Source organism: Bradysia coprophila, unplaced genomic scaffold (genome assembly GCF_014529535.1).
Source record: "Bradysia coprophila strain Holo2 unplaced genomic scaffold, BU_Bcop_v1 contig_70, whole genome shotgun sequence".
Lineage (NCBI taxonomy): Eukaryota > Metazoa > Arthropoda > Insecta > Diptera > Sciaridae > Bradysia > Bradysia coprophila.
The window spans coordinates 4436726-4508302 of NW_023503941.1; the positions used below are offsets into that span (position 1 = coordinate 4436726).

At 38.6% G+C, this 71577-nt stretch overlaps 5 protein-coding genes and 1 long non-coding RNA gene across 7 annotated transcripts; 5 read left to right on the top strand and 1 right to left on the bottom strand.

Moving 5' to 3' along the window:
- The first annotated feature begins 6850 nt into the window (after positions 1 to 6850).
- LOC119083780 (SET and MYND domain-containing protein DDB_G0284059-like) lies at positions 6851 to 15185 on the top strand. The gene is made up of 3 exons (XM_037193582.1): positions 6851 to 7860; positions 13787 to 13908; positions 13971 to 15185. Exons 1-3 carry the CDS (start codon positions 6936 to 6938, stop codon positions 15114 to 15116), a joined length of 2193 nt encoding a protein of 730 aa, XP_037049477.1. The 5' UTR covers positions 6851 to 6935; the 3' UTR covers positions 15117 to 15185.
- A 12136-nt stretch (positions 15186 to 27321) lies between these two features.
- On the top strand, positions 27322 to 30287 carry LOC119083790 (senecionine N-oxygenase-like). The gene is made up of 5 exons (XM_037193596.1): positions 27322 to 27697; positions 27773 to 28134; positions 28282 to 28670; positions 29703 to 30103; positions 30179 to 30287. The coding sequence occupies exons 1-4, from the start codon at positions 27414 to 27416 to the stop codon at positions 30024 to 30026; spliced, it is 1359 nt and encodes a 452-aa protein (XP_037049491.1). The 5' UTR covers positions 27322 to 27413; the 3' UTR covers positions 30027 to 30103; positions 30179 to 30287.
- A 3053-nt stretch (positions 30288 to 33340) lies between these two features.
- Positions 33341 to 46191, bottom strand: LOC119083927 (fibroblast growth factor receptor homolog 1-like). Its single transcript, XM_037193741.1, has 8 exons — positions 46109 to 46191; positions 45738 to 46055; positions 45301 to 45606; positions 44950 to 45165; positions 44678 to 44875; positions 44041 to 44467; positions 33633 to 33773; positions 33341 to 33571 (listed from the first exon to the last, which is right to left on the bottom strand). Exons 1-8 carry the CDS (start codon positions 46134 to 46136, stop codon positions 33499 to 33501), a joined length of 1707 nt encoding a protein of 568 aa, XP_037049636.1. The 5' UTR covers positions 46137 to 46191; the 3' UTR covers positions 33341 to 33498.
- A 7264-nt stretch (positions 46192 to 53455) lies between these two features.
- Positions 53456 to 56823, top strand: LOC119083819 (beta-1,3-glucan-binding protein-like). 2 transcript variants are annotated; one of them, XR_005088952.1, is made up of 5 exons: positions 53456 to 53729; positions 53804 to 54255; positions 54311 to 54640; positions 55504 to 55737; positions 56814 to 56823. XR_005088952.1 is itself a non-coding variant. In XM_037193615.1 (4 exons), exons 1-4 carry the CDS (start codon positions 53520 to 53522, stop codon positions 55628 to 55630), a joined length of 1119 nt encoding a protein of 372 aa, XP_037049510.1. In that variant the 5' UTR covers positions 53456 to 53519; the 3' UTR covers positions 55631 to 56094. The 2 variants fall into 2 exon arrangements, 1 of the variants encoding a protein (XP_037049510.1); XM_037193615.1 differs by lacking the exon at positions 56814 to 56823 and having other exon boundaries at positions 55504 to 56094.
- Positions 56824 to 59000: 2177 nt separating this feature from the next.
- LOC119083820 lies at positions 59001 to 70445 on the top strand. Its single transcript, XR_005088953.1, has 3 exons — positions 59001 to 59010; positions 67534 to 67539; positions 70289 to 70445. It is a non-coding gene; the product is annotated as an uncharacterized LOC119083820 (long non-coding RNA).
- LOC119083818 lies at positions 64106 to 65542 on the top strand. The gene is made up of 2 exons (XM_037193614.1): positions 64106 to 64277; positions 64341 to 65542. Exons 1-2 carry the CDS (start codon positions 64214 to 64216, stop codon positions 65432 to 65434), a joined length of 1158 nt encoding a protein of 385 aa, XP_037049509.1. The 5' UTR covers positions 64106 to 64213; the 3' UTR covers positions 65435 to 65542.
- Positions 70446 to 71577: the final 1132 nt, after the last annotated feature.

Consider the following 71577-nt stretch of genomic DNA (forward strand, 5'->3'; position numbering starts at 1 on the left):
CAGATGTTGGAATGGGAGCAGGTTGGTCACTAGGGATGGGCGATATTGATATTGATAATCGATAATTATCGATTATCGATAATCGATTATCGATAAATTTTTCTATCGAAAATTATCAAAAATAATATCGATAATCGATAATAATTGATATTTCGATAATTATCAAAATATCGATATCTCGATAATAATCAAAATATCGATATTTTGATAATTATCGAAAAATCGATATTTTGATAGCTACTATGAATATGAATATTTAGATAAACCAATACAAATGCATGCAGTTTTCAGCTGTAACTCTTCTATCTTTCCATTAGGATGATGATAAATTAGACAGAGATCTCGAAAAGTTGCTTAGAACAGTTTTCAATTTCTTCACAGTAACATAACTTTATGATTATCAATTATTTTCGGAAATATCAAAATTTGATAATTATTGAAATATCGATATTTTGATAATTATCGATATTTTGATAATTATCGATATTTTGATAATTATCGATATTTCGATAATTATCAAATTATCGATAATTCGATAATTATCGATAATTATCAAATTATCGATAACGATTTGATATATCAATTATCGATAAATTGTTTTGATTGATATTATCGATAATATAAAAGGTCTCCCATCCCTATTGGTCACCCAAAATGACCTTTTTCAATAAATTCTTCTTTAACAATACCAGTTCCATCCGGAACTTCCAATTCGAATAATTAGAATTATTCAATTTTACGATTTTTACTTGACACATATCCGACATTTTCGTCAACTTTTCTTGAAAATTATTTTCCTCTATTGCAATGAAAAACTGATTTAAACGATTTATTCTCTCGTTAGCTGGGACCCAAAACCTGTTGGAATATCCAGATTTATTGCGGAGGATTGAATAAAAGGATTTAAGTTCAATCTGAATAGCTTTTTTGCAAACAAATAATTTAGTGATGTGACGAAAGGCTTTTATCGAATGAATATTTTCCAGAATAAATTTTGACCGATTACTTGATTGAATACTTCAACACTATTCAGGTTTGACCTGAACCTGAACGAAAATTTAAGACTCAACCTGAACCTGACCTGAACGTGCATGAAAATTTCAGGTTTGACCTGAACTTGACCTGTTGACCTGACGTAAAGAAGAGAGTTTCAACACACAAATCTTGTAAAAAAGCGATAATATTTTGGATGAAAGTTCTTTATCCAGGTTTAATTCAATTCAGTTGACTTCAAAGACATGGCAGCACGGATAGTACTCTTCAACATAGCACATCTGGCCGGTGTGACCAGTTTGCTCCCTTTCGGAAAATCCCGTTCTACACTTGTCGATGCCGCTTGAGCAGGAAGCATATCGCGAGCCATCATACTCAAGCGAGGAAACTGTTGTATTTGCGATTTTCAATAGTCTATCGGATCTACATTGCGGCCAGCCAACGGCAAGTTCAAATACTTCGGCAGCTCAGACGATATTCTTTCTACGCGGGACCGTTTGAACATATGTGCACGCAGTTCGTCATCGGAAGAAGGTTCAGGCTCGTTGTCGTTCTCATTATTTTCATAATGTTTGGTAAAGTATTCGGATACAAATGTTTTTATTTCGCGAATTTCGAGGGCGTTAGAACGGTGTTCCTTAAAATAGCTCAATTTCAATGCTGGGTGGAGAATTGTAGAGATAAACAGAATTATACATTGGTGGACTCGGACCTCGTATTTCTTGAGTTTACTTAGCGCACCCTTAGCAGCAATACGTAATGTTCCAGTGTGTTATGTGTTATCCAATTGAGGCTCGGAATGTAGGAAGGAATTGTCGAGTGCCGCTCCATACTCAGGAACTTGGTAGCACGATCAAATTTACGCAGTAGTTCTTCGACCAGATCTAAATACGACCATTCTTCGTCTACGAGCTGAAGTGAATGATGATTCGTGCACGTATAAAGCTCGCAATGCAACTTTCAATTCTTTCGCCCGTTGAGTTCCATCTCGATTTACAGTCAATAATGGGAGCACGATACTCAAGCCCGTAGATCCCTAAGCATTTTTTTAGTTTTCGTCGCAATTTAACTGAATTACGAATTTTCTTAACGATTTTTCGTAATTTGTCAATGATGACCGTGTCGTATTGCGACAGTCGTAACATCAGTGTCAACAGTAACATCCGATTGATCTTCCTCGTCGTTACCCTCCTCATTCATATCTATGTCCTCCAACACCTACAAAATAAGAAAATTCAAACATCAAGCATGGATGTTTACAGAAAAGACTCGTTAATTTCGCCACCTCGTTTTCAAAGTCATAATCTTCATCATCAAATTCGTCGTCGTCGGTTGGGGGAACTTTCAAAAGGCTCAACAAATCCTGAACAGCCAAATTGAGGATATGGCAAAGGCAGCGTAGTTCATTTTCAAAGCTGTTCAATCCATGCTCCTCCAACCAGTCAAAAAATGTAGGGAGTCTAACAAAATTGAATTGTAGGTCCAATCAGCATCCAGCCAGTGTCCACGAATAGCCAAAAATGGTAAAACGTTTCGAGATGTCCATCCGTCTAACGAAATTGATAGTTTTCCGGGTATTCCGGGTGACCAAGCCCTTTACGGTTTCCAATTTTTCATCGTATTTCTCCATAATGTCAGCTCGGACCGTTTTATCAGAAATAGGAACCGCTTCTGGATTTAATGTACGTATTCAAGTGTGACGAAATCGGGTTGCTCGGGTTCGGTGAACGGCTGGTCACTCATAACAATCCATTTAACAAGTGCTTTTCTGAAATTCCCTTATGAGAACGCCGAAAACTTAGTTTTTTAGCAATTTTATTTGACACAGACTCGATCAACTATTGAGTTCAGTTCAGAATCTTCATTAGTAAAACGAAATTATATCAATTTTATTACATTTTAACAGCTTCACATAAATTAAATCATGAACCGAAGCGATAGCGGAGGTTCGTGACGCTAGTCGACTTCCCTTAAAAAGAAAAAAGAACAACCAAAACGGGAGATTAAGGAACCTATATATAGGCGAACATTTTAACTTTTCCATACTGAACCGAATCAAACAAAAATTGTTCAAACGAAAGTACTCGTCAATACGAGTTCAACGAGCTATAATCATTGAAAACGATTATCTACATCCGGAGAAAACACTACTTGAAATGAAGCATCTTCACACATTTTCAGCACTTTACCCATATTCGAGTTAATAGAAATTTTTCATGTGGGTTTGATATACGTATTGTACAAGTACATTTGTTTGCGAAAACTGCTTCGCACTTTTGCTAAAACTTATATTAATTCAATTTTAACACTTTTTCACCGGCAAATCATAAATTAATTTCTGTAAATTTAATTAAAACATTTTCATGAACATTTCCAAAAAAACGCGCTTACCGTGGATTTACATAGCAACGTAAAAGTGACAGATGCAATGTTTTTTAAATACTGCAACCCGAAATTTCATTCATAAAATTAAAATTATGAATGAAATTTCGAGTTGCCGTATGAGAAAATTTTTGCATCTGTCACTTTTACGTTGCTATGTAAATCCACAGTTATATGAAAGCCATTATTTCATTTTTATGACAACAATATGACAGCTATAATGATGGTGTATGTAGTAGATCAGTGTTGCCATGCTTCATATAAAATGTGCGCGAAGATTATGAAATTGAAAAATTTGTTAGTTCGCAAAATTTTTGGAACATTCTGGAATTTCAGGTATTTATAAATTTGGTGTGTTGGTTTCAATGGAGAACGTGTGTTTAGGGTTAAAATGTCCAACAAAATGGCGGACAGCCACCATCTTGGAAATCGTATTAATTTTTTGTATTAATTTTATTTAGGCCTATATGGCACGGCATAAACATAGTTGACGTAAATTGCTAATCACATTCGAAGAATAATTCGATTGCGGAAAACTTTTTTCGATATTTCAAGAAAATGGCGGTCATCTTGAAATTTCTTATTTTTGAGATATTTCGGGTTATACAGCATGTAGAGAGTTGTGTTATCACTGTCGCTTGTACAGTTTCGATTGCGGAAAACTTTTATCGACATTTCAAGAAAATGGTTGTCATTTTGAAATTTCGTATTTTTTAAATATTTTTGGCTATAGGATAAAGTGTCGCTTGTACAGTTTCGTTGACGGAAAACTTTTTTTGATATTACAAGATCATGGCGGCCGTCTTGAAATTTCGTACTTTTGAGATATTTTGAGCAGATGCTGACGAAACCCTTCATACGACAATAATCATCTGCCACTTGTGACGCATTTTTTTTTTTAAATTTCGTTGTAAAATCTCAACGGTAAAATTCTCGTGAATTTTTCTCTGCGTTCGGCGCACAATGCGTCACCCTCAGCGGTATCAGTTATTTTGTAAGAAAGAACTTGCGTCACATTTACCCTTGAAGGGTTTTTTGACTGATATCACCTCTTTTGTAAGTATGTAATTTCGACACCATCAAAAAGCCTTATGGAAGTTAAAAAATTCTAGAGAAATCAGTCTGAATCCCAAAATCTAGAAACCAACATTAAAACACCTCACTCATGTCGAAAATAACCCAAATCCATAAAAAATCTGAGAGAAGTTAGGAAGTGCCAGAGGAATCAACTGTCATCCCAAAATTTAGGAACCAGCCTTGGAACACCTCACTCATGTCGAAAATAACCAAAATCCATCGAAAAATCACATGGAATCATCCCAGCATAGGAATCATCCCAAATTTTAGGAACCAACCTAGTGTTTTTGCTTTTTTGCCCCTTCACGTGATGTGCGGGAAAGGGAAGAGCTATAGCTCTGTTTGTCGTTCTAAATGATGTTTATCCGATGTGACCTTGAAGTTCAATAAATGTGAAAAGGCTCAATTCTTTTGTTTGCTTTGCTGTATTTTTTGGTGATTTCTTAGCAGCTTTCCGCGATTTCCTCAAATTTTCCATCAGCAGATTAGGCATGGGTGATAATGATAATGATTATCGATAATTATCGATTATCGATAATCGATAATTATCGACTTTTTTATCGAAAATAATCAAAAAAATATCGATAATCGATAATTATTGATATTGTGATAATTATCAAGATATCGATAATTCGATATATCGATATTTCGGTCCGAAAATCCGATATTTATCGATATATTCCGATATATCGGTATATTATCATGAATTTTCAGATAAATATCAAAATATCGATATGTTGATAATTATCGAATTTCGATATTTTGATAATTATCGATAATTATTAAATTATTGATAACGATATGATTAATCAATTATCGATTTCTTTCGATCGATATTATCGATAATTTTGAACGTCTCCCATCTCTACAGCAGATGGCAATGTCTCAATGCAAACTATCCTACACTTGTTCATGGAAAGTTTTGCTGCTGTCTTGTGTAAGAGGCTAGCGGAAGCAACTGAAGATGGTCAGTCCACTCTGACCTGTGACCGCCGCTAGTTCTCGAGGTCGAAACAGCTTTTCTTTTTTCTTTTTTTTCCACTTTACGTGATGTGCGAGAAAGGGAAGAGCTATAGCTCTGTTTGTCATTCCAAAGTATGTTTCCTTGACGTTCAATGTGGGAGGTAATACTTAATGATCCCCACAATTTCCAATAAGAAACGCATTCCGAAACAACACACACCTTTCTCCACACGACCATCCATATCATGCGCCAAAATATACAACACACACACACATAAATAATTTGGATTTTATATCCTACATCTCCTAATGATGAATTAGCGCAAAGTAATGCGGAATAAATTAATCTTCACAGAAATATTGCAAACAATTTTGTTTTTCTCTTGTTGTTTATGCCGCAAAAGTCCACGCAAACAAACCAACATCGTTTGTCAAATGGATACCAGGCTGTGGAGATGGAAGGGCTTGCAACCAGTTCCTGATTCGTGAACTGAATTGGCTAGGAATCGAGCCCTATCAACTGGCTTTTCTAATGAATTTTTAATTGAATCGATTTTAATGTCCGTGACGAAGTATTCCCAGATTTTCTGGACGTTTCTTACTTCCAATTGTGGCAACTCACTAAACTGTTCCAACCTAGTTTTTTCGGCCTCAATTCTAGCTTGGTCAGTCTGCCGGTATGGTTATGGTAACAGCTTGTCCAGTAGGTTAAAGGCGTCATGATTTGATGATAAAGAGAAAGGAAGAGCCATTTCCATTGCATGTCTTATGCCGATTATTCAAATTTTCATGGATAAGGTCGATTCAGCCCAGGCTATGTCGGTTAATTTAGCATTCACTACAGATTCCCTTTAGGACATCGTCGTATCTTTGTCAGCCAATGGAATTGCGTGACATTCAGTTATCGCGATGAAACATTCTTCAATTTGTTTGTAAATACCTGGAGGTCGGTGATTTTTCGATCTAAACAGATGATGACAGCCTAAAGGGTGAGAGGACAATCAAGAAGAAATGCGTTGTTTTACTGATTAACTCCATGCAGGTAGACTACCTAGAGGAATTATGATCCAAAATTCATTGAAAAATTATAACCACAAACACCACTAACACGAAAACGTCAACTTTGCTTTTTTTGACGTAATGAGTCCCGTTACTTTTGACATTAGGAGTCCCTTTTTACTGTCTGTACGCGAAGCTGTCACATACACATGATTTTTCATTTTAATTTGCCAGATTGTTCAATCGATAGGGCCCTTGATTAACTCTTCCTCTTCGAATTTTTCTTTTCTTTTTACCATTTGGTAATTTCATTGACTATGTGCCTAGCTAACGCAACATCCATTCGTCTTGTATTCATGTATACAAAAGTATCGAAATAGAATTCCTCTCGAAATGTATTTTTAGACAATAAACACCATTGTGTGTCCGCACATCGATTTCAACTACCAGACAGTGAACAGTCGACCACATTTTTATATAAACGAACAGTGAAAAGAAAAGTTCCAATCGGAGACATAGAAATGGCAAAACCAGAAAGTAGAAATCTATTCGATCACTTATACGGAGTGTTTTGTAATAACTTACGTGAATTGGGCAAAGCGTCGAGTTTTTGTCAATTGATTAAAAATGCCAATTCCGATCTGAATCGCATAACCGCATTGAGTAAAGTGTGCAACATTGTGCTGTTGGTAAAATCGGTAAAGAAATGCATGAGAAACAATTCGAAAAATGCTCAACGAACACAAGACATACTGGAGACGTACTACGCCAAAAAGGAGCATTGTAGTGACAGTGAAACTGATTTGATTGCTCTACTCAATTCGGCTTTGGCCAGTACTGAAATCGACGTTGAATTGAATTTCGACCGGCTGAACGATTTCGGCCGCAATGAAGTGAATTTCATCGAAAATTTACTTGTGAACAGCGAGGAAAAATCTCCCACATTCGAGGAATTGCTGTTGAGTGAAATACACGGCGAACGGTCGATCTATTTTTACAACGCCACCGAATACGAAGTGTGTATGCTTGAGGCGCTGCGTGGAATATATTATGCCAAAATTAACAGAAACCGTCCAAATGAATCGCTGTTTCCGTTGTTGTATTTGATATGCACAGCTTTGTGGAAGCTCAACCACTCGGAAATGGCATCGAATGTGCTACAATTATCGGTTAAATTGTTGCGAATATCGTCCTTGGACAATGCGGCGAAATCTGTGCAGACCGTGAAATTGGTAAAACTCATGAAAGTTGTCCAAGTATCATCGAAGGACGGAGGATGCGAAGCTGATCAACTAAATTTTAAGCCTTTCCTGGAACACAGAATTGAAACTATTCCCAAAGTAACGGAAACCAGTGACGTGCTGATGGGAGCGTGTAGCAGTATTGCATTGAAATGGCAAGTAGATCGGGGACGGCATGTTGTTGCAACTCAAACCATTCCACTTGGTAAATATCTAATCGCCTTTGCGACCATTAATTTTTGATTTTGCACAAAAATAGCATAAAAATCTTAAAACACTTAGCTGGCCGTAGATCAGGAAGGGACTATCTAATTATGATCACCTTCCAACTTACACCAGTAATTATGATTACCACTCAGGGACCTACAATAATCAGTCTGCTTCAAATTCCATATCCCAACAAAAATCTCTTCGAGAAAAGTGTGACGCAGTCTTTGAAATACAATTTCTAAAATGAATGATATCGCTAGAGTTGACGCTTTCAGCTTCGTTACGCAAAAATTAAATTTTACACCCAATTAGTTCAAACAAGCTGGCTTAGGTTTTCTCATCATCTGCCAAATAATTTTTACAAAAAAAAATTTAGACTAAACAACCAAAATTTTACCAAAAAAATCTGCGTCGCAAAGTGGCAGATGTTCAGGAACAGACCAGCAAGAAAATTTATCTGTCACATGCGACGCAGATTTTTTTGGTAAAATTTTGGTTGTTACCAGCTCGAAGAGATTTTTGTTGGGATATCAGTCGTTTTAGAAGTGTAGTCAACACTGCTTTTTATAACAGTTTACAGTTTTAATTCAAAAATTTTACGAAAATCGAAAATTTAACGAAATTTGAAAATTTGACGAAATTCGAAAATTTGACGAAATTCGAAAATTTGACGAAATTTGACGAAATTTGACGAAATTTGACGAAATTTGACGAAATTCGAAAATTTGACGAAATTCGAAAATTTGACGAAATTCGAAAATTTGACGAAATTCGAAAATTTGACGAAATTCGAAAATTTGACGAAATTTGACGAAATTCGAAAATTTGACGAAATTTGACGTAATTCGAAAATTTGACGAAATTTGACGAAATTCGAAAATTTGACGAAAATCGAAAATTTGACGAAATTCCAAAATCTGACGAAATTCAGAAAATTTGACGAAAATCGAAAATTTGACGAAATTCCAAAATCTGACGAAATTCAGAAAATTTGACGAAAATCGAAAATTTGACGAAAGTAATTCTCTATCTGCCACCATTCAAGAAATATCCCCAAAACCCCAATTGACCCACCCATTTCCAACTTTCGACATTTTTCACATATGCCCCTCTGTTCTACTCGTAAAACTCTGAGACTTTGCCGAAGAAAGTAATTCTCTATCTCTCATAACCCAAAAAAAAATAAGTCCTTTCATCCTACGCTCGAGTAGCTCAAAATTTGGTCACTCTAATCACTCTAGCTCAAACGAATCTGCCCCGATTTTTTTAATTATTTTTTTGTTCGAATCGTGTTACGAATACCTTTCATTTGATGGGTCGCACGCCTCTGTAGGTTTCAATACAGCTAAGCTACAGCCGAAAACGCGTTACCGACCCTCGAAAACCACACTCAGAAACCACTTCGAGGCCAATAAAACAAAATTCTGGTTTTTCCTGGGGTAATGGCGTATCACAATTTCATTTTTATGCCCACCCTGAGGTTCCTGCAAAATTTCATGGAGATTGGCTGACTAGTTTCCGAGATCGTCCGTCGATAGATAGATAGATAGATAGATAGATAGAAACATACAGAGTAAGTTGAAAGATTTTGATTGTTTGGGAAAAGTCAATTTGGTGCATTTTGTATGAAAAGTGACCAATTTCAAAACGATGTATCTCCGGCAATTTTAAACCTACATGGTCGAGTGATAGCTCGTTTTGCTCGTATTTGAAGCGAGAATATGATAGAATATGTTTTGTGGTGATAAAAACCAAAGGGTAGAAACTGAAATGTTCACCTATATATAGTTGCCGCGTCTCAAAAAAATTTCTTCGTTCTTTTTTTGGAAGTAAGACTGCGTCAAGTCCTCCGCTATCGCTCCGGACATGACCATAGTTACGGTTAAACAACCTCATTTTCGCTATAATCGGCGCGACTATTTAAATGATGTTATTATAAGCTGTGGATAGATAAACTGATTCCTTCTGTTTATTGATGTAATTCGGGTTCTTTCTAATATGAATCATCTCCAAAACACATCGCTTCTGCTTATTGTATTCAAATTCCAGTATTTCTACATCATCCCACTTCGGTTCATGTCCAAGTCCAAGAGTGACAACATTTTCAGTGATGGCACTGTGATCGATGTTCTTGATCTTAGCATTGTACTTATGCTGGTACATTCGGTTTTTCAGCTTCTGCTTCGTTTGGCCTATATAAATAGCCCCACAAGAGCACGCGACCACGTTTGATTGCTCCAACTTGACTGTTTTGTCTTTCAGTCTACTAAAGCAGAATCTCTTCACATTATTGTCACCTTTGCCAACTACCCTAAACTGTACCTTACAGATCGACTTAAGATTTTCAAACAAACCCTTAGTATACGGAATCGCTACAGTTGGCTTGTCGTGCTGTAGTCCATGTACTGGAAGTTGATTGTCCATTGACCTGCTGTCTTTTTGTGCAACTTTCAGTTTCGTTTTTGTTATGATGTCTTCTGTCAGCTTGTTCGGAACCATTGGACTGTAAAGTGTTTCTGAAAAGCTGGAAATTCTGCTCGTGGAATTCTGGATCGGAAAGCAACAGAACTTTTCTGTCATTAGCGCTACTGTGTTCTTCTTGCAGACTAATGGCAGGTGCGATTCGAAATTGATGTATCTACCAGACCACGATGGTTTATGGTACCAGTCCAATTTGATGCTGCAACCATCCCTTATGATAAGCAATTCCAAAAAAGAAATCTTTTGATTGAGTTCCTTTTCAATTGTGAACTGCACGTGTGGATTGCTGTCATTGAAGGCTTTGAGTATCTCGTCTGCTTTGTCTTCTGGGACAGCTGCGAGTATGTCGTCAACATCATATCTCCAGAAGAAGGGTAGTCGAAATCCAAGTTTGCTAATGACTACATCCTCCAAAATTTCCAGAATCAAATCCGAATCAAAACTGGTGATGACGGAGAACCCATTGGAGCACCGAAAATTTGTTGGTAAAAGGTTCCTTCATATTGAAAGGTGCATTTTTCGATAACAATTTTCAAACCTTCCAGAAAATCGTCATTCGGAAGATTAGTGTATTTTCTTATCGTGCTCCACTTTTTGTGTACGGCAGCGTATATTCACTTGGTATTTTAGGTATTTTAGTATAGAGAGAAACTACATCGAATGAAATCAAAACATAATTCTTAGGAAGTCTAACTCTCCGGAACTTCTTAGCCAACTTGAGTTCTTAATCGATCGATACGTCTTACCAACAACATTTTTCAGGATTCTGCTGTACATCTTTGATAGCCTGCTTTGTGTACTTTCACCAAACCATAAATCTTCTTTTTGATCTCAGTTACAGTAACTGAAATTAGCTTAGAGGATAATGATGTTTAGAAACTAAGAAGAAATGTAATAGAGTTTTCCCATATTTTAGTACATTCTGTCATAAAATTACTGCTGTCACTGCGCTTATTTTCATGTGAACCAACTTCACTGCTGTGACATTTCATAGGAATGAATCAATGTGAAGTTGTTTCACAAAAAAATAGTCCAATAAGAATGAAGTACTATAAAAAAATGTAGCGCCTCTACAGGCCAACCGACTAGGCGTAAAAGCTCTGCTTCTCATTTAATTTATTTGTTTAGAGACCTCACTAGGCTGTAAAAGGTTAATCACAAGTGCAGTCAGTACCACCGGCTAAACGTGACTTTCAAACCACGCCTCGAAGTATGCGAATAATACTCTCTGCGGAAAGCTGGTAGCTTAATTGTTATCTCGCCTAAATGTAGATTAGATTACTTAGATTAGAGGTGTGCGCCGATCTTAAAATAGACGGCGGCGGTGCGCCGACTGGTAAGGGATCGGCGGCGGCGCACCGAAAGAAATTTATAGTCGGCGGCGGTGCGCCGATCGGCGCGCCGATAAATTTACAAAAAATCTAAACTTTCGAAAATAATGCAAAAACATTTGAAAAAGCGTGCGCAATCCGTTTTCCGAACACTGAATTCTTACTATCTTGCGATCTGAAGTATCAACTACTTATACAAGGGGAATCAACTGAGACGTATCTCACCTTTTATATTTTGAATGTACAATTACTGACCTATTATCTTAAAAACATCTAATTTAATGAATCCAAGAATGATTAGTGAGTTTGCGTAAATGACACATAAGCTATAAGTCAACTTATAAGTTGGAAATTTTAAGTCACATCGTCATACTAGATGTTTTGCAGGTTTCTTATTTCTAACTTATAATTTATGTCATTTACGCAAACTCACTACTATTATCTTTCGATTTATGCAATAACCGTTCCCGTTGCCTTTAGTCCATCTTCGATGTAGGAGTGAGAATTAGATAAACTTAAATTTATAAGTAATAAGTGTATAGACTACGGTGTTACTGCCAGCTACAATGTGCAGATGGCACCAGCTTGTTCATCACAGATGACACGTCAAATATAAACCAACGTCACGCTGAATTCACGACCCATAAGCGATTCATTCGGAAATTTCTATTGAACAAATCGTCGATCACGCAGCGAGCCGTACTTAATAGTTCTTTCGTATCGAATCATAGCCGGAGAATTCCGTCTGTAAAGTAGATTATGTGTCGCATAGTTGTCAAAGTGTAGTCAACCACAATATGTAAGTTTTCATAGTTTAGCTGTGTACTGTGTACATAACCTAATTTCGTGGAATTCAGAATTTGTAGCTTTACATCAAGTACATCACTACAATAAATCGTTTCGTATCATGACCGCTCGATTGCTTACTCAATTCCTCTGATTACATCCCGATTAGCAAGACACAAAATCGACAGTCTCTTCCCCGTGGAATCAACATACGGTAATAAGGTTTTATTTCCCAAATTTTGTACATAAAGCAGCTAAAAATTGAAAATAAAGATATCCGTGTCTCGTCTTTTGACGAAAAAACTTGAAACCGGAAAGATTTTCCACTTTATAAATTCCTGAAGCATGTGATTTGCGCCATTTTCCACCCAAATTCTACATAAGGTCTTGAGTTTGCCACTTTACAATTACAGTAGTATTCACTCAGTTTTGACTGATGCACTGAATTTTGTTCTCTTTCTTCTTCCTCTTATCTGCATCAACAGGCAATAAGAGAAACGTCGTCTGCCGTCTGCCGCGCTCCATTCCATTGCACAGGAAATAGAGTAACGTACCCAAGGGTTCACGTTAAGTGAGGATACAGAAAAGACAAATGTTGTTTCGACCTCGGGTATCGATGGCGTTCCCAGGCCAGCGTGATCTGACCATCCTCAGTTGTATGTTTTAACAAAAAACTCCTTTCTACGCATATAGAAACATAGCAGCATATAGAAACCTGACTTATAAATTAAGAAAGATAAACATTTGCTAAAACCTTGTACTCAGGCGCACACTTTTGTATAGATTTTTCAATTTAAGTTTATATTGCCGCCCATTAAAATGGCTGAAAGCACTAAACGTATAAAATTTCGGCGCGACGAAAATACAATCGGCGGCGGCGGTGGCGTGAGCTATAATTTTTCGGCGGCGGCGCGCCGAAAATTTAGCAAAAAATCGGCGGCGCGCCGGCGTAAAATCGGCGGTGCACACCTCTAACTTAGATATCACATTGTCAACCAGGGCCTAATATTTGACAAGGTTTCACAAATGTTTACGCAATTTTTGTGAAACTTTGTCAAATGTTAGGCAGCGTTAGGCAAGTAAATGACAGGAAAACATTGACTCGTGTAGCAGTCGAGACGTAACAGGCGGTGCCGCCACTGTATATGTTTCAATAGAATATTGGATGGATTGTATTTGTGGCTGGACGAAATGTTGAAACGTGAAAATATTTCCCCACAAATTTTTTGTTGAGCGACGAAAAATGTCGAATTATGTCCTCCGGCGTAAAAATGGTTTTTAGAATATTGGCGTCAAAATAACGGTTGACCTCAATTATTTCAGGTACAACAATTATCACCGAACGACCGTTTACGTCAACCATTCATCCAAAGAACAATTTTCTATTTTGTCACAATTGTTGTCATGAAGTGAAGAATTTGGTGGCGTGTAAAGACTGCACAACAGTAAGAGCCGAAAGTGACATGTCGATATAGCTTCTCTAACTTTGTTTTCATCTAATTTCCAGGTTGTTTTTTGTAGTACACTATGTCGGTCAGCATGCCAGGCCTATCACCAATACGAATGTAAATTTATGAAAACTTTCACTTCATCGGAAGTGCTGGGCGATAAGGGTCTTCTTTGCTATCGATCCGTTTGCAAAACTGATGCACGAGTTTTAGAATCGCACTCTCGAGCATATCTAACGTTCGACGGAAGTGATACCGCTGAGGTGCATGACAATGAATTGGAGTGTCTCAGCAACAAATTCATATTGGGTTTAGATGCGTCAGGCAAGTTGGATTCTCAAAATTACGCATCAATCTTCGCACAATCACCAAACTCTAGTGCTCGACTCGGAGGTGAACTTTTGAAGCGAAGTTTTTCGGCCATCTTTCTCACTATTTGCTTAAGATTTGCTGGCTATTTCGAGGAAGCCGACGTCAGTGACATTGAAAATGGAAAGCTTTATGAAATCGAACAACACGTTGCATCGGTGTTACTCCGCTATTTGCAAAGTGCCAGCTGCAATTCGTATGCCGTCAGCAATATAAACGGAAGTAATCCACGGCGTGTTCAAATTAACGAAATTGGTGTGGCCACTTATCCCATACTGTCAACCATAAACCATAGTTGTAACAGCAATATTTATCGATTCACCATGGGAAACACGAGCGTTGTAAAAACTCTTCGAGAAATTCGAACTGGCGAAGAGATACTTGACTCGTACGGGCCACATTTCGCGTCCAATTCGATTGAAGACAGAATACGCTTTTTGGAAGAACAATATTTGTTCTGCTGCAATTGTCAGTCTTGCGATGAAAATTGGCTAGTTTACTCGAAACTACCGAAGCAAAATCTTAGCATTAAATGTCCTCAGTGCGACGGTGAATCAGCAGCCAGCGGAAAAGGCAAAAACGTTTGCCTGAAGTGTTCGAATACGTTCGACACCAGGAAGATTATGAAAATGACCAAAGAGTTGGAAATCAAATTTCAAGAGGCCAAACAACGGCTCCTGAATTCGAATAAAATGTCTACTGCGGATCATGAAGCGGTTCAGGGTGCAATTGTGAGGTATGCCAATGCTTTGGAGAAAATTCAGAAATGGCCCAGTCAAACGCTAATTGAATGTCAAGAGACGTTGAAATTATGTTGGAATTTACGGTACCAATAACACAACACACCACTTTGCACTAACCACGAGACATTTATTGAAAATCGTTTTGAGAAATTAAAGAACTTTTGGAGATTTTTTTTTAATAATTTCATTTTTTGTTAAATGTTGCCATGCCAAACTTTTGATTTCTCAAAATTGTCCAGAGAGGCGCGGGAATTCAGAGCTCCTAACTGTCAAACTTAAAATATGATTCCATCATTCTTTATAAAATCACCAAAATTCGACACAAATCTCGCCAAAATAACTAAGGTAAATATGGGCGAAGGTAATGCCATTCAGACTCGCGGCATAGCACATAGTTCGATACCTTTTTTTAAAATGGTTGAACATGATTTACTTGGCTTACTTGTGTATCACAAAATGTTTCGCCTATCACAAAACAGATGGCTCAGGTTTCTAAGCAACTTTGTGATTTTTAATAAAATTAATTTTTAGTAAAGATATTGCCACTGCAGATCTGATTCGGTTATATAGGTTTCTTCCAAGGTGAAATGAAATGTCGAACCGTCATCCATAGAGCCATAACCTCAACACTATCAACTATTCAATTGTCAAAATAACAAAGAAAAATAAGTTGTGGTTATGGTTCTATGGATGACATCGGTTCGTGTTCGGTTCATTTTGTTCGGCTTAACCTTTGCTTGGAAGAAACCTATATGGCATTACCTCCGCCCATAGGACCTTGAAAGTAACAAAAATCACACCAGCAGTAACTAAGGAAAGAACACATCCATTTCTGACATTGGTGACGACACTAAATTGCAATACAATCTCATCTCAGTGTGTTCAATTTCTGATTGTTATTCATTTATGTTGACTCAATTGTTAATTCGTTTCATGATACAACTTTTTGACAGTAATGCGAGAATTCTATAGATTCTTCCATTTCGGAAATTGTTCACTTTTATTCTGCGAAGACACACAATAGACCCTTTGCCCTTATGGCAAGGAAATGTTCTTTTGTTCAAACTAGCGGAAAATGTCAAATGAAGGCGAAATTCTGTAGAAGCGTTTGACAGTTCCCGCAAAATCTTTGTTAAAATCGAACTTTTCCTTCAAAACCCTTCCCCATCATAAAGGTCTGTAGAAAAAATTAGTTTCTTCGTGGACAAAGTTTATCGAAATGTTTTCGAAATTCGAACTGGAACACTATATAAAATTGTCGAAACCAACTGGTCTTATCGTATAAAATGTGTAAATTCTGTGATTATGTTGGCCTGTCTCAAATTGAATTTTAGACAATAAATGTTCGTTGATCGATCAGTGAAATCAGGTAGCTTCAGTTTGCCGTTTTTTCAACGTTATTTTGTCTCAGATTTGTTGAAAAAAATAAAAAGGCGCCAAAAAGCTCAACTGAAGGCGACATTATAGCACATTAAAATAACTGAAGGCGCACTTGTGATTTTCCAGGTCGCCTCATATGACATGTCGGATAGAAGTAATATCTGAATGACAATTGGGAGATAAATTGCTTGAGATTGACGGGTAGGATAGATAAGAAGTAGAAAAAGAAGAATTTGGAAGCGGACGACCCTCCCCGAGGAGTTTCGCCATCCAAATGTTTTTCCAAGTCTTCTCAATTTTTATACATTTTTGGGATGGGATCCCCTGATTACACTATATACCAAGAATTGGGCGTTTCTATCGCTCAGCTGTAGGTACTCATCTTCGGAAGAACAATTGTTTTGAAAGATAGTTCAAAATTTTATCGAGGTGGAACATGAGCAGGAACTTTTTGTTAAAACGACAGACAAGAAGATTGTAAAAGTGATGCTTGAGCGAGTCAAACTTTGAATAGAATGTAGCGATTCAGTTCAGTTTCTTTAGTTCAGCATTACTGCGACGAAACAATTCTGAGTCAATCCAAATGAAGTTTTGAAAATTCGTGTTGTTTCCTTCAAACCGATGCCATCTTTCTGGCAGTCGGTGTTTTACCATAACCTCCAAGAGCGTGAGAGGGATTCTTTTGAAAATCCACCTATCAAAATCGGACCCATTTCGTCTGGCATGGATATACACATGGTTTGAAAGGTCTTTGCCAGTAGACCTCGAAACATGCCTTACACAGTCTCCAGCCACACCTGGATGCTGGTGGAAGATCTCCGAAGTTGGAAAAATTGTGTTTTTTATCCGAATTTTTTGGCCGTTATAAATGATCGTTCCGGGTGAGATTGGGCTTGTTGGAAAGCTGATCTTAAGTACTTTCGGGTCATGCCTAGTTAATTTGCAAGAAATTTTTTTCGAAATCTATGTGAACTTTAGACAGGTCTGGGCTGGTACTGATGACGCTTAATGGGAACCTAACATGCTAGTCGTAACATACATTGTCTAAGCTTTCCATTGATACCTCATTTGCAGTGCTGGTGACTGCTGGCGAGTTTTACGAGTAGCGGTTGTACTAACATAAAATTCTGTTATGTCGGCAATCACCAGCACTACAAATGAGGTATCAACGGAAAGCTTAGACGATGTATGTTACGACTAGCATGTTAGGTTCACATTAAGCGTCATCAGTACCAGCCCAGACCTGTCTAAAGTTCACACAGATTTTGAAAAAAATTTCTTGCAAATTTTTGCAAACATATATCAATGAATCTAATCAAACTAGGCATGACCCGAAAGTACTTAAGCCGAGACTTAAGCTCAGCTTTCCAACGAGCCCATTCTCACCTGGAACGATCATTTATAACGGCCAAAAAATTCGGATAAAAAACACTATTTTTCCAAATTCGGACATCTTCCACCAGCAACCAGGTGTGGCTCGAGACTTTGTAAGGCCTGTTTTGAGGTCTACTGGCAAAGACCTTTCAAGCCATGTGTATATCCATCCCAGACGAAATGAGTCCGATTTTGATAGGTGGATTTTCAAAAGAATCCCTCTGAATTACCAAGCGGGGAAACTGTATTTGAACAGCAGCCAAACAGGATGACACAGGTAATTAACAGCGGAATCAACATACGAAACTCTGCCGATAAATGATCCGTGAGATTCGCGTAGAGGTTTGAATGAAATCTTCCTTGGTCGCAGCAACGACATGAGTGGGTTCCCTTCTGGACGTTTGGCATTAGGTGGTAGTATGTTGGTTTCCCAAATTCCAGAACCCCACAAATTTCACCATCTTCCACGGGCTGGACACTCTGTGAATAGCAGCATTTAAAAAATGAGGAATAGCGTGAATAGTGTCGGGCCCGTGCCATCTTCCCAGTTCTAGAATTGCCAGGTTCTGCAATCCGCAATTTAATACATCCCGTCATTGGGTTGGGCATGTCATGTACTTCAGCATGTCTACGTTGTTGTAATATGAAGTTTCTAGAAGGGAAATTGAGAATAACGCAAGGAATAATCGAACAATAAATGGAGTAATTTTATTGACTGAGGTATTACAAAGTTAATAATAGTTCTAAGAGCTACGCTCACATTTCATGGTATATCGATCAACTGCTACACTTAATGTTCTATAATAGTCTACATTCACCACCCCAAAATTTTCGCGCAATTTCTTTACAAGCTCTTCGGTGAATGTAACCTTATCCAAACGTCCCAGAGACAGAAACTTTAAATTGTTCTTCTGATCGTGTAGGTAATCCAAATCGTCTACGATCATCTGTGATGAGTCTAACGTCAACGATTCTAATTTTGGGAACCCATCCAGAATCGGTCCGATTCTGAAACGAGCATCAGAGTAGCGTGTAATTACTGTGAATTTCTGAAGATTCGGGTAGACCGCAATGAGATTAGCCAGCCACAGTTTGTAGAAATGATCTGCGTATGGGACAAAAATTGCCAGTTCTTTTAGCTTTGCATTGAAGTAATTTCCCGGGTGTAATGGTTCGCCCCACAGCGAAACGTGTAAAACTTCAAGAAAATTGAAATTGCACAGAATTGCATCCAGATTCGCACCGTGAACGAAATTAGGCAAGACATTCAGATGCGTCAAATTTGGTGCAGATCTTGCCAATGCAGCGACAAGGTCAATTGGTATTCTGGAGCCGAAATGTAAGCTCAGCTTTTTTATCGAATTGTTCGTTGACTCAGCAAATGTTTGTATCGTGGCTGTAGTTGCGTTGTCAATACATTGTAATCTCAAATCCTGCAACTTTTTCAATTTAAGAATTTTTTCCAAAGACGCAGTCCGCGCGTTAGTGACATTCATCGAGAGTATCTCCAATTCCGAAAGATGTGTGACAGCATTCACAGATCGTTCGCTGACAGATGTTTCGCGATTTAAAATTAGAGATTTCAATTGTGTTTGCTTGGCTAAAATCGTTGGAATCGGGTTGCTGTTAATATCGTTTACGTACAACAATAGCGAGTCCAATTTCAGGCTGTCGAAAATATCCTTTGGTAATTCATTACCACTATGAAAATCGTCTTGAACGTACACCAATTTCTTGATGTTATATTGTCGAGTGAGTACCATGGATAATGTGCTCCAGTGGCAACTTATTTGTAGATCAGTCAGGACGCCAGCGGGAAGGCGTTCAAAATTTAGAATGAACTCCGAGCTACAGTCAACAATTACCAATGATTTCAGTTTCTTTAAATTTAGGCCAACGCAATATCGTATCTTCGATGGTCGCTCTATGTTACAAATTTCGTGTAAATCCATATGCTCCACATTCGGTATCAGCGATAAAATTTCGAGAAAAGTCAAACTGTCCATACCGATCCTTCCAAGTTTCAAAACCGTAATTGTCTCCGAGAACTTGGTTATCACAGAAATGATATGTCCCTGATAACGATTACTAATCACAAAATAATCGGCTTCAGGATTGTCGCTTACGATTTCCATTCTCGCTATTTGCCGGTTCGATGACAGGACGCTCTGCCGCCATTGAGAACTGATGACATTATTACGAAGAAAACGTTTACAAAAGCGACGGTCAACGCGTAAACAAATGTTCGAATCATTCACAGCACAAGCTATCCTGTAGAAAAGCCTGTTCACTACAGAAACTTCACTGTACGTCGGTAGATAGCTGAAGATTTTCAACAGCATCTCGACTGGTAGTTGATCGATGTGCGTAGTTTTCACGTTTTCACTCTTTCGATGCATTTCAACTTGTCTTTTAATCTTGCGTCCGTCGTTGTCAAAATGGATGGTGCTACTAACGATTGGCAAGTACTACCAGTCCGCATAAGAGATAAATGTCAATGTCAATTAACAAAGGGGCCAGGTACACTTTTCAAAATAGTGACAGTGACAGGTGACAGTGACAGCGATTTTCTTAAAAAGACATTGATGACACTACAGATGCGCGTACAACGAATGTAATGTATTCTCTCAGTTAATTTTTAATGACAGTTCACTCATTGTTTCACGGCCGAAATTGGTCGTGAAACAATGAGTGAACTGTCATTAAAAATTAACTGAGAGAAACCATTACATTCCTTTTACAATAGCCATGTAGCCTTTGACTACGTTGGTTGAGATCTTGTCGTAATCCTGTCATTTCAACAAGAATTTCACTCAAAAGTTTGTCTGAAGCCATGGCGGCGATTGGAAAATTTATTTTTTATTTTTTAGTTTCTCGTTCGAGAGTTGAGAAATGAATGCGATTTTTGAAGAAAATTGAGTTTCTGGTTACTAGAATGAAATTTTATTAAAATCTAGTATAGTTCTGTCGTTTATCTAGAATTCTGTCCGTTGATGGTAACGCCATATGGCGAGGCGCCATAGCAGTGCAATCGAAATGCTTCATGGAATGCGAACGGACAACAAAGATTTATTGATTCTCCAGAAATACTTCAATAAATGGGGAGTCCCAAACCGAGTCCCAAGAAAACGGAATCATCGTTCCGCCTTAACAACAAACAAGCAAATTGTAAACTGAAGCTTCGTCTCTTCCGCCAAAATGTTAAGTACAACAGTCATCCGAAATATCTCGGGATTACTCTTGACCGATCGCTCACCCACAGAAAACACTGCAGCCAAAAACCTTTACTCCTAAAATGTTCAGTAGAAAAGTACTGATAATAATTAGACTTTGTTCAACCACACCGTACATTGTCGATTGGTGTGAACTGTACCACTTATATGCTGGCTTCATGAAATTCTTTCCGAAAGGACGAAGTGTCTTCAGTGAAATATTCAATTATATGATTGACCGTATCACCAAGGAGGAGGAGCACATCCTAGAAAATGTAAATCCGCTGTGGCTTTCAAATGCGTGTATACGGAAGATGTGTCGAAGTATTCAGAACAAGGGCTCACCATTAAAGCATTGGAACAGTCCAAGTGATTTGTCGTCCAACAAATGAACAGAGAGATGAGTGACGAACAAACACTGATACTGAGCTTGCTAATTTTCAGTTTTATAATGGCCATAAACGATGTCACGCGCTGAAGTATCAAAGTTTTATTCTGCCCAATAGCATTGTTCAACTTGTTCGGATCAATTCCAGGTAGACGGCATGTCGGGGACAGGGACATGCTTGCAAAAAACCACATTCTCGATATGTTCGCAACTCTATTCGCTGGGTATGGAGACCCATGTCATTTGATTCAAACAGAATAATCTATCTTCTCATCATTATACAAAACTAGCATACAGATAATGCAAACAATTGCTAACAGATGTCGCATTACGTTAACATTAAGAGGCTCCGAGCGTTCAACTCAGACACAAACCAAAAATTGAAGAAAAAATAGCAATACTTAGGAACATAAATCTGTAAGACTAAAGTAGGAAAACACATGCTGATGGCGAAATACTTAATTTGGCCTTACTTTACCGAAATGTGGTCTCATATTATCACTTTTTAGAGTTCTATTCAATTAATTTTGCTATTTAAATCACCTCTGCAAGAGCACAGAATTTAAACTTTAGGTACACACTTCTATGCCTTTAAGTAAAAAATTCACAAACTAGTAACGCTAACATGTTGTTGCACACATTTTTCACTGAAATTTGGTTCGACATTCCCAAAATTTAAGCATTTATCGTCACTATTAAATTTATAAACTGTTTATTGTGTTAAAATCAGCCATTTTTCAATTTCGACACCGCGTCCTTGTTCACTTCGAAAATTTTCGTGAATGCTTGATGACATATTAAAACTTCGAAATGTGAAAACTAACCGTACTTTTAAAAAGAAAAGCGGAAAAATAAAAATTTGAAAATGACAACAAAGAAATACATAAAATCTCATGTGCTAAACGTACGACGGATGAATGTGCGGTGATATTAATTTATGCTTCCGAGTTTTCGCTTAAACAACCGAAAAAATTGTTAAAATTTCTAGAAATCCTAAAAAAGACAATAAAGACATATGAGCACGACACAGAAAATTCCTCGTTTACAATTTCCGGTCGGCATATAGTTGATCTGAATTATATATTTCATGAAATCCAAATGCAAATCCGTCCAAGGGAAAGAATCAAAACTCAGCAGAGAAACATTAGACCTGATCGCAAGCAGAGCAGAGTTGGTAAAAAACGGAGGACGAGATTCGGTGGAATACCGGAACCTGTCTAAAAGTATCAACAAAGCAAGGAGATCAGATGAAAGAAAATATAATGTCCAATTGGCTCAAAACATAATTGAAGCTAACTGCAATATGAAAGTCCTACGGAGAAAAATGACAAACGCCAAAATAGAAATCTTCAAATTACGAGACAAAACAGGAACGATCCAAACGGATCGAAATGCGATATTAAACATTGCAACAGAATTTTATGAGAATTTGTTTTCTTCAGCAAGACAGAGTCCAACGGAAGAAACCGAAGATAGACCAATAATAAGAAACGTGGGATCGGAGGATATGCCCGACATAACTGTTGATGAAGTCAAAGCTGCAGTAGCCGAGATGAAAAACAAAAAGTCTCCCGGAGAAGATGGTGTTCCAGTGGAAGCCATTAAACTAGGTGGAGACTCATTATTAAAGGCAATCACGGCTTTGTTTAATCAATGTCTCCAATGGGAAGAAGTACCAGAAGCCTGGGAAAATGCGGTAATTACATTGCTGCATAAAAAAGGAGACATAACAAAGCTGGAAAATTACCGACCCATAAGCCTATTGTCAACACTCTACAAGTTGTTTATGAAAATCATTACGAAGAGGAACACTAACAAGTTCGACTTCTACCAACCTGTTGAACAAGCTGCTTTCAGATCTGGTTTCAGCACAAACGACCATTTGCAGGTGATGAGAACGCTTATTGAGAAGTGTCGTGAATACAACATCGACATAGTCTTGCTATTCATAGACTTCGAAAAAGCTTTCGATTCAGTGGAAACATGGTCGATATTGGACGCATTAGACGAATGTAGAGTAGACTCAAGGTACTCCAACACAATTCGATATGTGTACAAAAATGCTACTTCATGTATAAAACTTCATAAGAGCACGGAGAAATTCAGAATTGGCCGAGGTGTAAGGCAGGGTGACACCATTTCACCGAAATTATTCACGGCGATTCTGCAGAGTATTTTTAGGAAGTTAAACTGGAGTAAAATGGGAATAAAGATAAATGGAGAGTACCTGAGCAATCTCCGCTTCGCTGATGACATTGTACCGATAGCAGCGAATCTAGGTCAGGCTCAGCTTATGCTACAACAGTTAAGTGAAGAGGCAAGCAAAGTTGGCCTCAAGATGAACTTATCAAAAACAAAAGTCATGACCAACATCGAGGACGATAGAGAAATCAAAATTGGTGACACTGTCATTGAACGAGTCGACAGCTATGTATATCTAGGACATAAACTGAAGTTAGGTCTGGACAACCAAACTGCAGAAATAAGACGTAGGATTGGTCTTGCATGGGCAGCGTTCGGAAAACTCAGACTAATTTTCAAAAGCAAAATGAATAATAGTCTGAAACGCAAAGTTTTCGACACTTGTGTCCTTCCAGTGCTCACTTATGGAGCGGAAACGTTAACTTTAACAAAAGCATCCGAAGATAAATTGAGAGTGACACAAAGAGCCATGGAACGGAGTATGCTCGGAATAACACTCAGAGACAGAATGACGAATAAATGGATTCGACAACAAACCAGGGTCGTTGATGTCATGGAAAGAATAGCATCTCTGAAATGGAGCTGGGCGGGACATATTGCAAGAAGGACAGACGAACGTTGGACCAAAAAGATCATGAACTGGCGACCATATAAAAGACGAGCTATAGGTAGACCACCAGAGAGATGGACAAACGGAATTAAGAATATTGCAGGTACAAACTGGCAGCAAATGGCAATGGATCGTACGAAATGGAAAGAAGTTGGAGAGGCCTACATCCAGCAGTGGATAGAAACAGGCTGAAAAAGAAGAAGAAGAAGAAGAAGATATATTTGGCGAGGTTCAGAGATTGAACTCGCATTCGTCTACTATTTTCTTATTCCCCATTCACTTACATGAAGGCCATGTTACCGATTCTTCGTTCGTAACTAACATTACTTCAATATTCCGAAGGTACGGAACTTTATTTTACCTGGAAAACATACTAATTCCAGAGGTGGTGTTATCTAACATGCAGAAAAAAATTAAGTTAAAACGAATATACAAAGCTAAACAAACAGTGTATAGAGCATAGTTTCCCTTTCCCATAGATCGCGTGAAGCGAGAGTGGAGATAAAATGCTGTTTCGACCTCCGGATACAGTCGCGGTCATAGGTTAGCGTGGTCTAACCATCTTCAATCCATAATTATCCATGTGAAGGATCTATGAAGGCCATGTTACCAATTTTATTTTAGTCAGTGTGCCCGTATATAAAATAAGGCTCGAAATACCAATTCATTTTCGTAATAATCTAACTAGCATTGTTATATAGATTGAAATGTTCGAATTTTTATTGTCATTAAGGATAACCCATAATATTATTAAGAATAATCACAAGCGTTTCATTCGAATGAAACGAGATGGCGACATAGTATTTGGTTTGTATCAAAACTGAAAACTCGGAACCTCTTAACTTGATTTCAATAAACAACGAAATTCAAATAAGAGCGGCAAAGCCCAATATTGTACAGGTACAACCAACAGACACGAAGTAGAAAATATTCAAAATTAATATTGAATTGTGGATTGTTGTAGCAAAATTAATATCGCTCACATGGAGTCGAAACCGATTCTTACACAACTGAAACTCTTTCTGTTTATTGTTGCTAACATTCATTCGATATGACATTTCAACTGGTATAGTACCAATGTTTCCTTATCAGTGTTTCGTTGTTTTGGGTACAACATCTTTATAAATAGAATTTCTGATTCTTAGTCCCGTACGAAGTACAAAGGGGCTTATAGGATTACGGTGCTGTGTGTAATTGGTGGAATTCGAAGCAGACGGTAAGGGCAAAGTGTTTGCCTATGTTCATAGATGACGAATCTGCAATAAAAATTTTGTCTGTCCGTCTGTCACGTCGATAACTTGAATAACTAAATCTAAGATGGACATATTCGGGTGGGTCCTTCCTGAGTTAGGGCCGCATAAGTGTTTTCCGGTTTTTCTACTGATTTTCGTAATTTTTTGTTGAATTTGAGAAGTAAATACCGAGTAGAATGTCGGTAAAAAAAAATTGATTGGGGTTCTCTAGGTGTTTTTGCACACACATCCATTGTTCGAACGGAATTTCGACTGGGCTTTCGTAACTGCGCCATTTTGCAGACGAATATTTTCATTTAAATTGCACGTGCGATACGTGGACACTTGGAGTAAGTGCTACTTACTGAGTGGGCAATAACGTGAAGCACGCCCCAAGTAGCATTTGATAACCGCGGTTATAAACGTTACTAATTCGTTGCCAACTTTTTCGTTCTACAACAGTTAAACAGTTATATAACGAATAAGTTGTATTCAGTTTAACTTATTCGTTATATAACCGTTACACAACTAATTGGTAATCAACCAATTTTAAACGAATTAGTTGCAAAACGGTTATTTGACCAATGAGTTAACCGATAATATTTGTTGAAAACTTTTTCGTCCAGAAACCGTCATACAACCAAAAAGTTCGAGTCATTACTTTAACTAATTCGTCGTAAAACGGTCATGGAACTTAATAGAAATGTTCATTATCCGTCAGTACGAATCAAGACGCCATGATGGAAAGTTCGATTTTTTGTAGATTTTACATCTACTTTTTTCATGTTTCAGTAGTTCGGTTTGAAAATGTGTGTGAAAGTGTGAAAATTGTCGGCATCATCGTAATGGAAAACCTGCTATTTCAGTGTAACTAATAAATTTAGAAAAATTTTCTTTATGCCAATTTGTAAATCAACATTTTATTCATCGACTTCACTATTTTTGTCTGCCGCTGTTGTCGAAGTTAGGTTTCTTATGTCTTGTTAGGTTTCTTTAGGAGTTAGGATAGGAGTTAGGACCGGCAACAGCTGCTAATAAAAAAGTGAAATTGATGGATTAAATTTTGTTTAATTGGCGACACAAGAGAGAGCAATTTTAATTGTCAATTATGTTACGTGTATTGCAGTTGTACGGCATATATCTCAAGTATTTTGCTTGTATTTTATAATAACCATGACACAAACATTTTAACTTTGCGAACTGCGCAGTACTTACATATTTTGAGTGCATTAACTATGTGATTTGCGAATATCGAAAAGAAAGAAAAAATTGAACACCAAAAAAACTCTTGGAAATGTGGCTTCAAGAACAAATATGATGATTAACGAAAAAGTTGTAAAACGGCAGTACAACGGTCTGATGACTGATTGGTTAGAAAATATTGAATTTTCAATTGTGACTTATAAGTTATTCGACGGTTATAAAACCGTTTAACAACTTTTAACCAATTTGCTGTATAACCGTTGTGCAACGAATTTGTTATAACATTTTTGTAACTTTTGCAACTGGGCAAATACCGTTGTATGTACAACCGTTATTACAACGTTGCAGCAACGTTGCGACAACTAATTAGCTATCTTCTAATTTTTACAACCGCGGTTAAATAACGGTTGTACAACCGAATTTTAACCGTTGAATGCCACTAGCTTGCGCAATATGGTGATGAAAATATTTATGGTCACGGGTGCATATGTGTTACGGACGTATTAGGGCTATGGACACACTAGGGTCACTTTGGTTTATGGACTCGTACGAGGCTAACTTCTGATACCACAAAACTGTTGCCCGTATTTGTATGTTTTACCCTACAGTTAAACACTGATAAGGAAACCTTCTTGTTATAACAGTTGAAATGTGATATTGAACGAACGTTACCGAAAATAAACGAAAAATTGTTTACAAATCAGTGTCAACGCTGAGAACGATAAAAGTTTAGCTTCAGCGAGAGAGATAAAACAAATTTGATTTGAAAACGCAATAAATGAGTGAGAAATGATGTGTTCAAAGCGTGAAAAGATAGTAGTCGGACTATTATTTGTGTTGATAGTCGAATGCACCTCAGAGAGTGACTCGAATCAAAAGCCAAAACTAAATATCGCTATTATTGGTGCTGGGACGTCTGGTCTCGCCAGTGCAAGGTATTCCATCGCTAGTGGCCATAGTGTGACAGTGTTTGAACAAAATGCAGATCTTGGTGGCGTTTGGGCATACACAGATGCAGTTGGTAAGAACCAATACGGTGTTAACATTCACTCTTCGATGTATGAAGAACTGAGGTGCGTGTGCAGATGAAATGCGAACACAATCGATTCGATAAAAATGCTCTAACAGAATCCTATGTTTGAATGCAGAACGAATGCTCCGTATCAATTGATGGAACTTCCTGGTCATCATTATCCAAATGACACCGATCAATTTCCCCGACATTCTGACGTATTGAAATATCTCCATTCGTACGCTGATCGATTTGACATAACGAAACATATTAAATTCAACCACTTGGTCGTCCGAGTGCTGCCACTTGAAGAAGACAAGTGGGAGATCGTTGTTAAAGAATTACCGAGCGATGAGTTCATTACGAAAATTTTTGACATTGTCTTCGTATGCAATGGTCACTTCTTTGCTCCATCGAGTCCAGAGATTGAAGACGCTCAAGAATTCAGAGGAAAACTGATTCATAGTCACGATTTTCGCACAGCTGAGGCATTCCGCGGTGAGTTTCGATTGTTCCAATGAGAGGACATCCATAAATCACGTCAGTAACCAGTGGGAGGCCTACAAATTCAAAGAAACTGCTGGCGTAATTTATGCATGTCCCCGGGACATTTCAACACATAATCTGTTTCGTAAATATGCGCAGATGAAGACGTTTTAGTGGTCGGAATGGGAGCTAGTGGAATAGATTTGTCTATGAAACTTCTTGACGTTGCTGAAAGTGTCACAGTTAGTGTGACAAATCGATCGACCTTGGGCCAAATACCTCCAGAAATTATCGTACGCGAGAAAGTAAGGCGACTTACGTCTAATGGAGCGGAGTTTGCCGATGGTAGCAAAGGATCATTCACCGTTGTTATCTATGCAACGGGCTACAGCTATTCGTATCCGTTTTTGAGCGTCGATTCTGGGATTCATGTTCACAATGATTTTGTCCAGCCGTTATACAAGCAAATTATCAATATTTATCATCCCACAATGGCATTCATCGGAATACAGAAATATGTCATTGTGTACCACTTATACGACATTCAGGTAATGATGACGACAAATTTTTAAAAATGGTTCCAATGTTATATCGGCTGTCATTCATTGACATAACCAAAACATTGTCGTGTGTTGTAGAAGCTGTGAATGCTCTTGTTTGGTTTCAGCTTGTCAAAAATTGCATTTATTTACAGTACGCCTGAACACATGTTCAATTTTCAGTTTATTAATATTGAGAAAACAAAAGGTTTAATTTGATAGGCCAACAGTGACAGCTGTCAAAAATGTAACATCAGAGCCAGTTTTAAGCAAATGTATGGAAATATTCAAATAGATCTCACGCATCAGATCGGAGGAGTGAGGTTTCCAAAAAGTGCGTCGTCTACGGGGGGTGATCAAAAAGCGTGCGCAATCTTTTTGCGAATAGTTTATTTTCGTTTTGTTCAATAGTATTCCCAACCTGGTTTTAATATTGATTTAATTGGATAATGCTCAATCAACAAACTCGGACTGGTCAATACTGAGCGATCAAACGTTGCCCAAAGGACCGCTGGCTGTTTTCGACCGCTCAAAATTTTTAAATTTCAAAAATCCATTTTGCGCCTTCACGTCATTGCCCAAACGGCCGTTGGAATCCCTGAGTATGGGGAAAAAAAATGTCCGTCTGTCCCCACTCTAACTTGAGTAAAAGAAACTAAATTTCATTTTTCCCGTTTGATAATGTCAAAAGGAAGCTGGGATTCACGGGCTGAGCGCGAGTCGGTATACTCGAATGTACGTTTTTGCTTATATCTCGAGTCAAACGATTTTCGTGATTTTTTATGTGAAACGTAATGAGGACCGTAAAGCGGCGATTCTGTTTCCAGCTGTCTATCAAAATAGCCGACAGCCGCCATATTAGATTTCAGTAAAATAGATTGTGGGATTTGTTCTCGTCACTTGTTAATAAATTGATTTTTTGATCAAGCTACCAATGAAAATATTGTTATTATGAAGTGACAGAAGACCGACTTTTTGACAGCTTCAATCAATGACAGCACTGAGAAATGTTGTTCATAAGTCCTTGCTTTATTGTTTCAGGCTCAATTCGCGTTGAAATTCCTTAGTGGTGAAAAGAAGTTACCATCGAAAGCCGAAATGTCGAGAAAATATTATGAAACCGATCGTCAATTTCAATTGGACTGGGATATCAAGAAACAGGGTTTTGAAGAGTTTGTGTCAACACAACGACAGTATTTAAATGAACTATCAGCACTAGCCGATATTGAAAAGATCCCAGAAGTTTTTAACGCTCTTTCGTATGATGCGGTTAAAGTGTTCTTTCAACATCCGATCATAGTTCGTAAATACAAAATCAATGTAATCGATAGTGAACATTTTACCAAAGAGTGGCAAGGAGAATAAATGGAATTGTTTTGATATTGGAAGGAGTTCTAGTGCAATCCATGACAGCAATTATTTTGATAATGTTTTAACCTGTTTAATCTTCTTCGGGTCGAGCCATAACGTCCCAATTCGTCAAAATAAAAATTTGGACCCACGGACGTAATCTACAATCAACAATAGAAATATCTTGTTAACAACTAACACTATATGTCAGTATGTATTGGCCATTGGCCTTCGTACTGTAATTAACGAATTTTAATAAAATTTATAAAAGGTGTTGATGGCTCAAATTCATTATCGATTCATTCGCCGTAGTGAGACCTATATCGACCTCCACCTTCACCTTAACATAACCCTCGCTCACCTTCCTGGTCGCAATCTTAACTACAACACTGTTTCTATCAACAGATTCCTTCAAACTAAACGGAACCCTTCTAGTTTCCAAAACACTCATCAAGGCTTCATTCAAGTCTCCACTATCGTTAAACAACTTAACGTTTGACCTAATCAGATTCCACCCAACTTTCTTTTTCGATTTACTACTAAGAACGATATACGGGAAAGCAATCAATCTCAACCACGATTAAACAACGCTCTTCTTTACCGAAGCTTCAGTAACTTCAGTAAGCTCCTCCGAACTAGCGTCAGCCTTCATTTGAATGTTAAATCCTATCCTATTTTGGCTATTCTTCGCCAAAAAACCACAAACTTCACATGAGACTCTGCCATCAGAACTTTCCTCCAAAAACACCCCTGATGGATTGTCCCTCGAACTTTCTCTGCATTTCCTACCAAGTCGCTGTCTACTCGAGCTTCCACTACTACATCCAACAAAACGCGACACACATGAGGGTTGGTTGGATTTTCTAGACATTCCTGTTACAGTTCACAAATTAAACATTTTAGAAACGACACAAGATCATTGTTGTCTTGAGTCGGTATTCGTTGTTGAACATTCTGTTACATTTCATGTATGGCAAAATTGACTGCTTGTTTCTCTTAGATTGTCTGTCCATAGAACCTATTGTACTGGCATCAATCAAAAGATCATTTAATGGAATGAAAGTGTAAGTATCGGGTAACATTTGGCCACAGTCTAGAGTCGTTTGGATCTCCAATCGTTAAAATGTAAAAGCCGCAGTCCTGGCCATCGAGTTTTCTCAGACAAGATATACCCACACCGTTGACGTTCAGTAGATCGAGCAATATATTTCGTTATTCGCTTTTATTTACATAAATAAGCAGCTATAACGAATTCCGGAAATACAGTCATTTCGTGCTGCTTACCATCGACGATTGAAATGCGTATGTTCGGTAATAAAGGCATTCACTTAAAACATTTCGAAGAACATCGTTTTGGCTATTCTTAATTCGAACTGAATTTCTGTAGTCTTTGTAGTTTCTGTGGTTTCAATGGAATCGTGATCGCACTATAAATTACTTGTCGCGGAACAGTTGATGGTCGTGCAGCTTGTCCCACGTTTCTATTCAACCAGGAACGCCACACGAATTTGGAACGGCCACACAATTATCTTTTATGTTTCTTGGATCAGTAGTCACTGTTGTTGACGGTAGGACAGTTCTTATAGTAGTATCAAGGCTGGCATTTTGAATCTCTACATGATTCTCAATAGCTTGTCGCGAAGTTTTCGATTCAGAATTTACTTTTTGTGCTCGTCCGATTATATCGGAGCCAGAAGCACAAGAAATAAGTGCAATTGTGTATGGTCCGGGAGCTCCGTAATTCTCTATCTGCCACCATTCAAGAAATATCTCCAAAACCCCAATTGACCCACCCATTTCCAACTTTCGACATTTTTCACAAATGCCCTTCTTTTCTACTCGTAAAACTATGAGACTTTGCCGAAGAAAGTAACTCTCTATCTGCCACCATTCAAGAAATGCCTCTAAAAACATAATTGACCCACCCATTTCCAACTTTCGACATTTTTCACATATGCCCCTCTGTTCTACTCGTAAAACTCTGAAACTTTGCCGAAGAAAGTAATTCTCTATCTCTCATAACCCAAAAAAATATTAGTCCTTTCATCCTACGCTCGAGTAGCTCAAAATTTGGTCACTCTAATCACTCTAGCTCAAACGAATCTGCCCCGATTTTTTAAATTATTTTTTTGTTCTAAAATAATAATAAAACAAAATGGGAAGAAATAAAAGCGATAAATCTAAAATAAGAATTGATCACTTGAAAATTAAAATGATTGCAGGAAAATAAGAATGTGATCACAACCAGTTTTTCAAATATAACACTACGAAATAAGATTCTATCAACCTAAAATAAGAAGTGATCACAAGTAGTACCTACCACCCGCTAAATCAAATGTGATCACTAAAAATAAAGAATTTGATCACTAAAAGTAAAGAATTTGATCACTAAAAGTCCGAACGAATACACATAAAAAGCGTTTTAACACGCCGAGCGATCCGGCCCATTGCCCCGGAGCGAAGCGGAGGGCCGCAATGCGAGCCGGGCGCCGGAACGGTGTTGGTAACATAGATGTTAATTTTTTTTTTCTCTTGCATCGTCTAATAATCAAACAGAATAATAGATAGCATATCCTTATTTCTTGCAATCAAATTTTTTATTTTGCACGATCATTTCTTTATTTTTTGTAATCAAATTCGTATAATTGTAGATCATTTCTTATTTCGAGACGATCATATGTTAGTGGTAAAATTGCATATATTTAGTGATCAAATTCTTATTTTTTGGTGATCAAATTCTATTTTTATTGCTATCATAAAAAAATTGTGATCATTTCTCTTTTTTAGTGATCATTTCCTATTTTCTTGTGATCATTTCTTATTAAATAGCTATCACTTTAATTACATGCCAAACAAAATTCTGGTTTTTCCTGGGGTAATGGCGTATCACAATTTCATTTTTATGCCCACCCTGAGGTTCCTGCAAAATTTCATGGAGATTGGCTGACTAGTTTCCGAGATCGTCCGTCGATAGATAGATAGATAGATAGATAGAAACATACAGAGTAAGTTGAAAGATTTTGATTGTTTGGGAAAAGTCAATTTGGTGCATTTTGTATGAAAAGTGACCAATTTCAAAACGATATATCTCCGGCAATTTTAAACCTACATAGTCGAGTGGTAGCTCGTTTTGTTCGTATTTGAAGCGAGAATATGATAGAATATGTTTTGTGGTGATATAAACCAAAGGGTAGAAAGTGAAATGTTCGGCTATATATAGTTGCCGAGTCTCAAAAAATTTTCTTCGTTGTTTTTTTGGAAGTTAGACTGCGTCAAGTCCTCCGCTATCGCTCTGGACATGATAGATTTTAATAGTTATTAATTTTGCTTCAAAATTTTTGTGTTTACTAATGTCTATTAATTATGAACGTTTCTCACAACTCCCCTGCTAAGTACTTAAGGAATGTTCATTTCTAACAAACTTAAACGTGTTCAGAAATTGTTTCCCAACAATTCTTAATCCAACCGTTTCTGCACAGAAATATCGTCAACAGCGTATCTCTTCGAACAATGGTCGTTCTTGTGGCTGCCACTTCCAGCACTGTTGCATCAATTTATATCTAATGGAATACAGAAAAACAGTCACTTTCTTCCTTGTCAAACAAGATTGCTATCACTTACAATCGCCTTGGACAGCCAGGAGGCTTATCCAGTCGATTTCCATCTTCCAAATAATTGTAAAGTGTCTCCTTTGAATCGAATTCGGGGTATGGGACCGCACCGAGTGACATTATTTCCCACAGTAACACTCCATAAGACCAACTGATTCCATCAAAGCACAATGAAATAATGAAAAAGATGTTTAGAGAAGCTATATGTGTTGGCGCTACAAATCAAAATATCGATAAGAAATACACCACCACCCTATCGGTCGATGATGTCACCAGTCAGTCATTGGCCTAACCAAGTTTGCATCTGTTGACAGCTGCATATCAAGTTTAAGTTCAAGGTTGAAAACGAAAGTTTTGTTGTTGAAGGAGTGCAAAGTAAAATATCTAAATTCCGTGATCATCGGAATCAGTTTTAGTTCCAAAGTACGAAAATAATTCTAAGTCAAACAGTTACGATCGTGTGTGTGAAGATTTGTGGTCAGTTTCGGTTTATAATCAAATTGTTGTGAGGGTTTCTTGGAGCCGCGATTCTAATCAAAGCAAATTTTATTTTATTCGAACAGAAACGTCGATAGAACGCGGCTAACTCATCTGCTTGAAAGACCGTTCCTGCAAACAGGACATCCAACGGTGTCAAGGTAGAAAAAAGGAAATTAATTCAAATCCGAAACCGAAAGTAATTTTATTTTGTTTAGTCTTAAGCTTTGAGGTTAGTTTCCCACACGATCTCGCGAGTCAAATTAGAAATCCGCACGGAAAGTACCAAAGTAAGAAATTGTTTTCACTGATTCGGTTTAACAAGGAAATTAACGAATTGTAATGATTGTTCTTAGGTATTTTTAAGAGTGATATCGCCAAAACTTGAACCAATTTCAAAACAACGGCTCAGCGATTCGGGCAAGCTATAGCTCGTTTGAATCGTCTTTCAATTCTGAGAAATAGGGATCTTTTACTTTTTCTGTTAGTTTCCCATTTTCGGAGTGAACACGTGAAAGTAATAGCATGTCAATTGGTCGTGAAAACAGTTTTTCGGTGATAGCTCGAGATATAAATCTTTCTAAAATGTGAAATGTTGTAGGAATATAGGCCTCTGGCAGACCTTCAAAACGAGTATAATCATCGGTAAGTACAGCCACCCGTTCTGGACTTATGACTCAAAAAATGGTGAATGTTTGGACAGTGCTGCTGGCTTGCAACAGAACTTTTCCGCGGAACTGACTATAGGGTGTTGTAGCTGGACTTACCCTCTTTCGTTCCACGTATAATACACCCCAGAAAAATTGTGTTGCGAGCCACAAAGTTAGTCGAAGTAAAATGCCGCTCCAGTAGACCCATATTTTTCAGTGTTTTCAACTTGTTTTTGGTCTTCAAACAGGCTGGAGAGATGGGAATGAAATAAACTAAATCAAAATTACATGTTTAGCTCGAAATAGTTTTGAACCGAGCGATCATGGGCCTTGAAGATGTTGCTTTCCTCCTACTTCGTAGTAGCTGGAAAACATCATTTATTTGACTTCATAAAAATATCAGGAACTCAATTGCTTTCACCGAATATGGGCTTATTGTAAAGCAGAGGTGCGCATCGTTCATTTACAGTCAATAAATGGTCAACCAAGATGTAATTTGTACTTCACAAGAGGTCACAACCGTTCCCAGCTATGGAAAATGTGTAAAAAATCCAGTTTTTTCACAAACATACTTTTTTCTGTGGAGATTTTAACTGCTTTTAGTTAAGGTCTTAAGCTATGTATTCTTAAAACAATTTTTTGTGTCAAAAAACTGGATTTTTTACACATTTTCCATAGCTGGGAACGGTTGTGACCTCTTATGAAGTACAAATTACATCTTGGTTGACCATTTATTGACTGTAAATGAACGATGCGCATCTTTGCTTGATAATAAACCTATATTCGTAGCAAAAAATTGAGTTTCTGTTCATTTTGTGAAGTTAAAGAAATGAGGTTTTCCACCTACTACGAAGTAGGAGGAAAGCAACATCTTCAAGGCCCATGATCGCTCGGTTCAAAACTATTTCGAGCTAAACATGTAATTTTGATTTAGTTTATTTCATTCCCATCTCTCCAGCCTGTTTGAAGACCAAAAACAAGTTGAAAACACTGAAAAATATGGGTCTACTGGAGCGGCATTTTACTTCGACTAACTTTGTGGCTCGCAACACAATTTTTCTGGGGTGTATTATACGTGGAACGAAAGAGGGTACGTCCAGCTACAACACCCTATAGTCAGTTCCGCGGAAAAGTTCTGTTGCAAGCCAGCAGCACTGTCCAAACATTCACCATTTTTTGAGTCATAAGTCCAGAACGGGTGGCTGTCCTTACCGATGATTATACTCGTTTTGAAGGTCTGCCAGAGGCCTATATTCCTACAACATTTCACATTTTAGAAAGATTTCTATCTCGAGCTATCACCGAAAAACTGTTTTCACGACCAATTGACATGCTATTACTTTCACGTGTTCACTCCGAAAATGGGAAACTAACAGAAAAAGTAAAAGATCCCTATTTCTCAGAATTGAAAGACGATTCAAACGAGCTGTAGCTTGCCCGGATCGCCGAACCATGGTATTCATTTTCACCAAAATTGGTTCAAGTTTTGGCGATATCACTCTTAAGCGGTTCAAAACAATAAACACAAAATCAAGAATCCGGTTTTGTTTTGATTGGAACGAGCTATAAGAATTTTGGACAGTCGGATTTCGGAGCTCAAAGGCTTCATTCTTAAAAATACTTTGTTTACGTTGTCCTGACTGGATTGGCCAAAACAATGACCTGGAAAAAGGGCAAAGGCAAGAACAATCGTGATAAACGTCAAGGTCAACAATTCAATCAAAGCCGGCAGGAGAAACATCAACAAGTCAACATTAGTCAAGTGACATGCAGTTTGTGCAACTCTCCATCCCAACCCGGCGAAAATTTCGTACAATGCGATGGATGTAATTTGGACTTTCATTTCAAATGTGTTGGCATTACGAATATCGGTGTCGACGACGAATGGCGATGCGTCAATTGCTGCAAGAAGAATGCAAGTCCGTCTGAAGAAGATAAAATAAGTTTCGTCAACCTCTGTGATCAGTCGACTATGAAAAATCCAAATGATACTTCGGACAACAAAAGTCAATCGTCGGTAGCAAATGGAAGTGGCCACAAAGTTGAAGTTTCGGTCGACGTTCATCAGCCAATGTTAGAAGATATTATCGATGAGGAAGATCTTGAAAGACTTCAGACTCCGTCTTACCATGAAACCCGACAATCGACTCACCCACGCAATCGGAACGATTCGTCGAACGGTAATGTCGAAGCTTCTGACGACATCCATCAAACAAGTCAAAATGAAGTGATCATCGGGGAACAAGCTGACAGGCAGCAGTCTCAATGCAACAATCGTCAGTCAACTCAAATCAACTATCGTAACCCACAAGAGTCCATCGATGATGTGAATTTAAATTCAACTCAGTCAATCCGTCGTGACGCACAAGATTCGATAAAAAATGCGAAGGCAAGCAGTCCAGCAAGTAAATCTAAATCGATAAAATCACTAATCGATGGGTCGATTCGATCGGCAAAATCCACTTCGTCAATTTCATCCAGCAAGGAGTTACGTCTTCAGCATGCTAAAGTCCAGTACGAGCTACAGGAAAGAATTGATAACGAAATCCTGAAAGCAAAACTCGAGGCCATCAAAGCGAAGGAGATTCGATCAAGAAAATTCTTGGAGGAAGTTTATAAATCCAAAAGTCAGAGAGGCAGTTCGTCTTCGAAAGGATCAGTGAGAACAAGCAAATCGCACGTAGCAAGTTGGGTAGAAGATCAACAAAATCGAGCATCGGCAACCGACAAAATTAATACAAATTTTCCGGATACAAATAACCAACTGGGTTTTGATGCGTCAATTTCGATGAACAAAACAGAAATCGAAAACATCATTCAGAAACGAATTGGAGCTTCCAGCCGACAATTGGATCTAGACCGAATCGACAAAATGACAATCCAATCAGATCCTATAGCTGGAAAAGCAACTTTAAACCAAAATCATCCGAACACAGAAGCTCGTGAATCTGAACAAATTGAAGTCCCAAGAAGTCGTAGCACGATTCTACCACATCGTCAGTTCAAAAATGAACGACCAACTTACAACACATTCCAGCCCGATGGAACAGGTCAAAACTTGGAAATTCCACCAAGTCTATCCGAAATGCCACAGTCTTCCGGTAGAAATGAAGTTGTCGACAAAGACTTGCACAATCAGTACACCGTTAAAGGAGACATGTTTCAGCCGAGGATAAGTCAAACGTACAGAAGCATGTATCCACCATACACTGAATCGAAAAAATCAGAAGCTGCTAATCCAAGACAATCGATTTATACGACAGCGGCAACAATGAATCCGATCGTGAGTTCCAATGTGTCGAAGCCAGTGGAACATGTACCGCAAACGTTGAACGAACGAACGTTTCCAATGTATAGCAAGCCGTCAAATCTGCCAGTTTTAACACCAAGACAGATTGCTGCAAGACAAGCGCTGCCAAAATGGTTACCAAAATTCAATGGTAATCCGGTCGATTGGCCAAACTTTATTACACGATATGAGAACACAACTGCGTTGTGTGGTTACTGTCTCGACGAAAATCTTGAGCGTTTGGAAAAATGTCTGGAGGAGCCAGCAAAGGGTCTCGTAAAAAGTCAACTCATGATGCCCGAGTGTGTCCCGGAAATTATTCAAATCCTCTTTGAACGATTTGGTCGCCCAGAATTAGTGATGAAAGCGACTCTAGACGCCATCAGAAACGAAGCAATAATCAAACCAAACCAATTAGAACATTTGTCAGATTTTGGCTACAAAGTTCATAGTGCGTGCAATGTCATTGACAAATTGGGACTGTCGTATTATTTATACAACCCGGAACTCGTCCAGGAAATCCTACGGAAGTTACCACATCAAACCAAAATCGACTTTGCTGTATATTCCGAAAACATTGAAGTCGTGACGTTACGAACACTTGCCGAGTGGCTGCGAGCTTTATCAAGGATGATCAACCGTTTATCACCAATAGATTTAGTGTTTCCAAGCAATTCAGACGACAAGGGAAAAGGTGATTCGAACAAAAATCAGGATCGCAGAAACGACAATTCAAGGTCGAAAGGTGGTTACTTAAACGTCCATGATGGAACAAAATCTACGGATTCCAATACGAAATCGGAATGCGTTATGTGCGACAACAATTGCAAACGGCTAGAGGAGTGTTCTCAATTCAAACAATTAAGCGTAAATCAAAGATGGGATTCACTAAAACAACACAATTTATGTCGACGTTGTCTAAAGCCACATTCAGGAGACTGTGCGTTGTCAAAAGAGTGCGGAATCAACGGCTTCAATTTCAAACACAATTCGATGTTACACAAGGACAAGAAAGCCAAAACGTCATCGAAAAATCAAAAACCCGATGCAAAAAATGCTAACCAGTCAGGGAACGTCAAAACCGGAAGTAACAATACCCACTTCCAAAATGACAAAGAATTATTCCGAACAGCACTAGTGGAGCTGCATCACAAAAACCGAAAGGTTACAACATTCGCTCTCTTGGATGAGGCATCGTCGTTTACCCTCATGGAAAAAGAGACAGCAGAAAAACTCAATTTAACCGGAAAACCAGAAACAATTTGTATGGTATGGACAAAGGGAATGCATCGACAAGAGCAATCGGAGATGGTAAATTTAGAAATTTCCGGAAAGTTGATGGTCGACGGCAAAATCATTCCTACCGAAAAATACCCACTGAACGGGGTTAATATCGTGAAAAGACTCGATTTACCCGAACAATCGTTACCAATTCACGATCTTCAGCGAAAATACAATCATCTCTCAGACCTACCAATAATTGGATACGAAAATGCCAAACCAACGATTTTAATTGGTATCAGAAATGCTCGATTAGCAGTGGATCGAAGGAAATGTGGACGATCCAATCGCCACACGCTCACGACTGGGATGGCAAGTCTACGGTGCGTCAAAAGAAGACTCGAGTGGTTTCGTGCAAGTTCATAGAGTCGTAAAATGTCCATGCCAGGATAGAGATGAAGACCTACATAAGATGGTCAAGGAACACTTTACGTTAGAGAATTTCGGAGTCGTTCCAAGTTCAGCGAGTCTGGATTCGAAAGAGAACGAGAAGGCACTGAAGCTAATGAAACAACATACAATTCGAAAAGGTGACCGATTTGAGACAAGATTGTTATGGAAGAACGACGCATACTCATTGCCAGACAGCTACCCAATGGCCATGAAACGTTTGTCATGCCTCGAGAATAAGGGTCCGAAAGTTATTCAAACCATCGACGAATCAATCAAAGACTACATGGAAAAGGGCTACGTTTCAAAGTTATCAGAGTCCGAAGCTACAGTTAAAACCAATCGAACGTGGTACCTGCCAGTTTTTACAGTTGTGCATCCGAAGAAACCGGAGAAATTAAGAACAGTTTTCGACGCTGCAGCTCGGGTGAAAGGAGTGTCACTGAACTCAGTCTTATTCACGGGTCCAGACCTGTCAATGTCGATTGTTGACATTCTGAGACGATTCCGAGAGCATCGAATTGGCATCAACGGTGACATAGCCGAAATGTACCACCAAGTTATGATCAACGAAGAAGACAGAAATTCTCAAAGATTTATTTGGCGAAATGGAGACAAATCAAGAAAACCGGACATTTATGTGATGAATGTAATGACCTTTGGTGCCACTTGCTCCCCTAGTCTGGCTCAATTCGTTAAAAATCTCAACGCAACCGAGCACCAGAATCAATACCCACGAGCTGCAGAGGCAATTATACGATCCACTTGGTTTATTATCGCATTATCTGATCCACGTCAAAATCCTTCTTCAAGGGCTGTGGAGAACAAAGCTTAAGTGGGACGAGCAGATACCAGAAAATTTGAGATCAAACTGGATTCGTTGGCTTAATCTGCTGCCTAACGTCGAACGAGTGAAAATACCACGCTGGTACTCCGATAAATTGAGTCCAACATCAACGAAAAATATCGAATTACACGTTTTTGTCGATGCTGGCGACCATGCATATGCAACAGCAGCCTACCTCCGCATAGAAGATCAAGATGGTGTATCAGTCTCGTTGGTAGGCTCAAAAGCCAGGGTAACACCACTAAAATACTTATCAACCACACGAAAGGAATTACTGGCCAGCGTCCTTGGTACAAGATTTTCACAAAGCATTCGAGAGGGACTGTACTCAAAAATTGACCGAAGAATAATTTGGTCAGACTCGATCACGGTTCTCACATGGTTACAATCCGAACATCTAAAGTATCACCAATTCGTGGCTCACAGAATCGGAGAAATTTCGGAGGCGACTGAGCTATATGAATGGCGATGGGTTCCATCGAAACAAAACGTTGCTGACGAGGCGACAAAATGGGACAAAATTCCATCTTTCGACATGGATGGCAGATGGTTCACAGGACCGCAATTTCTAAAGTTACCAGAAGCTGAGTGGCCAAAATTGCCACAAAAAATCACTCCAAATGGTACGATGGAAGAAATGAAATTATCCTGCTCTCATTCGCGACTTGTGGTGCCAACTTTGCTGGACATTAATCGTTTTTCCAAAATTGGACGGGCCATAAGAGCGGTCGGTTATGCGATTCGATGGGGAAGAAGATTGCTGGCAAAAATTCGAAAGTTGCCTGCTGTCAACGGACCACTTACCATGGAAGAGTTAGTAAAAGCAGAAACATTGCTATATCGACAAGCTCAATGGGACGGATTTACGGAAGAAATGATCACGCTGATTAGAAATTCGAAAAAATCCAAGCCAGCACAAATCGACAAAAGCAGCCCGATATACGATTGTGCGCCATATTTGGATGAGAGTGGCCTTATCCGACTGGACGGTCGAATTGATAATGCAAAGGCATTAACCATTGACACCAAAAGACCAATCATTCTGCCACGAGATCACCGAATAACAAGATTGGTAATACTCAGTCAACATGAAAAAATGTTTCATCGAAATCATGAAGCTGTCATTAACGAACTGAGGCAACGATTCTACATACCTCGTATTCGAGTGGTATACAAATCAGTTAGATGGAACTGTATGAAATGTAAAGTGCGCAGATGTCGACCGCGCCCACCGATGATGGCTGACTTACCAGCTATTCGTTTCGTACCGGGAATTCGTGCATTTACGTTTACTGGCGTCGATTTTTTTGGTCCGTTAAACGTTATGGTTGGAAGACGTCCGGAAAAGCGATGGGGCGTACTTTTCACATGCTTAACAACTCGTGCAATCCACATGGAACTAGCCAGTAGTCTCAACACACAGACATGCATCATGAAATTAAGAAACTTCATCAACATCCGGGGAAGGCCAGTTGAAATTTATTCCGACAACGGTACAAACTTTAAAGGAGCCAACAAGGAACTGCTCAAGGAACTGGAAAAATTAAATTTGGAGGAACTCGCCACATCGTTCACCAGCTGTTACTCAAAATGGAATTTTAATCCACCTGCTGCTCCTCACATGGGAGGACTTTGGGAACGCATGATCAGAACGGTAAAAGAATGCTTAGAGGACGCAATGACAAGTCGCACACCGAGAGAGGAAGTTCTCGACAGTTTACTGAAGGAAATCATGAATGTAGTCAACTCAAGACCGCTAACGTTCGTGCCACTCGACTCATGTGAAAGCGAAGCATTAACGCCGAATCATTTTATACTCGGCGAGTCGAACGGATTAAAGCCACCGGGACAGTTCAAAGGTGACGGTGCATATCTTCAATCATCTTGGAAGGAAATTCAACGCTGCACGAACATTTTCTGGAAACGCTTCATCAACGAATACGTTCCAACCTTAACCAGACGGTCAAAATGGTTCGAGCAGGTTAAACCGTTGGAAGTTGGCGACATCGCTATTGATTTCGACGAGAACCAGCCGAGAAACACGTATCGCAAGGGTAGAATTGTCGAGACCATCATCGGCAGTAGAGATCAGGTACGACGAGCAAAAATTCAATTTTCCGATGGAAGTGCACTGTGGCGTCCGGCGGTACGACTTGGGGTTCTCGACGTACATCCACCAGCACCAACCGACGAAGAAAGTTTAGACCTCCATAAGTTCAAAACTGGGGGGAGAAATGTTGGCGCTACAAATCAAAATATCGATAAGAAATACACCACCACACCACCCTATCGGTCGATGATGTCACCAGTCAGTCATTGGCCTAACCAAGTTTGCATCTGTTGACAGCTGCATATCAAGTTTAAGTTCAAGGTTGAAAACGAAAGTTTTGTTGTTGAAGGAGTGCAAAGTAAAATATCTAAATTCCGTGATCATCGGAATCAGTTTTAGTTCCAAAGTACGAAAATAATTCTAAGTCAAACAGTTACGATCGTGTGTGTGAAGATTTGTGGTCAGTTTCGGTTTATAATCAAATTGTTGTGAGGGTTTCTTGGAGCCGCGATTCTAATCAAAGCAAATTTTATTTTATTCGAACAGAAACGTCGATAGAACGCGGCTAACTCATCTGCTTGAAAGACCGTTCCTGCAAACAGGACATCCAACGGTGTCAAGGTAGAAAAAAGGAAATTAATTCAAATCCGAAACCGAAAGTAATTTTATTTTGTTTAGTCTTAAGCTTTGAGGTTAGTTTCCCACACGATCTCGCGAGTCAAATTAGAAATCCGCACGGAAAGTACCAAAGTAAGAAATTGTTTTCACTGATTCGGTTTAACAAGGAAATTAACGAATTGTAATGATTGTTCTTAGGTATTTTTAAGCGGTTCAAAACAATAAACACAAAATCAAGAATCCGGTTTTGTTTTGATTGGAACGAGCTATAAGAATTTTGGACAGTCGGATTTCGGAGCTCAAAGGCTTCAATATGCAAGCTTAGATAATAAAAATCCTGAGACCCTGATAAAATCGCATTTTTCAATAATTTTGATTAATTACTTCGTGTAGGCGTCCTGAGTAATTGTATGCGGTTTAATTGGGTATTTTCTTTCCATTCTGTCCGTCTGTCACGTTAACTTGAGTAAATCTTACCGATTTTGAAAAATGGTTTTCTCTAAAAGGTAACGTGGATTTAAGGTCGAAAATGGGCATGTTGGCGTTAGGGTTACGCAAGCAAAAGAGATACGCACTATGATCAGGGACACAGAGGGGTCACGTAGGCAATACGCAATAGGTATACAGAGTGAAAGTGACGTTAGTAATTGAGTGTCAACTTGAGTGTCAAGTATCTGGTATCGCTAAGGGCGAAAAATAGAAAACCGAAGTAGGGGAAGAGTAAATTCTCCTGTCAGTTCGCTTATGATTCCTAGGATCTGTCCATGTGCCTGTTATTGGAGTGTGTTGATTGAGTGAAATTTTTTAACCACTTACACATCCGTGCTGCTTTCGTGTATTATAAAAAATGTCATCAGAGCTTCGGGCGCCGTCAACCGGAATGGTATTTGTTCACCGATTGGTAGCAGTTCTATAGCACCTTGTCGACGCCCATATCTTGCTAAACCAAAGTCAGCTATCTTCACAATGTTATTGCGGAAAACTAGTACATTACGCGCAGCTAAGTCGCGATGAATGCAATTGATAGATGCCAGATGCTCCATGCCACGGGCCACTTGATTTGCAAATGAAATTAATTGTTTCAGAGTTAAACGTCTGTTCTCCCGAAGGAAACTGCTTAGGTTGCCTTTATGTGCATATTCAATGATGGCGTAAGGTGGACCGCCGTCATGAGTACAGCAACCCAGTAAGTTGACAATGTTTTTGTGTTTGCCAATATTTTTCATTATGTCGATCTCACGCGCTAAACACTCAATGTTATACCTCGTTGGAATTACAAGTGTTTTGACAACAACTTTTGTTCGGATGCATGCGATGCAGATTTTTTCCCATATCTCGATTATGCGCGCAAAAACGGTGTCACAAAATCCAATTTTATTTCTGTTCGGTCTCCTGACTGCTTGTTTTCCTAATGGTCCACGTGCTGTAGCCATAAATACACATCCAAAGTTACCTGTACCGATAACATTTGCTAGTGTGACACGATCTCTTGGAATTTCCCAAGTAAAATCAGACTCGTCTCGTGAATTGATACGTAGAAGGCTCCTGATTATCCGGAATGGCCATTGATGAAATGGTTTCTTTAATATGATTACCAAACAAATAGAAGCGACTAATACTGTCACCAAGACGAGCAACCAGAATGTGCTATCTACAACTAAAGAGATGTTATAGCGAAACCAAACGACTTCAATTGGACATCAAATCGTGTAACGTGCCACTTACTTTTGCCATTGATCGGAGTAGATTTAACTTCTTCGACAAGAAGCTGTGTCGTGTGACTTATGCATCCATGGATGTTGCACAGCTCACATGTGTAATGTCCAGAATCATCTGACGACAAATTTTTCAAAATCAATGTCCATCTGAGTGTTTCCACTTCGCCAATCCGATCGATGACATCAGAATCTTTGGTCCATGTTATGATTGGCTCTGGATAACCTGCGAAAATACGTCAATGCTGAAAAAGGATCATTCAAATTGGGCGCACGATGTCTTGGAGAGTGGTTGTCCGACTTAAGCGTGTGCATTTGGAATATTTTCAATGTGAAATGTTAGAACTGTGTATGCGTTTACCAGTGGCTGCGCAACGAATATTTAACATGTGCCCAGATGGCTTTAAGATCTTCTGATTCAATTGCTCGGGTTGAGAAAAACGTGGTGGTCGATTCGGTTTATTAGCAACTATTTCGTCTCCCTCGACTAGTACGTGGGTCGTGTGACTGATGCATCCGTGCATGTTGCATAGTTCACACGTGTAATCTCCAGAATCATCCGACGACAAATCTTTCAAAACCAATGTCCATCCGCGTGTTTTCACTTCGCCAATCCGATCGATGACATCAGAATCTTTGGTCCATGTTATGATTGGCTCTGGATCACCTGCGAAATAACGTCAGTTGTGAAAAGAAATCATTCAAATTGGGCGCACGCTGTGTTGGTGGGAGGAGCCATGCGCTTCACACATTCGGAATTTTTCAAGTGTCAAACGTTAGAACTGTGTTTGCGTTTACCAGTAGCTGCGCAGCGAATATTTAACATGTGTCCAGATGGCTTCAAGATCTTCTGATTCAATTGCTCGGGTTTAGAAAAACGCGGTCGTTGATTCGACTTGTTCGAATGTTTATTAGCAACTATTTCGTCTCCCTCGACTAGTACGTGGGTCGTGTGACTTATGCAACCATGGATGTTGCATAGTTCACACGTGTAATGTCCAGAATCATCTGACGACAGTTTTTTCAGAATCAATGTCCATCCGCGTGTTTTTACTTCGTCGATTCGATGAATGTCATTCGAATCTTTGGTCCATGCTATGCTTGGCTCTGGATTCCCTGTTTAAAAAATTATTTTCAATGCATTGGCTTGTTTGAAAAGTTGGTTCTACCATCAGCTGCACAGCGAATATTCAACATTTCTCCAGGTGATTTTACAATTAAACGATTCAATTGATCAGGTTTGGTAAACTGGGGAATTTGGTCCATTTGTAAATTTTCTTGACTGTGAGCAGAATATGACCTGTGAGCCGCAGCATCCTATAAACATTTTAAAAACAAGCATAATTAGTAACTGTTATGTTTTCGCTTAACATTCGAATTTGTCCTTGTGTCGACAATATCAAATCAACGACTTTTTTTGGAGATTTGACTTTGTTAATGGTTAACAGGAACCTTACTGCCTTTCAGAAACGACAGATTGTATATTTGTGAAGAATAAGGTTTTGTAGAAGCAGGACAATATCATTTTGACGATTTTAACGATGTGACGTGCACAACGATACGAAAAGATTCACCACAAAATTTCTACTGAACTGAAAATGTCCGAGCTCCCGCACGGAGCTGTTGATCGCCATGAATGTTTGTTAACGGAGATAATAATTAAGCGTTCGGAAATTATCGAAAGCGTATGAAGCTGGATATCGCGGCTATTATGCATTGTGGTCGACAAAACAGAGTTGAGTTCAATTTGAACATATGGGAGCTAATCTCGACCATATATGATAATCTACAGTCAACTAAATACAAGGAAAACTCATAGATGTTGTCACGGCTGAAGCCGGATTATGAATGATTTTATTACAATTCGAATGGGTTGCTGTGTCACCACACATGTCCCCTTAATCAGATACGTTATGTAGCTCATCTTCGAGTTCAGTAGACATGTCCGCCAATTCAACCAGCGAAGACCATTGTTGGTTTTGACCATTGTCAGGAATTGCGTTTGGAGCGGAACTGTTGTTTATCATTTGTGAGGTATGTCCCTAAGAGTAATTATACCTAGAGAGGAAATTTCGAACAAACTTACGTAAAATATGTGGTCCCAACATAAAATACGAAATGTTTATTGGTATGTGTGTTTGCCCTCTTAATTAAGAGGGCAAATTGAAATATCATTAGCGAAAAAACGTCAAAGCATACATGTGTTGGTGTAAAATTATACGAAATGTGTATCTTATACAAACTGATGTTGGGACCACATTTCGTCGTACAAATTTCCTCTCTAGGTATAATTACTCTAAGGTATGTCCAATATGAGTAACAGCGATTGGTGGGGGCAAACGTCGACCAGTGATTGTATTCCTAACTGGAGATAACGCTTGCATCGAAATTGGAGTGATTTGTTGGCCAATGTCGAAATTGCTAGTGATTGCTGACGTCGGAGTCGGCATTGAATGTAAGTCCGACAAAGTTCATTAGCAATTCTGAACTGAGTCTTATAATTTCAGCTAGCAATTGCAATGAAATCAAAAATTTAATTTAAAGACCAAATTTGCACTTTTCGTTCAGCACGATCAGTGGACTGTACCAATCAAATAAAAATAAATAGAAATATGCCCTTAAGGCACTGCAGTCGTCAACAAATAATAAGAATTATAACATGAAGTTAACATCACCTTCAATCGACAACATTTTAAAATTGTGTAAGTTATGAAACCGTGTAATCTATTCCATAAATTCATTCAATATTCGGCTTCGGCACGTTGTTGTGTTCTCGGCCGAAGCAGAATATCGAATAAATTTATTGAATAGATTACACGGTATATATATATAGGCAGTTCATGGATCACTCGATTCGGTTTAATTGATTTGCCAACTGCGATCATGTTACCACAAACAAAACTCAGACGTATAGATTCACACATAAATGCTCTGTGATGACAGACTCACTGTCGTTTGTAGCTGACAAAGCTTCATGTTTGATGATTCTGGGAACGAACTTTACCAATGGACTTTTGTGGTCCGATCATATAATGGACGTGACAAAAAATGCGGCGAAAAGAATGGGTTTCCTCCGAAGAAATTCTTTTCACCCGCTCGTCACTAAGATATATGTAAAAAGCATAAATTCGATTCCCAATTGTGGGTGGGAGTGGAGCTGGAGCTCGTCCTACACAATTCGGTTTTTGTCACAAAAAAGTCAGCGTAAGCGGTGTGCTAAGCTGTGTTGTGGCTTCTAGATTCTGTGGCACCGTTAGGTGAAGGTGAACTTTCTTTTCTACCGCGATTGGGCTTTGGAATCGCCTATCTGCTCATGTTTTCCCGTCCCGATATAGTTTCCAAGCCTTAAAAAGGAATATCCAGTGTCATTTTTGAAACTACCCTCCCCTCCTTTAGGCTAGACTGTGTATGATAAACTATCGGGTATCAAAGAGTTCCCGATCTCTTATGTCTATGCTGTTGCTTAGAAAGCAAAAAATGGTCCCATTTGGACATTCCTATCATCAAACCCGAATAAAAGAAATATTTTTTAATCTTCTGTCCGTTAAGCCAAGTTAAACCGGTGAAACGAAATTTTGACACAAAATGTATGGGCCATCTGTCAAAATTTTCAGCTCGCGTGAAAAAATGTACTCCGTTTACTTACCGTTGGTTGTCAGAATAATGATGAAAACTGTTCTCTCTTTCCATTGTTATAGCATTAACAATTATTCGAGATTTCACATTGGGGGTTCGAAACTCAACCACAACTACATCTGATTGAATCTGTCATTATGTTGCGTCTTCGATTTAGTATCGATAACGCCTCTTTGTGTTACATGTAATTGTTCGTTTATAATGGCATTCAGTCAGTTAGGCGAAACGCCCGCTGACGGTGTGTGTTGTCTTTGTTTTAATAAACGGTAAGTGTAGTACGTTTCTGTAAGGCATAATTTCGTATACCGACACAACAATTATATGCGCGTGTTACAGATGAAACAATGGAAATACAGTTACAACGACTCTCTGCTTTATAAGGGAAAAGCAAAATAAATTTTGAGATAATTTAATCAGTCATCGATCATCGATGGCTCTTTATCATATACAGGAATTATTCGTTTTTCCGTTTTAAAGATTGTTCAAACACTTAGATGATTAATATGACTAATCAACAAGTGATTAATAAGAGTGATGAAATATGTTAACCGTCAGAAGTCATAAATTACTTGCTACTACTAAATCAACGTAAAATAGTAATTAATCAATTAAATGTTTGTCACTAAATAACTCTCTAATTAGTCGAGATCAAATTAGATTTTCGACTTGCACCGAATTTACGGTTGACAAAAAAGCACCTGATAGTAGTTTGGCTCTTTCAAAATTATGAACAACTTACGTCATTTGCACATGCAATTGTATCCATCAAAATGAATGATATTGTGACTGCCCCAACAAATTTTGCGCATACGTACAATAGAACCATTGTAACATTTAATGGTTTAAAAGAAAGAAAAAAATGTTTCAACCAAAGCTTAAGCCTAATTCTTTCACCACTTGAATACTGAGGCGTAGCGTTTACAAATTTTATAATTGCGCAGTGCGCCGAGTTTATCGAGCTTCAACCGCATTTCGTTCCGCAACTGTCAGCTGAAAAACAATTAAAAATTTTGACTAGACGAATTTTGGTCAAACAATATGTCAATGTATGGCGCATAGCTTCTGCTTCGCGTATATTGGTCCGACTGAAACGCTGATTCCTTTGCTGTAGTCCTAAGGACACAAGTTACACATTGGCATTTTGTTTAGCGGAACTTAATTTTCGGTTGGCAGTGTTGTCATACTTATGCTATTTATACTCGTGATTTTTACCGTCAAACAATAGGCTAGTAAACAGTTGGTCGGATTGTGCAAAATGCGTGAAAAATTCCGAATAATAAGCGTTTTAATCAAGCATGAGAAATGTTTGACAGATAGCCATTTTATGTCAACATTTTTCAGTCATTCTGCATGAGCTCTTTTTTCGAGTGATTCTCATTGAATTTAAGAATTCGTAACTTGACAGGTGTCACCACCCTTAGGAGACGTGTTGTTTTAATACAACAATTTCAAAAAAAATTTGTACTGAAATGCAACAAAAATGCAACAATGCAACACTTTGGTCTACCGTTAGTAATCATAGAGTTAAACTTAACAGTCCAAATGATTTGTAAGTTTTAAGGTGACAATGATAGTTACGAGTTCTTAAATTCACGAGAATCTGCGCCTAGGTCCTTGTGCCGAAATCACGGATTCGTGCGCCTTCAGTACTTTAAGATTTGGTTTGTTGGGCTATGTTGGTTGCAATGTCAACCGGAAATGCTATTTATATGGAAAGCCAAGTTGAGCATCTCCGAAAGTGCAACATTTTTTATTGAGAAATTTCTTATGTTCCGGAAAGTTTGGCTCACTACCGATATTTAATGGAAAAACTTTTTTCTATTGTGGAATCGAAATGGGTGTAATATCTAGCTTCCCCCAAAAAGTGTCTCAGAAATTGTGTCAACTTTTAAGCATTTTTCCTCGGTCATTTCAAATCGATTTTTCATAAATCAGGTGTCATTCAACAGCTAATTTCAGGAGTTGAGGTATCACAGTGAACTTTGAACATAGTCGTACTACTTGTGTCATGCACATGGAATTTTCTTTTTGATTTTAGTTTTGGGCAGTCCCGTGACTTGACTTGAGTAACCAAAACGTGCTCCTGTGAAAACGTGCTCCTGTGAGCGCTCCCATTGGACCCGTGATTAATAAACACATAAACTGAAAATCGAAAGTGCGGCAAAATATTGAGAAAATTCGGATTCTGTAAAAATAGTTACCGTCGGTGAACTACTGACATGTACTACCAGTACAGTCGAATTGGACGAGGTCTACATTATGTTAATTAGTTAGTCATGAAAGTAATTCGGTGATTACTCTTTACGACAAGTTAGAAACACAATTGCGTGGTATAGAGTCACTTGGTGTCACCTGAGATAACTATGCTGCGATGCTCTATCCGCTGGTAGAGTCAGCATTGCCTGAGGAAGTGCTGAAAACTTGGCAACGAACAAGGTATCCAACTTTGGCGAATCCACAAGAAAATGCACAACTCAAAGATAAGCTCAGTCCTTCGATGTCATGCATGTGTCTGGATAAGTATTCTCACCAGATGTATTTTTGCACCTAGGTCGTCTTACTAACAAATTCTAGAAGGGGCACACACTTTTGGTTACTTTTCAATTTATTTCTTCGTCGTTTGTGTAAAATAGGTTTCTGGAGCTATTCTACGTAATTCTAAACAAAACCTAGCGTCAAGTTATTTTCTTACAATTAAAATTTTGCTTTCGAGTGCAGGAACACTATGTTGAAGATTAAACTTAGCATTCTCATAAATTCTAATTGAGTTAAATCAATCAAGTTGGCACTTGAGGAAAGACAGTTTTTATGTTTATTCTGTTAGAATCAGCGATTGAATAAACATCACTTTTTTGTATCACTGCTTTTATTCCTCACCGCAAACTGGAACCTCTAACAGGTTATGGGCCCAGATCAGGGATAGGGCAGTGAAAAGTAGAAGATGAAGATGGAAATAAAATCGAGAATGAAAGTATGCTGACATGGACTGAAAACGGAGTAGGATTTGGAATATGATTTGGAAAGGAAAGAACGTTGACGACAGGACTAAAAATGGACGAAAGAATGGATTGCGAGCAATGACAGAACAAGAAACAAGTGTTATTTACGGCATCGACATTGGCAAAGTTTACCGGACGAAAGAAAAGAAAAAAAAGAAAAGAAAAGAAAAGAAAGGAAAAGAAAAGAGAAGAAAGTGGAACAGAGTTTGAGCAACAGAACTTGAGCGGAGAGCAACAAAGTTTGAGCAAAAGAAAAAGGATACAAAAGAAGAAGAAGACAAAAGAAGAAGAAGACAAAAGAAGAAGAAGACAAAAGAAGAAGAAGACAAAAGAAGAAGAAGAAGATGGAGTAGAGGATGATAAACAGAACAAAAGAAGAAAACAGAAGGCGGAAGACGAAGACGGAAGGCAATAAGACGAAGGTGGAAAATTCATTGGGACAATGGTTGAGAAATCGGTCGCCGCAGAGTCGGTCGTTGGTGGCAAAGTTGCATGTGAAGGCTTCGATAGTTCTTCGTACGGCGGAGTGTATGGTTATGATGGAGAAGCTGGTTACGGCAGTCTATATGGTTCTGGTTAGGGAGGAAGTTAACGGAGACGAAGACTTAAGATAAAATTTGATTTATTATGTTGTCGCTATGCAACGGAGAATGATATTTATTCAAGTGGTAGAATTTATGGGAATGAGAAGAAGTGTTGAAGATTGAACTTAGCATTCTCATAAATTCTAATTGAGTTAAATCAATCAAGTTGGCACTTGAGGAAAGACAGTTTTTATGTTTATTCTGTTAGAATCAGCGATTGAATAAACACCACTTTTTTGTATCACTGCTTTTATTCCTCACCGCAAACTGGAACCTCTAACACACTATTCACTTCATACTAAAAGTATTCTAGGTTAGGCCTCTATCGGGAAAAGAAAAGCATTCGCTTGGTGCGAGATATCACCTTTTCACGTTCATCAAAATTTCCAATCTTTGGCTGAAACATTTTCCTTGTTATTTTCGAACAATGGTTCAGGATAGTAACAAAGAAACCGTAGCTAAAAATAGCTCCGAGGGAGCGTGGCCCACTAAGTCAACGCACTCCAATAACAGGCACAAGAATTTTTTAACGGTCATTTGCCCTCTTATTTCGTATGGAACGTCCGTAACGAAGTGGCCCATTCCAACATAAAAAACTGAATTTATATGAGAATTTTAGACTACTGCGTCGTGGAGGCCTCTTATTTATGTCTGTTCTCGTGCCTGTTCTCGGAGTGTGTTGACTAAGTGGACTCCACTTTCAACAAATTTTTTTTTCTCTCATATAAACAATGAAGGTAATGCACCCTCAGCTGATGTTGCTGCACCTGCTACGATGGATGACCCCACTACTAACTGCAATTTGACCCAAACGAATTCAATTGCGCATTTGCATTACCTTTAGTGTTTATATGAGGAACTTTGGGCAATGGGACCAAATTCCCCAAAATTCATGAATTCTGGTGTCTCTTACTTAACATCCGAATGTAATCGGTTTAGCTCAAGAAATATAAATAAAAAGGCCATAGAGACAACGGAGACACTTCGATGTGTTGTTATTTTAGAGAAACAGAACGTGACGGAAAAATTAATAAATTTCGAGCATTTTGTTTCCCCTAAAATATGCCCTGTTACGGAAGCAGTAAGGTTACACGGTCGTACGAGGCTAACGATCCAGCGTCTGCTACGTTCTCCTCCACTCGTTTCCAATCCAATTTCAATTTATCAGTAAAAGTTGACTTTGCTTGATGATATTACAGCTGCTTGATAAAAGTTGTGAACCTCTAGCTTCTTACCACTCAAACTAATCTAATCTTAAATTGCTGCAATGATTGTGGAAGTTTTCTATTGCGCCTATAAAAAGCCATAATTTTATAAATCTCAAGTTAACAGTGGACGTGTCTGTAAAATTCCATTTGAATATGAAACTTTTCATATTTTTCGCAATAGTTTCTTTGGCAAATGCCCGCGACGCTAATATCACTTGTACCCCATCAGTTACTACTGTAACCGGTACACACGCACCATCACAAGTCTGTTCGGGCGAATTGATATTCGAGGATAATTTCAATTTCCTCGATGTGGCGAGATGGAAGCATGAGGTATCATTGGCTGGAGGTGGAAATTGGGAGGTTCGAAGTGCTTTTTGTTTGCCCAATGGAAAAAAAAAGGAAAATCCATTTTGTTTGTGCTTTCGCGTTTCTAGTTTCAATGGTATGTGAACGATCGCCAGAACTCGTTCGTGAACAATGGCATCTTGAACTTTAGACCCTCGTTTACCTCTGATATATTTGGTGAATCGTTTTTGACTTCCGGTCGGGTTATTATACCACCTGGCGAATGCACATTGGCTGAGTGGTACGGATGCGACCGGCAGGGATCTGTCAATAATATCATCAATCCGATAAGAAGTGCCCGGCTTGATACACGCAATTCATTCGGTTTTAAGTTCGGTACACTCGAAATCAGGGCTAAAATGCCAGCCGGAGACTGGCTTTGGCCCGCTTTGTGGTTGATGCCTCAACGTTCCGTATATGGTGGATGGCCTGCGTCAGGTGAAATTGATTTGTTAGAACAAAGATCGAATCGCCAGCTGTACAACGGTAATGTTAATGTTGGCGTTAATCAGGCTGGCAGCACAATGCATTTCGGACCACGGTAATGAATTTGGAGAGAAACAAACGGATTGAGTGATTGACACGTTTTTGTGTAGATGGGACTTCAACGCGTGGGAAACGACTCATGGCCTCCGAAATCAGGTTCCAGGTTTCGATGCAAATTTTCATGTTTATCGATTAGAATGGACCCCTGCTGGACTACGGTTCCTAGTCGATGGAAACACAATTTTGAATGTGCCTGTCGGTAATGGATTTTGGGCACGTGGCGGCGCATGGTTCCAATCGAGTGGTCTGCCTAACCCTTGGCTCGGCGGAACACAAATGGCTCCGTTCGATCAGGAGTTTTTCATCATTATGAACCTAGCTGTCGGAGGAACCAATTTCTTTGCTGATCACTTTGTCAATCGTAATAGCCCCAAACCTTGGTAAAATTAGCTCGTTGACATTCTAGTCTGGGCTGCTATGGCAGAAAAATTCGTCTCGCTCGCTGGTGAAATTTTAACTGTCAAAGTTTCCGAACAAAATTTTCTTTTTTGTCCTCACGGTAATAACTAGTTAAAGTCGGAAAAGTGGCACAGAAAAATCGCTAACTTTGAGACTCATTTCCCTGGCCATTTCTTACGTGTGGGGTGTTTTGGAAAGAGCTCCGAACGATTTTCACTCAAGAAATTACAAGACTATGATACCTCTGACCAACTATATGACTGGGTCTGAGTCTTCCCAAATGCATCTCAAAGCTGGAACTCAAGGAGAACTGGCATTTTTAGCAGTTTTCTGTTGTCTTCTCTGGATTTGAGCAAAGATCTCTGTGTTTCGATGTTAGTTCCTACAATTCCATCACTTCAAAGACTTGAGGGAAGTCTGAGATGTTTGTAGGTCAGTTCCTAAAATTTCATCACTGCGAAAGGTGTATCATCTTCTTAAAGCTAGAACTCAAGGAAAACTAACATTTGCAGCAGGTTTTTCTAGTCTCCTCTGGATTTGAGGAAATGTTGAGGTGTTTGGAGGTCAGTTCCTAGAATTCCATCACTCCGATTGGTCGCTTCCCAACGCTAGAACTCTAGAATGAACAGTACTTCCATCAGTTTTTTAAAGCATTTTTATTGATTAAAAAAGAGGTCTCTAGAGGTTAGTTCCCAGAATTCTATTATTCAATTAAATGTTCTGAGTTTCAAAAATCATTGAGATGATAAAAACGTTAAAACTCGCCAGCGAGCGAGATGGCATAGCAACACGGACTATTCTGTGAAAGAAGTTTACATTTAGGTTATTCATTTTCGTTCGACAGGCTAAACACTTCGCCAAGAGCAGCAGCTGATTTCTGGTCGGCTCGTTCAGCTTGGCAACCAACTTGGACTTTGCATAACACGGACAGTCAAATGCAAATTGATTATGTTCGGGTCTGGGCCTTGTAATTTTTCGCTTGCTGCATTCCATTCAACGTTAAATTCAATTTCGCGCAACAATAGTTATTTCCGTACAGTCAGAGGCAATGAAATTTCAGCATGAGATTGCTTCAGCTGTTGATCCACACGTACAATCAAAACTGTTTATATGCTTAACACTACCACACGCGTGCATGTAGCAGCTTTAACCGATAAACAGTTGTGATTGTATGTGTGAATCGCCTGAAAAACAGATGAAGCAAACTCATGCTGAAGTTTCATTGCCTCTGACTGTATCTGTTGTGGACGGTAGATTTTAGGTAATTTAGCTTGTAGCCCGAACGGTGTGAGGGCGACATCTGAAAATGACTAAAATCAACCGTGCACGACAGATACAACTTTTCATGCGAAAGGACGAAATGGCGAGAAACATTCTGATATTTTGTCCCGTGGCTTGAGAATCTATTAAACAGATGCAATCGTACGGTGGAAACTTTTTATTTATCATTTCTTCATTCCATCGTCATAGTGCCATAGTTATCGTTATACGTGGCACTGGTTTTAGCACTGACAGAAGAGGCTTTTTTTAGATTTATCAGTATGGGAATGGGACACAAATCCTTTACTTCCTCTCTGCTTCATCATATAAATCACGTGAACGGTCGTGTTTTCACTAGGAACCTGTCGAGTGTGGTATGTTGGAAATCCAACGCTTCGCACCAGGGCCTCCTTTTGGACATTTTTTTGGAAACTTTTTCAAAAATTTCCAAAAAAATTGACAAAAATTTCCAAAACTAAATTTTTTCATCATTTCTAACGGTCCTGAGCTCAGTCTTGTGTTTTATCCGGCTCTCAATTATTTCGTTTGATTATTGACGCTACTTCTTTCAAATTAATCATGCTCGACTTCATTTGAAAGGTGATAGTGTCAAGAATCAAACAAAATTATTGAGAGTCAGCTATAACGAAAGACTGAGCTCAGGAGTTGCCAAAAACGTTAGAAATGGATTTTTTTTGTAAATTTTGGAAAACAAGATAACTTAGACTTTACTACAAAAAGCTTTGGGCTCGGCCCCAATTCCAGTATGAGCCAACATTGGTTAGACCATCGCTTTCGCCCCTTTGGCTTACATTTTTCTGTCACTTTGGGCCCTTAGGCTTACCTTTTTCAACTTTCGTCCCCAGTAGGAGGCATATAAAACTTAATACGTAGCTCTTTCGGCCTCCTCAATCGATTCGCTTTAGTTATTTGTGTATCTGTTTTGGACGATTGCTGTTAGGCAATTTCCCGAGTTGTACATGCGAAAGTGCCTAAAATCAATCGTCCAACTCGAGTCGAGACGAAGCCTTGATAATGATTGCGTGGCAATCGAAACTAGTAGGCAAAAATCACAATTGGCATAATTTAAAATAAATAAAGCGAGTATTTGAATCGACTCCAAACGCATTTTTTAGTTTGTTTTCACGTAAAATTATTATAATTGTGCCGTGTTCCGTGCCGTCTTTGAATCATTTTGGATTAACGATGGGACTAAAATCGAAGTTTCAAAGTCTTAATGAGTTTAAAATATTTTCATTCAAAAAAGTGTCGGACATTTAAAAACAATCATCAAACGGTTGACAAAGGGTAGCGTATACAGTTAATAATGCTCATCGATCATTTTTTAAAGCTTTACGAGAGCTCAGCGGACATTATTTCAACGATGGGAGAGCATTTATTAAAAATTTAGCCTCTCGTAAGACTGCACTGAGCGTAAATAAATGTTCGTTTCTCTTTAGTAAGCTAAGAAGACTTCGCGAAGTCTAATTATGCCACCTCTTCTAATAAAAATATCGGCTGAGTTCTAATAATTCTTCGCTGAGCTCTAATAATGCTTCGCTGAGCTTTAACAAACCTCCGCTGAGCTCTAATAATTCTCCGCTAGGCTTCAGGAAGTGTCCGTTAGGCCTAAGGAAGTTTCAAGAAGGCCTAATGGAGCTAATCGGACACTCAGCGGAGATCTGCCAAAGCTAAGTGGAGTTTTATTAAATCATAGCAACAATTATTAGATATCCGCTGATGCTTATTGAGTGTTCGCTTAGCTTCATTGCCTTACTGCTACGTGCTAAGGTCTGACGGACTCTTACTGAAGCCTAGCGGAGAATTATTAGAGCTCATTAGAGGTTTGTCAGAGCTCAGCGGAGAATTATTAGAGCTCAGCGGAGGTTTGTTAAAGCTCAGCGGACAATTATTCGACCTTGTTAGCTTACTAAAGAAGTGGGAGAGGTTACAATTTTAATAAATGTCTACCATCGTTGAAGGGTCGGACACTTTTTTGAATGAAAATATTTTACCGCCGAAGTGAACACAGCAAACATTCATTCCAATACTTATAGTAGCGGAGTGTCACAATTATGTCGAAATATTTTCTGTGTTTTTGTTGCGACAAAACAAAAAAAAACTTTTTGTTTTTTCATCGAGTAAAAAGTGTTTAGTGTTCAAATATGCCTTGGCGACCTAAAGAGACCATGACCGAATACAATGGAAAGCATAAGAGGTGAGTTCTTTGAATTTTTTCGGTGAATTTTTGTGATAAAATTTTCCATACATTTTCGGGAAACTGTCCTGTCATTTCCCAATGACGGGCCTTAAACAGTCCTCAAAATCAGAATCGTGAAAATCGACAAATGTTATTTTAAAATATCTTGCGCATCAGCGAATGTGTTGAATCTGTGATCGGTCATTTAGAATATATAAAGGGAACAATCAAATTAGCTTCATTGTCAAGATTCTTCTTTTCATATTTTATTGTCAACAACTCGAGATGTATTGATTTATTTTAGTGTATGAATAGTATTTGATGGAAAGTGTGTATGGCGCTTGACATTACTTGAAAAATTTTTCACACATACCTCTACTTCCACTCAAAAAAACTCAAAGACTATTATTCCGAAGAGAGCAACACCTACAGATATAACCCTAAAACGAAAACCCCAAGTGAAACACTAAATTCCAGCTGCTCATAGAGGTGGGCGCCGGTCTATATTTTTCGGCGGCGGCTGTACATTTTTTTAAAAGTATCGGCGGCGGCTGTAATCGGCTGAGCCGAATTTTCAAAATTCGGCAGCGGCGTAGGTCAAAATATATATCGACGGCGGCGGCGAGCTCGGCGCAAAAAACGGCGCTCAAGTGAAAAAAAAAATCTAGAAAAAATTCGTTCTAAAATTTTACATTTGTTTTCGTTAAGAGTGTTTTCTTTATAATAGAGTGTAAATTATAGCTTTACTTTAGCTTTAACTCTCGTTGAGCCTGTACTAAATTAGTACGGGACGGCGAGCCAAGTCATAGATTTATACCTAGTGATAAGCTCCAACCATAAGGGGAGTACTAGTTTCCAAGCCTTATCGGGCACTCCATATAGGAGAATATTGTTATAGGGGAGGACTCTTAGTAAAGAAGTTTGAGATAGCCTACTGTTTCACCAAACGTCCAGCCTGCAATCATTTTTGTTACACGTCTGTCCATGGCAAGAAGACTGTTTCATCATATGTCGATTGTGCCATTGAGACAGTACGTAGTTGTAGTCATGCGTGTCGAGTAAAAAGTTCGCAAGACTAGAACAAATGAAGGACAATCGTCCGAAATGGCAAACTAATGAAGGTTTTGTTTTATCTTACATCACTTACACTACACGGGCACTTTTAAGTTTTTCGAGTTCTTACACACTTTTTTTTCTGTTCGTTCATTCCAGGATCATTACTTTCCGAAAAAGTGTGTATAATACCTTTTTGCGAATACACACTTTTTGATTTTCATCGCAAGAGTGTGTAATGGTTACACACTTAACAGAGAGTACTGAATCTCTGATTTTTACTCTAAAATAAATATAAATTATTCCTGCATTTTTTGGTCATAAAAGCGATTCTGCTATTCTGCTCTGCGATATCTAAAAGTGTGCCTCTCCTAGATTCAGCAGAAGGTTCAGGCATAACCAACGCGATAATTTATGTCATGATCTGTAGATTTTATTAGCAAATAACGTTGCAATTTTTGGCCAAAAGGCTGGGCCTAGTTTCAAGAAATTTCGAGAAACTTCAAAGAATTTAAAGAGTTTCGAGAAATTTCAAAAATTTCGATAAAGTTCAAGAATTTCGAGAAATTAACCGAAATAAAAAAAAATATATTCTCGTAAATAGGCTCTCCCAAAAGGTCATGGTCGGGAAAGGTGTCAAAGCTACTTAGTCCGTATGGAATGTTGGACATGATTCATTTTAAGGCTGCATTGTTAAGATATCAACTCTAGTGAATATAATAGTTTCATCCAGGGACGCCGACTTGTGTTTGGGAGTAGTGGTGCTCATACAACAAGCGAATCTGGGAGTAGTGGTGCTCTTTCAAGTAAAACTGGAAAGATGTAGTGGTGCTCATCATTCGAGTAGTGGTGCCCGAGCCTCGCTTGTCCTTAGAAGTCGGCGCCCCTGGTTTCATCGTAAACGTATCCGAGAAATCATTCAGCAATGGTCACTCTACTATCCCCAAAATCGAATTTGTTTTGTGCAAAGTGTGCAAAACTTTTTTTTTAAATCGATTGGAAGCCGGCGTTTTTATGAAAATTCTGATATTTTTTTCATTTTTTTTCTTGCTGCAAGTGTGTATACACTTTTATTACACACAATGTGTAAAATACACGCTTAAAATGGGTGTGCTGTAGATTTCCAGAGAAAAACACAAAAACCATCGATGACGAGATAACAAAAAATTGGTCTGGATGTATAAATTCGGCGCAGATACGGAAAGAAACATGAAAAGTAAATGATTCAGAAACGTTGAGAACTCATAAACACATTTTTCAAAATTCTGACAATTTTTAGAAAAATATTTCACAAATATTAGTTTGTGTTTTGATTATAAAATGAAATCGTAATATTGGCAAATTGCGCCGAAAATCGATAAAAAAACAAGTCGGCGTCGGCGGCGGCGCAGTGTTTTACGGTTACCGGCGGCGGCGCAATCGGCTAGCCGATTTTAATGTTTCGGCGGCGGCGACGTCTTTTTTATGTATTTTTTCGGCGGCGATCGGCGCGGCTGGCGCCGGCGCCCACCTCTATGCTCAACATATAAAAATTCCACTCGAAAACACGCAACGCTGAAATAAAATTTACAAACAAAATTAAATTATTGACAAAAAAACATCTAATTTTTTCTATTGGTTTACTAACTTACAAATTGCTGATGCATCACATGTGCCAGATCGATATTATTCACTTACAGCATGGCTCTGTTGGACCAAAAGAAGAGAGGAGGTAATGCAAACACAATTGTGCAAATAGACGCCGACAAGAATTTGGAATAATTGTGATATGACGTTGAAGAAAATATGTTTTTAAATAATGCCAATTCATGTGTTAGGGGTGAGCGGATCGGGAAAAATTCGTTGTCTCGTTTTCGTTTACACGATACAAGCAATAAAAATAATAAATTACCGATAAAAGTGGTACCGATAGAGAAATTATAAACTACCGATAGCGAGTTCCTGAGTACCGATAAAAATATTCAAAAGTACCGATAACATTTTACCGATAAAAAACTAATAATTTACAGATAAATTTCTTTGTTTGTTATCTTTTATCGATCATTGACACTTTTCTATCGGTAAATTATTATTTTATTTCCATATTATCTATCGGTCAATCCATTTTCTTCTGTCGGTCAATCATATTTTGTCGCTTTTTTGGTAGAATGCAACGTGGGCTTGTTGGGAGGGCTGTTACTCGGCCCTAAGTTTTTTTTTTTTCTACAATAAATCAAGTGAAATTCTTCCGATCTCGCTAATTTGTGTTTAATCTGAGACATTACTTGCATACCAAATAGCGCACTGTAGAAAAAGTTCTAAAATGAGGCCCTTGGACTGAGGCCCTAAGGGGCTTTTGCACATAATTCGAGTAAATCAGAATGTTGTTAAAATTTTAAAGGGTTCCTAAAAATACGTCGTAAATTATTGTTTTAGTGGATAAGTTACAGAAAAAATTCCATTTTTTTTGGTGCAATTTATTTTTTGACATTTGAATCCAAAATGGCGGAAAAAACTGGTCAAAGTCGAAAAATATTTTTTTTCTAAGCGAAAAATCCTTGAAACCGATGGAAAGACTGTAAATTCGCAAATACTTTCTTCAAGAGCTGTATAGAGAATTTAAAGAGCTACGTTTTCGTTTTTTATTTGCTTAAATCGGTGAGCTCGTTCTGGAGATATGTCAGTAACAGAGGAGTCCCCACATGTTTTTCCAATGTTCTGCATGTAAAAATACAACGAAATTATTATTCGCTTAGAATAAGTAATTGGCGGTATATTCATGACTATCGACTTAAAGTTGTAAATTTCAGTAACTCGAGATGTAACCCAGTTTTATAGTGACACAGTAACATGCTCCCAGCTCTAGAACCTAAGGATTTTGAAGGGTTTCTGAGGTTTTTTTTCGATTCTCTTCAGGATTTGTTGAACTATTGAGGTGGTAGTAGGTCAGTTCCCAAAATTATGTAACTGCACATGGTCACCATGTTCCCAGCTCTAGAAAGTAAATATTCTGGATAATTTCTGAGGTTCTACTGGGTTCCTTTCTGGAGTTTTGGGATTATTGAGGTGAAATTATGTTAGTTCCTAAAATTCCACCACCTTACATGATATATGATACGTATCTCTTCTTCTTCTTTTTCAGCCTGTTTCTATCCACTGCTGGATGTAGGCCTCTCCAACTTCTTTCATTGCCATTTGCTGCCAGTTTGTACCTGCAATATTCTTAATTCCGTTTGTCCATCTCTCTGGTGGTCTACCTATAGCTCGTCTTTTATATGGTCGCCAGTTCATGATCTTTTTGGTCCAACGTTTGTCTGTCCTTCTTGCAATATGTCCCGCCCAGCTCCATTTCAGAGATTCTTTCCATGACATCAACGACCCTGGTTTGTTGTCGAATCCATTGATTCGTCATTCTGTCTCTGAGTGTTATTCCAAGCATACTCGGTTCCATGGCTCTTTGTGTCACTCTCAATTTATCTTCGGATGACTTCGTTAAAGTTAACGTTTCCGCTCCATAAGTGAGCACTGGAAGGACACAAGTGAATATCACCAGCTGGATCTACTAACACACACTTATTGTATGATAAACAATCAAAACACATTCTGAACAATGTGTTTACTTCATTCATACGTGTTATGTGCGCGCATAGATGACGTTAACGTAGAAATGCACTGTGTGTAGGTTGTCTTTGAATGGTTGAATTGTTTCAGCTGGTGCTTATTCTGCACATAGGAAACTTTTAGCAATTTTGTAATATATGAAATGCTATCAATTCTAGAACTCGAGGAATTTGAAGGATTTGTCAAGTTTTTATGGCTTTCCTTCTGGACTTTCGGAATCATTGAGATGGTAGTATGCTGGTTCTCAAAATTCCTCATCACGGAGTGAAATTGCGTATTATGGCAATTGCATGTTGAGGGTTGAGAGAGCGAATTCCATAAACTGTTTGCATTGAACCTAGTTAACTTTTGACTTGGGCCAATGTTAAATTAACGGATGAAAGTTCGCTTCTGAAAACAGTATAGAATGCCAATTTTTGGCAGAAATCCGAAGGGTTTGAGCAATGAGAAAACGGTGAACGCTCACCTCTACTTGCTAAATAAGAAAATTTTTGTTTAAATAAAAGACCGCCAATTGATCAAATAACAATTCACCATCTTCGTACAATATAACTATGCCTCAGTACAATAACATGTTCAGTATCTCTCAAAGTATTTGAACAAAAATTTTAGCATCTCGAGGTCATAATAAGTGGTGCTCAGAAAAAAATGTAAAATTATTTTTGGTGTGGATAAGGTTAGTGAAACTCTGATCGAAAGTATATAAACACTGAAGGTAATGCAAACCCTCAGCGGATGACAGTCATTTTGGATCCCGACTTTCAAGTGAAATTTTTGTCGTGTTGCCACATCACATCATCACATTTTCTTGTGACCATTACGACACCTGCTAAGTTTGTATGACATCGAATAGGGCATGGGATGACGTTACCCTTCAAAACTTCAAAAGGGACATTCTTGTTTACAAAGCTAAATCGTTTCCTGAAGTTTTATCCTAAAAACTACAACTACAACAACAGCTACAGAAAGTTTGCTGACAATTGGTGAAAACGTCAAGAACAACAGTGGCCCATTCACCTCACCACTAGCTGCAACTTGACGCAAACGAATTCAACATGCGTGCAACATAACGAAACTAAATCCACCATAGCGATCCATCCCTGCTTAAGTAGCCGCCACAGCCGGAGTCTTGATTTTTTTCTTTTTTTAAAAGTGACCCGAGGTCCCGGCCGAACTGTTTCGTGTCTACCTTTCTAGGAATTCTAGCAATTGTTCCGCACTAGGAAAATTTCTCTCAATTCGGTGGAATTTCTAATGTGATATGGAAAGAGCAAAATTTGAAACACCAAATTCGAGCAAGCCTCATTAATAGCACTTCGAAACACCACGTCAACGATTCAAAACTAAACTCGTTGGGAATATAAAGGCGCGGCAGTGTGACGAGACAAAATTAGTTCGCTGTAAAATACTGAAAAGACTGGAAGATTCTAATTTCGAAATTATGAACGAATCATTACTGTTGTTGGTCGCAATAGTTATCGTTTGTCTCAGTGACACGGCAAATGGTAAATTAAAAATTCTATAAAGTCATTACGCAGCGCCGATTAAATTACTTAATACTCACACAGCATTCACCTGCCCAAGCAAGGGGGTGTTTCCGAATACCGATTCGAACGACTGCACAACATTTGTCATTTGTGACTCCAGCTTGAATCCTACAGTTCAACATTGCAGTTGGAACACTTATTTTTGGCCCGAAAAAAATGGCTGTTACAGTGAGTACGATTGCGCTTCGAATTCTATGCCTGGCAATACGGATCCCTGCGAAGGATTTACCGACAATTATATACCGGACAAATCGTCAACGGACTGCACAAAATACTTTGACTGCTTGGTGATCAACTACAACAGTGATGGTGGATATGAGCCGATCTCGACGGTCAGGAGCCAACAATGTTCGAGCGGAACAACTTTCCGGCCGGGCTATGGATGTACCACCAATTACCAATGTCTGAATTATGAATGTACCAGTGAGGGGTATTTTGAAAATGCTAACGTCAATGACTGTTCGACGTTCATCTCATGCACAAAACTTGTCGATGGAACAACCGCTACGTCTATATTGTATCCCGAATTGCAAACCTGTCCCGGCAACATGAAATTCAATCCATTTATAGGCAAATGTGATGCTTTCTACAATTGCGACGGCTTTGATCGCCATGGTGGTGTCGATCCTTGTCTCGAATACAACTATGCCAACCCTTACGTTCCGAATCCATATGACGGCGACGCCTCGTCGTACTTGGTGTGTGAGGCGCCTCTCCCTGGCACTGACACATATGTGGGTGCCATTGAACAAAGAGAATGTCCAGAAGAGACCTTCTTTTCGCCCCTTCTGGGAAAATGCTACAACAATTACGACCAGACCGAAACTTGTTCGAAGGATCCGTGCAGTAGTGGACCGGGTAGATACGTCAATTATGAGTCGGGCCATTGTGTCAGCTTTGTCGAATGTCGAGATGAGACCACGACTAGTGCTCTTTTTGAGCCGACTTATGAGGTACGTTATTGTCCGCCCGGTACACGATATTCACCTGAAACGTCGAAATGTAATCGAAATTATGTGTGTCCCACATTTCCGGTGAATTACTGTTATCCACAAATTCCAACGACTACAACCACATCAACGACAACGACGCGACCACCGCTAGCTAGACCCTAAAGCCGGTGAGTTATGATGATGAGATAGTACAACTGAAGTTACCGATTTTCGGATGCTTTCTTTGTTCTACGGAAGATGAGTTAAATAAAAGTTTTTGATTTACGAAAATTCGAAATTTTCTTGTTTGAGTGGGCAATCGATCAACATTTTCTATTTTACCAAGATATTTTTAGCCAGGCAAGCATAGCAACAGTTTTACTATCTGATCTATTACTTCATTCGATCTTAGTATTTTCTGGAAATTGATTTTAAATCTTTTACTTCATTTCGTTAGACTTGCGTTTTACTGTATATAAGACGTCATTAGTCAGAACTGGTCCCTCATTCACACAAAATCGTTATCGATAACAGATGATAGCCATTTTGTTGTCGGCATAACATTTTGTATTCTTCGATATTTCTAGAAACTATTAGTTGGTTATTGTTTTCAATTGCATCGAGATAATACGCTTTTTGTTTAAGTTTAAGTTTATGCTTCCTCGGGTACAAAAGACAATCGTTTACAATCAGGTATAAAATTTGAGGAATGGAAACTACAGCGGCTAACAATTATAACCCAGCCACTAACGAGAATTTTAAATCCATCCAATCCACCACGGCAGAGTAAAAGTAACCCAACAAAACAGTTTTTTACTTGCCACCCGAAGGTTGCAAGAACACTTAAATGAGAAACTCGAATTCGCATCGAGTTCTTTCAACGTCCATGCTTTCAGTGTTCAGTTTGACATATAATTCACAGCCCATTGAGATTCCTCACATCTTTCACATTCATGACAATCTGATTAGCGTTATTCTTGTTCTTTCTTTGTGCTATAAGGGGATAAAGACAGACATTTCATTCAATCATTGATTGAATACCCTGTGTAGATCAATCGTTGCGTCCTTATACAGGACGTTTGGCATCACTAAAAATACCCCCAGCCGAAATGCCTATAGATGAATTGCTATAAAATACAACGAAAATAATAAAAGAAAACAAAACAAAACAGAGTAGTGAACGCTGAGGACGCATTAGCAACAGTACAGCAAGGGTGCAGTTAACTGCAGACATTGGTAACGGTACAGTCGACTAAAGACACCGGGAAAGTTAAATAAAGACACTGGTAAGGGTATAGCTGACCAAAGACACCGGGAGAGTTAACTAAAGACATCGGTAAGGGCATTTCAGTAAGGGTATCTTAGCAAGGGAACATCCTATCAAAGACATCGGTAAGGGTACTCTACGGTGAATCCACATTACATTCCATATTATTGGCAGTTGTCAAACGTACCATATAGCTGCATATATTAGCGGGCTCTTTTTCAGATGCCGAATAAATTTGCTTCAATTCAAGTTCAATTTTTGCATTTATCAATTAGTTTCAGTGATCATTCTAGTAATTATTACGCCCTACATTGGAATGGAGTTGAGTTAAATTCTACTTTATACACATTAAATTGTTGATTTTGTTATTTAATTCACAAAACCAGTTCATTCGGCCAACATACATTTTTCATTGAAATTGCAATTGTCAAAATGACATCGAAGCCATTTATTTATCGTAGTGACTATTCGCCCGTACGGGCGAATAGCATGCTTATAATACTAACACTATTCGTCCGTACGGGCGAATAGTATTCTTATAATACTAAGACTATTCGCCCGTACGGACGAGTAATATTCTTATAATACTGACACTATTCGCCCGTACGGACGAATAGTACTCTTATAATACTACGACTATTCGCCCGTACGAATTCTGTTTAAATTGCACCAATGTGAGTTTCTGGGCCTTAGAATCATAATTCGACGTATTTCGTCACTGCACCTACGATCGAAAAGTGATTTCTAAGAAAAGCTGAAATTGTTGTAATGTTTTTGTTTTGTTTTTCGTCTCATTATGATCCTTACGGCACAGAAAACGTAGTTCGTGACTTGTGACGAAAGCAGAATTTTTTCAGGACTCGTCTTAAGCTTGTCTTGTCCTAACGTGGCGAAAACGAAAAATACTACTTGCATACCAGAGTCTTACCATGTCACTTTCCATCTTTGGTGTCGAAGATGTGTTCGTGTACTTGCGTTGCTGTGGCGATAGACGGTTTCCGGAATTACAGCCGAGAGGTATGTTGGGAATCGACAGGACTTTTTGGTATTCTCTAGAAAAGCGTGTTGCCTTCTTACTTCTGGTGGTGCTTTATCACAGAGAGCGTAGAGCCATGGCGAGGTTTGGATCCGACCGTACCAGTTACGATTCAATGGCTTCGTTGAGTTGTGTGTCTACTTTTTGTGTGTGTGCGCTGTTTATCCACGAGGAGCAGCAGTATTCATCCTATTCATTGTTTGTTGGCACCACGCGGATACACCCCAAGTGGTGCCGGTTAATTTGTTCAGCAAGTTTTTTCTTGTGTTGATTTTGTTCTTGTTTCAAAGTTAGCGAACGGTCGAGCGTGACTCCCAAATAGGCTGGATTGAATTCATGTTTTAGACACGAGACGTTGAACCGGATTCTTAGCTCTAAGGAGTCTGCGCGATTGTTCAGGTGAAAGGCCGATGCGACGGTTTTCGATGCGTTTGGAATTAATCTCCACTTCCGGCAGTATTAAACGTAATTTACCATGTCTTCGTTCAATGTTTTGTTCAATTCTTGGAATTTTTTTGTGGTGGAACCCATATGCTTTGTCTTCGGCGTACAAAAACTTGCGAAATTTGCTTGTGCAGTTTCGATGTTGGTGAGTGAAAGGACCTGGTCATCGCATCTATGTCCGGTACGGAAACCACCTTGGTTATCTAGCAGGATTTTTTCAATTTCCATTCGGTTGTACAGGACACGTTCCATTAATTTTAGCGTTTCTGGTTTTTCTTCGTTCTTGTTCGGTTTTAGAAGTGCCATTACTTTTGTTATTTTGAACGCTCGTGGTGGGATGTTCGTCTTGATTATGTTCGTGAAGAAGCCTGCAAGCTATGTTCTGCATCTGGGTCCAGAATTCTTTAGAAATTTTGGGTGGATCGAATCGGATTAGGATTAGCTCGTCCGTTTTTCATGATATTTAGAGCCTCGTCGTGGAGAAACATCTGGAGATTTCGCTACTCTTTGGTGTCTTTTTTCGGAAATCACGATTTTTTTGGTTATCCGACTCAGGAAATCTCTGTCGTGTGGAGCTTTTAACGTTTGTACCAATTTTCGTGCGATTCTATTCGGTTTCATTTTCGTTTTTTTTTTTTCGAATCAAAGCTCATGCTATTCTGCTCGATCTGCATGTCCATGCTTTCAACTGTTTGAGTCAACTTTTTCTTCCTCGTTTCATCCAATTATTTTAGAAGCTCCTTAGCTGCTCCGGGACTTTAATTTTCCTTAACCTCATTGTGCAGCAGTACAGACGGTTGTTCTCTTCGCACCAGCACCAGCACGGAATGTATTCCTTCCTATTAAAATTTCTCTTAAGCTATGTATGCCTGTTACTTCTCTTTGATCGACAAATACAGTAAAATCCAACTCATTCATTTGAATTCCTTCCTATATCTTCGGCACGTACTTTTTGGCTGTGGTGACGATCATGTTTGTAAACGGTGGCGATACATATATCATTTCGCTTAATTCAACTTTATTTAAGTATAATGTTTTTCAAAGAAATAGTGTCAGTATTATAAGGATGCTAATCGCACGTACACCTGCCACAGTGATGATGTTTGGCCGGCCGGCCGGCCAAACATCATCACTGTGGCAGGTGTACGTGCGATTAGCATCCTTATAATACTGACACTATTTGCCCGTACGGTCGATTAGCATTCTTATAATACTGAGACTATTCGTCCGTACGGTCGATTAGTATGCCTATAATACTAAAACTATTCGCACGTACGGACGAATAGTCTACTTATACTACTGACGCTATTCGTCCGTACGGGCGACTAGCATCTACCTTTATTTATAATGACGAGAAGGTACATTCATCTCGCAGAAATTTTGATTTTTCATTTCTTTTATTGTTTTGATTAAATTTTTGTGTTTTGAAATTCTTTTCATGATCAATGTGCAGCTAAAGCAGCTAAATTTGCACTCGAACCATAAATAATCATAATAATGTCTGATGTTATACGAATTTTTTCGCGGACTTAATCGGATTGAATTGGCGAAAGTTTGTACAAAACTCTCGTATGTTGGCCAATTTACGGAAAAACGGAAATAGCCTGAAAATAAGCCATGCAGAAATAAATGGAAATCGCCTTGTCATGAAGGTTTTTGGTCACATGATAACGAACATCACTGTTGAGTTGACCGTCAAGGACATCGTGCCTCTTACCACCTTTATGAGGTCACACAGCGGCTGTAATGTGTAATCATTGACTCTACGGCACATTGCATATTACGATCTCACACACGAGGGAGAAGTACAGGCGATTGAGCATTTGAAAATCTTCTTAAAAATGTTAGCGGAGCAGTTTCCGAATTTGAATTTTCTGAAATTGGAGTACGGCCGAATTTCCGGGCCCGTACTGTCCGCACTTAGATGTGATTCCAGTTTTGCCAAAACTGACGAAATTATAAGTTGTTGGAAGAATTTATCTGAGTGACTTGATAACGTTCAAAGTTTTACAAGAAACTCGAGGTGGAATTATATATGTGAAGTGGATTTGGATACAAAGGGAATATTTTTACACCCAAACGTTGACGTAAAGTTAATAAAAATTCAAATGCTTGAATTTCTGTTACGAAACGTTTACAAGAGCTTTGCGAGGTACTGTTGCTAAAGTTGGGCCGTAAAAAAAACAGTCGGCTTCAATTTTGCGGTGGTACAGATGGAGAGGGGTGGTGAATGTAGCGAGAATTCTAGAGGAAAATTCTAGATCTGATAGTAGAACCAGTACCTATTCAGAACCAAGGCTGTAAACTTTGGGGAGGTCACGCAGATACAGATACGCGGGTGACACACAACAGCTGACGGTAAAATGGCGGATTTCATACAAAAATTCACCTACTTTGACAATTCTCGTCGCCGTGACGATGTGGTGATTTTTGTTATATCTAAAATCTACAGAAGTGGTGTGTTCCCGCGTATCTAATAAAATGACGATCTGCGCGACCTCCCCAAAGTTTACAGACTTGCTTAGAACACTGTTTGCAATTGATTTTGAAAAAGTGTACATACAACATGAAATTCAATCCATTCACAGCGATAAACTCTTAATGACCGTCTTTTTCTAAATCTCTTATTTCTACAACTACTCTCATTATGTTCCTTATGGAGTATATAGAGAAATGAGAGAATATAAGAGAAAAAGACGGTCACTTCGAGAGTTTATACCTGTAAAACAGGCAAGTGTTATGCTTTCTACAATCGCGACGACTTTGATCGTGGTAGGTTGTTGAGGTATCGTCCATGTATCGTTTACAACTACACCGTAAGGGTTTCGAATCCGTATGATGGCGACGCCTCGTCGTACCTGGAATGTGATACATATGTGGGTGCCATTGAACAGAGAGACCTTCGTGTCGCCGCTTCTGGGGAAATGAGTTAAATAAAAGTTTTTAATTTACAAAAATTCGAAATTTTCCAAAAGATTCAAAATAAAAATCTTGCAAATCTAGCCCATGACAGTAAACCGATTTTCATAAAATTTTCTGGTCCTTGATCGGTGTAGTCTCGTTCCGGCCATTAGAAAACGTTGGACGCTATATAATTCCTTAAACATATGCGTAAAACCTTGACCATAGTCCTCCAAAAATCCTTTTCAAAATCGGTTGTAGCTCACGAAATTCACGCCGTAAGTGTGCCTAAAATTTGAATTTTAAGTGAACGATTCGATGAAAAAGTGAACCGAAAAGTACATTTCAACGCTTCATTGTATGAAAATGACGCTACGTTAAAGTATAGTTTCCACTTAAAAAGAGCACTCCGTTTAGCCTCCGTTTACATGACAGTTGTAAAATAGAACAAAAGAACTGTCACGCAAACGGAGTGGAAATTGAATTTATTTCAATTTGTTAATCCGTTTACATGACAGTTCCTTTGTTCTATTTTACAACTGTCATGTAAACGGAGGCTAAACGGAGTGCTCTTTTTAAGTGGAAACTATACTTAAGTGCCCATTCCACTTAAAAAAAGTACGCCATGAGAGAGCCGTTAGAGCGCCGTGAGAGAGCAAACTGTCAAATAAACAAAGA

Coding starts and splice junctions, on each gene's coding strand:
- LOC119083780 (XM_037193582.1), top strand. CDS start 6,936: ATGGCAAAACCAGAAAGTAGAAATCTATTCGATCACTTATACGGAGTG. Junction 7,861..13,786: donor AACTCAAACCATTCCACTTG/GTAAATATCTAA, acceptor CAATTATTTCAG/GTACAACAATTATCACCGAA. Junction 13,909..13,970: donor CGTGTAAAGACTGCACAACA/GTAAGAGCCGAA, acceptor TCTAATTTCCAG/GTTGTTTTTTGTAGTACACT.
- LOC119083790 (XM_037193596.1), top strand. CDS start 27,414: ATGATGTGTTCAAAGCGTGAAAAGATAGTAGTCGGACTATTATTTGTG. Junction 27,698..27,772: donor TCGATGTATGAAGAACTGAG/GTGCGTGTGCAG, acceptor GTTTGAATGCAG/AACGAATGCTCCGTATCAAT. Junction 28,135..28,281: donor CACAGCTGAGGCATTCCGCG/GTGAGTTTCGAT, acceptor AAATATGCGCAG/ATGAAGACGTTTTAGTGGTC.
- LOC119083927 (XM_037193741.1), bottom strand. CDS start 46,136: ATGTTGAATATTCGCTGTGCAGCTGATG. Junction 46,056..46,108: donor TATTCGCTGTGCAGCTGATG/GTAGAACCAACT, acceptor TTTTTTAAACAG/GGAATCCAGAGCCAAGCATA. Junction 44,468..44,677: donor AGCAAATGTTATCGGTACAG/GTAACTTTGGAT, acceptor TTGAGTGTTTAG/CGCGTGAGATCGACATAATG.
- LOC119083819 (XM_037193615.1), top strand. CDS start 53,520: ATGAAACTTTTCATATTTTTCGCAATAGTTTCTTTGGCAAATGCCCGC. Junction 53,730..53,803: donor CTGGAGGTGGAAATTGGGAG/GTTCGAAGTGCT, acceptor TCGCGTTTCTAG/TTTCAATGGTATGTGAACGA. Junction 54,256..54,310: donor ACAATGCATTTCGGACCACG/GTAATGAATTTG, acceptor GTTTTTGTGTAG/ATGGGACTTCAACGCGTGGG.
- LOC119083818 (XM_037193614.1), top strand. CDS start 64,214: ATGAACGAATCATTACTGTTGTTGGTCGCAATAGTTATCGTTTGTCTC. Junction 64,278..64,340: donor TCTCAGTGACACGGCAAATG/GTAAATTAAAAA, acceptor ATACTCACACAG/CATTCACCTGCCCAAGCAAG.